Here is a 72,089-nt window from a genome sequence, read left to right as displayed (position 1 = left end):
CCTCACTGATTTTTTTTTTCTGGGAAGATTTTTAGTTTGACTTGTTGTATCCACTTATTTATAAAGCTTTAGTTTCCACTTATAATCCACGTACTATATCACACGGAAGGCCTCTCCTGTCACAGTATAGGTATGAGAAAGCCTTTAAGCAACTCAAAGTGGGCCAGGTGCAGTGGCACACACATAGCTCCGGAGGTTGAGACAGGAGGATCTAGAGTTCAAAGCTAGCCTCAGGAAGAATGAGGCACTAAGCAACTCAGTGAGACCCTGTCTCTAAATAAATAAAATACAAAATAGTGCTGGAATGTGGCTTAGTGGTCAAGTGCCCCTGAATTCAATCCCTGGTACTGAAAAAAAAGTGACAGTAGTAAAGTTAAATAAAATTCCTCAGTGACTCACACTATGCATATTAAGTAGAACATTTTCTTTTCTTCATTCAACCTTGTGAGAAGTGTTTCTATAGAAACATTTATATGTAAACAAAAGTTACATACCTCTTTGATAAAGTATAGTTTCTGCACACTTAACTGAAATGAAGCTCAGCCTATGTCTACAAATGAACTGAACTGATAACTTTCCTGGGAGCTTAAAAACATTTTAATATTCTGTGTAAAAAAGCAAGAGATTTAAAGGATCTGAAGGGAAGTTTCTAGATGAATTACATTTTGAAAGTATTTAAGTAGACATAAACTTTACACTATTTATAATATTGGGACATTTAAAAGATTAGATGCCTAAGAAATATTTTGATTAATAGATTTATTAATGTGTATTTGTCTCTCAGCTACCTCCAGAATTCAACCTCACAGATTATCATTACGTTTATAAAGCTTACAGTAAAAATTTATTTTTGCCAAAAATATTCTGCAAGATACTGAAAGAAGGGCACAGATTTCAGCTGTTCTCAGATACTTCAAACTGGTCTTTGTGGTGTATCAAGGATTCATTTTGGAAAGGACATCATAGGCTTCCAGGTCTGGAAGTGCCTGTAAGGGTTCATCTGGTTCATCATGCACCCTAAGGATTATTAAAATCGCCAGATGCAAAACCAGTTATAATGGCTGGCTTTCCAACCTGTGAACTCCGGAGAACTCTTCTAAAGGCAGAATCTCCTTTTCAAAGGTATTAAAAATAGGGTTCCTCCTCATTTCACTTTTGCTGAGTTCCCAACAGTGGTGGTGTGTTTTAAAGGGTCTCCTCATAATACTTTAAACCCTTAAAAGAGTTTAGAACTTAAACTTCAAATAATCTTCTCTTTGTCACAGTCTTTTGGTGTTCTTCAAATAATAGTCCTTTGTTTAAAGAAAATCAGACTTAAACTTGTGTATTAAGTGATTAAAGTAAAAGCTCATTATTATGTTTTCCCTGTTCCTTCACCTCTGATCTTTCAACTATGACCTCTGCTTTTGATCCATTTCCAAAGTATTAAAATATAACCTCTATAAAGAACTAGCCTTTATAATAGCACAATCACCAACATGGCCCTTGGTTATTTCCAATTATTCAGGCCTTGTTCTTCAGTTTTGATTCTACCCAGTGGTTTTTTTTTTTTTTTTTGGTTCACTTTATATTAGTGATTACCCACATGCTCTTTCAAAAGTCTCTATCAACATCTAATTACTTTGACTATTAAAAATCATTAAAATGTTAAAAACATTATTTGGAAAACTATTTTTGCAACTATAATTTTAGAAGGAAATAAGCCAAAAAATGAAAAACTGTGTTAGGGTAGAGCATGATAGGTGATTATTTCCAAAATATTCTTGAATACTGTTGCTATATTATTTATACAAATACATACATATATACTTACACATAAACATATAAGATGGGTTAAAATATCAAGTATGTTCAACTCTCTGTTAATAATAGTATTTTTAAAGCATAGCTCATTGGTCATTTTTGGGAACCAAGTCATTATTCTGAAAACTGATCAATAAAGTTAAAAATATTTTTGAGAACAATTTTAAAATCCCAGACATTTAAAAATATTTTTTGTTATTTGTCCAAACAGTGAAGATTTTTCTTTACCTTCATCCTTAATATTCCAGATGCATTTTATATTTGCCACTATTGTAATATACTGGGGTTCCAGGTTTTACAAAAGTCAATTTTGGAACATTTAAGAACTTAGTAAGTAATATTCTTTTCAGTGATAGGCTTCAATAAAAAATTAGTGGTGCTGTTTAAACAAAATTTAAAAAAGTTTGTTTGTTTGTTTTAATAACCATTAGTAGATAAAAAGTCAAGTCAAGATTTCACTGGTGTTTTTTACCAGAACTCATGAGACTCTCTTAAGGCTTTCTTCATCCCATGGAGCCTGGAGCTATCTCAAAATATCTCAAGAGCTCCTTAGCATCTTGTGGAGGAATATGGTTTTAAACTTCAGTTTCTACCAGAATGTGACACATTAATTAGTGGCTATAATATTTATACTAATACATACATATATACTTACACATAAACATAAAAGATGGGCTAAAATATCAAGTATGTTCAAATCTCTGTTAATAATAGTATTTTTAAAGCATAGCTCCTTGGTCACTTTTGGGAACCAAGTCATTATTCTGAAAACTGATCAATAAAGTTAAAAATATTTTTGAGAATAAGTTTTAAATCCCAGACATTTAAAAATATCTTGTTATTTGTCATTGCTTTGAATGCTTTGTACTTTTTCACTTTTGTACTTGGGTAATGAGTGAGGGTGACATCTCCTATCTCAAAGTCAAATTCTCCCTAGGATGAATTCTGACCCAGAACGTTTCTCTGCCCTGACCCACCTGCTACCAATACTTTCTCTATATTGTTCTCTTTGCTGGTTTTGGTTCTTATTTCAACAGGAATTCTCTGACAAACTTTTTCTGGGACACTTTTTTTTTTTCCTAGAAGGAAAAGACAAGTTCCTACCTTTCTCTTCTTGATGGTGAACACATTTACTTACATTCAGCAAGCATATTTGTTCAAAACATTTACTTCTGCAAACATGCAGATGAAGCTAAAATGTTCCTATCTTCAAGGAATCTTCCTCCAACCTCCCAGATGGAATTAACTGCTCCATTCTCTTGTATGTTCATGGAACTTGCTTTATAACTTTATTGTAGCACTGATTGTGTTTTATAGTCACTTACTCACTTAATGGTGTGGATCTCCCTGGATATGAGCATTACAGGAGAAGAGGCCATGTCTTATTTATCCTTCTCTCTAGCATAATTTCTGGTCCTTGGTAAATATTCAATAAACATTTGTTGAAAAGTAAAAAAAAAAAAAAAAAGAATAAACAAATATTCTTGTGTACTTTTTTGTCTCTCTACCAAACAATTTCTTGCTTGCGCTTATGGAATTTTTTGTTTATTTGTTTTCAAGGATACTGTGCTTTTACATATATTAAGTGGAAATTTGATTTTTAACTAAGTAACCTTAATTCTTAATTTTCCTTTAAATTCAACTTGAATAACCCATGCATTAGTGAAACACTGTGGGGGCTTCATTTTATATTTGAAGTGAAACACTGGAAAACCCTGACTGAATTATTTCAAAAAAGCAAAAATTTTGGTTAGTCCAATCATTTGAATTACCCTGTTAGGACCTGCCATCAACACACAACACTTGCCATCGATGATTTCTAATATTTTGGCAGCAGTTTTCTTTCCTTTGGCAACCTTCTCTTTACTCTGCTTCACCATCCTGCTGTCCTGGCTCTGCTTTATCTAGCCCTCCACTTCCCACCCTCTCACTTCAAAGGGCCTTGTTTTGGTTTAGGGATAGTGTGGGTTAAGAGGTTTCCTGGGTGAGTCACAGTTTCTTCATTTTTAGAGAGGGATAATAAGGTCTAGGTTCTTTGCAAAAATCAAATATATAATACAGGTGAAAATTGCCTGTGAACTCTAAGAAGCTACGTAAAAGATTGTCACTTTGAATTTATGAGCGGCGTTATGTGTAGTACCAGAATTCAGTACTTTTACTTATGTCTCTCTCTATGTCCTGTATGATAAAAAGTAAGTAAAACAATAATCCAGTCTTCTTGTAATTTGGATCTACTTAGGTCGTCCCCAGGGGCCATTTTAGTAATAGCCATTTGAAGAGAATGTCCCTTTTTCTGTTGACTAATCCTGCAAAGCTGGGCCCCAGGTAAAACCTGGAGGGCGGGTGGATGAGAAAGAGCATGGATCTGGGAAGACTGGAAGTGAGGGACAAGGACACCAAGTGGGAAACCATAGAATACATGGTTACATTATAGAGATGACCCTATAATCAGAGTACCAAAGTAGCAATTATAAATTATAAAATTTTCTTTTAAACAAAATTACATTTAAATATGGATTTAAAAGAAAATCTGTGATGTAAACAGAGTCATTTAAAAACCATTAGGTGGTGAAAATTTTCCAAATTAACAAAACAGAAGTTTTAATTCTCACTTTGTTAATAAGTCTGGCTGGGCATAGTGATACATGCCTGTAATCCCAGTGACTTGGGAAGTTGAGGCAGAAGGATAGCAAAGTCAAGGCCAGCCTCAGCAACATTAGTGATACACTGTCTTGAAATAAAAAATAAAAAAAGAATTGGGATGTAGTTCAGTGGAGCTTAGAGCACTCAGAGCACTCCTAGATTCAATCCTCAGTACCTTGCCCGCCCCCCCAAAAAGCATTCCAAACCAGTATATCTGAAGAAAAAGATGTTACTGTAGGTTACCAATCAAGACATAAGAAACCAAGGTCAACTTTGATATACCAAGTTGTTAGCCTACTTGTATTTATAGTGATGTTTTCACTCTTAGGGGAGAAACTGCATAAAGATAAATGCTGGGCTGGGGATGTGGCTCAAGCAGTAGCGCGCCCGCCTGGCATGCGTGCGGCCCGGGTTCGATCCTCAGCACCACATACAAACAAAGATGCTGTGTCCACCAAAAACTAAAAAATAAACACTAAAATTCTCTCTCTCTCTCTCTCTCTCTCTCTCTCTCTCCTCTAAAAAAAAAAAAAGATAAATGTTAAAGAAACCTATGGTGAACACCTGCACACATACTCACATATATAACATACTTGTTTAAGGATATGGAGTGACTGAAATTTCATGTTAATCAAACTTGTCTTTTATGGTCTTCCAGGTAACCTTAATTATTTATGTACTACAAAATTCATAATATTTCTAATGTTAATTTAAAAACAAGTATGTTGGAAAAAACTTAGGAAGATTACAGAATATCATGAAAAAGACATTAATTAAACCTCAGTATCACACAGTTCCAGAGAGGTGAAATAGCAAGATGATGTGGGTGATAAATACAAATATGGAATGGGGAAATTGGAGGAATCTTGTCTAAATTGTCAAGAAACAGTTTACCTGTAGATACTCCCCTGGGATGATTCATATGCTACCATTATGTTTTCTAGCACATTTACTTTAGCTTTACCATCTTCAAAAATAAGTGCTATATGTTTTGCCAAAATTAAAGGAAAGTGGAAAAGCAGGAAGAATAACTTAAACAAATTTCCTGGTTTCCAGGTAAGATCCAGGAGAAGTTGCTTACTCCAGTGTTGTCCTTCGTTCACTTTATTGCATTGCAGTTAGTTGTCTTGCTAAATAATTTTGTTTCTAGATTCTAGCCCTTGGATGATAAATGGTTAGACATTATTCAGTCATTATCTGAGATGAAAGTTCTGACTAAAATTAGTTCAAGTTAACCCCAGAGTAGGCTGTTGTTTGGTCTCAGAGGAGACAGACACATCTTCTGGTGGCCATCTCAGCCACCCTTCCTTTCTCTCTTCCTGTGGTCTGACCTCCCCTGCCCCCAATTCCTTTTTTTAAATATATGTTTTTAATATTTATTTTTTAGTTTTAGGTGGACACAGTATCTTTATATTTATGTGGTGCTCAGGATAGAATGCAGTGCCTCATGCATGCTAGGCGAGCAATCTACCACTGAGCCACAATTTCCCACCCCGCAATTCCTTTTTGAGCTCACCTTCTGCAACTATTCCTCTTTATCACACAGTTCCACCTACACTGGCCTCCTGGCTGTTCCTGAAACACTACACGTATGCTCTGCATTTTGACCTTTGCATTAGCTGCTTCTCCTGCCTGGAACATTCTTGTTATAGATATATACTTAATTAACTCTCTCAGTGATCATTTTCTCAACCTAACAGTCTAGTAGACATCATTATCAATCACCCAAAGCCAGCTCTCTACCACAGGACTGATCACATTTCTGTCCTCCCCTAAAGTTAGACATGGCCATATGACTTGTTCTAACCAAAGAAATATTAGCAGAAGTGACATGTTTTACTTCCAGGTAGCTAGGTTTATCTTAATTTATCAGAGAATAAATACTTCTTTCTTCTCTGATCTTCAGCTGTTTGGGGATAACAACATGAGCAATATTTATTATGGCCTGTTACATGGGAGGATTTAAAAAAATTTATTGGTACATTATAATTATACCTAATAGTAGGATTCACTGTTACATATAAAGTCCTGTGTGAAATTTTTCATGTTCCCTTCCCTATGTCACTGCAATGGGAACTTTTGTTATTCTCTGAGTGAGGACAGCATGGACAGAATGTCCAGCAACTATAATGGACATGTTGTATGAGCCAGAAGTAAGTCTTTGCTGTTTTAGAGCAACTGCTGAGATGTGGAAGTCATTTTTACTGCAAAATAACATACCCAATCCTGAACATTACACCTATTCCTATTCAGTACTGGAACCTATCCACCACCCCCACTCCTGAGCACTATGTTACCTTTCTTTGCTCTATGTTACCTTTCATAGCACTTATCATCTTCTAACCAGACACTACATAATTTGCTTACTATGTTTATTTTCTATTTTCTTTATCACCCTATTTGCTTCCCTCCACTAGAATGTAACTGCATGGTCAGGGTTTTTGTTTTGTTTAATTATGTGAGCATAAGAATGTTGATAAATATTTATTGAAATAATGAGTGAACAAATGAATACTAAGTACCACCATATACGTTCTGTGTGTTGGGGATGCAGAGATGAATAGACTATCCCTGCTCTGACCGATTTTCATGACTGACATATAGTTATTTGAGGAAGGTGTTGAAAGAGCAGAGGGACAGCCATAGCACTATAGGGAGATTCTGTATTCATAGTCCAGGATTAAAAAGGAGAACCACAGAGAATGAATCTGCAAAAGCCAACAGAGGAGGGTGTGGCAAGGGTTCAACATGTCAAATTCTGCATGGAAGTTAAGAACTTGAAACGAGCCCACTGGATTTGACTTGTGCGACATTGGGGACTTCAGGGAAAGTAGCTTGTAAACTTGGTTTTGCTTACCAATGTGCAAAGAAATCCTTAAATCCTGCTTCAATGAACTTGGGTTCTCTGAAGATGCTGATGAAACCAGAGTGACTTGCTCAGGATCACACAGATAATTTGTAGCAAAATGGAGTTCAAATGCTTTCTGCATTTCTTTTTCATTCTTTGCCTCAAGATTGTTTTTAGATATATGAAAGGTCCTAGTAAACCAGGCCTAACAGATCAGCAATAAGACACATCCTTGTTTCCCTTCTTTTTCTCCCCTGTCCTCAGCTAATTCATTACCCAGTCCTCCTAACTCTTTTTCCAAAATGTATCTCCCTTCTATTCTGTCACCCACTCCACGTCCACCACTGCAGCTCAATCCAGCCATCATCTTCTGCACATGCTACTGCAGGAGCCTTGTGCCCTGATGCTTCCACCAACTTCCCCACTACAGTCATTTTTAGCAGCACAATCTCAACTCTCTTTAAAAATCAGATCATGTTATTATCTTGCTTGGACATTCCAAAACAGTTTCCCATAACACTGATAATGTCACCCAGCACATTCCTACAAGGTCCATGTACTATAAATTTGCCACCATTTTGGATTGAGCCACCCTCTACCTTCTGCATCATTACTGGTTTGGGCACTGTCCTTTCTTTCCTTAGAGAAGGCAGCACATTCTTGCCCTGTGGTCTTTACACTTCTGTATCCTTTTCCTAGATGATTTCTCCCCTGATTTTCACTTGGCTAGCTCTTCCTTCTCACTCAGCTCTCAGCTCAAATGCCAGCTCCTTAGAGGTCTTCCTTCCCATTCTAACCAAAGGACCTTCCCTCATTCTGTCTTTATTACCACAAAACCTATAGTGTTGGGGGTGGGCACTGGGAATGGAACCTAGTGCTTCACATGTTAAGAAAGTTCTCTGGGGATGGGGCTAGGGCTCAGCTGTAGAGGGCTTGTCTTGTGTGTGTGAGGCCCTGGGTTTGATCCTTAGCACCACATAAAAATAAATAAAATAAAGGTATTGTGTCCATCTACAACAACAACAACAACAAAAAAGAAAGTCCTCTGCCACTGAACTACAATGCCAATGACATTAATTATCACTTTTTGAAATTGTATTGCTTATTTATGTGTCTGTCATGTCCTTGAGAATAAGGACATCTTGTTCTCCTTAGTATTTCCAGGGCCTAGAATAGTGTTTGGATCAAGAATAGTAGCTCTTATATGCAGCACTTGTGTGACACTGGTCTAAGCACTTTACAGTTATTAATTCATTTAATCTTCACATGTATTCTTTGAGGCAGGGACAGAGCAAACCTTCATTTACAGGTGAGGAAATCAAGGCCAAGACATAGATCATTAAAGTTCTTCTTAAGCCAGTAAACAGGCAATGTTTCAGAACAGAACTGCTCAAACTTAGACACCCATCAGAACCACATGCCCAAATTCAACATTTCTCTTTCAGTAGATCTGGGATGGGTCCTAAGAATTTTCATTTTCAAAGTTTCCAAAGGTGGCTGTTGCTGCTTTGAGAACTAATGCAGTAGAATTAACAAAGCATTTTCCTGTATTATGCATATTAATGCTCATATTCCCATGAAAAATTATTATACCCATTTTGTGGATGAGGAATCAGAAGCTCAGAGAAGCTCATTGGTTTTCTCACAACCACAGAGGCAGTGAGTGGAAAAGTTGCTTAGACCCAAGTCTTTTGGCTGTAAATCAAGAACTCTTGGCATTGCCCTAAGAGGCTTCTGCCTGGTATTGAATTTTTCATAGTGATGCTCCAGTAGGTAAATTGTAAAGACTTCATGGAGTTGGCAGATAAACAAAGGAAGCTCATGGGAACAGAGGGAATTTACATCTTCTGCTCTGTTTTGACTTAATTAATTTGAATGACCAAGATGGTTTCTAAACAAGCTGACTTGATTGTAATTTATTTTTTGTCTAATTTAGACATGCCATAAATATGATCCAACCATTTTTCCTTTGTGTTTGCTATAATACGAGGTGTATGATAACATTGCAAATGAGGCCTTCCTGGATTTTTTTTTTTTTTTTTTTTTTTGCTGTTAAAGAAACTTTGCTGCAGAAAGAAAGTAGAAATTCAAGAGTACTTATTGGAAAATTTACAATATTTTAACACTTACATTTAATCCTTTTTTATAAATAAAAATTGTTCTGAAAGGATTTTTAAAAAATTTTACAGAAGACAATTTTTGCTAAAATTTCCTAAAAAGTACTGAATTTTTTTTCTTGGATAGTGACTCAACTGCACAACAGAGATTTGAAGCTACAAAACTTGGTTTTCCTCAGGTTCTCTCTGGCATTAACATTCTGATGCCATATTCTTATGACAAAGACTAATAAGAAGAGAAAATGGCACACCCTGGAACTATTTTAGTGATAAAGATAGGAGTGGGAAATGGTAAAAACCTACCTTGTTCTCATTACCACCGTGCTAAAACTGTCATCAATTATAATCACTCACCACATCCCTTGCGGGAGACTTTGTTGCTAACTTCTCTTCAATACAAACTCAGTCTCCTTTAATCCAGTCTGGATGTGAAATATATATGGAAATATATTGATAGTGCTTACATCAATGGCATTTTCTTCACTTATAAAAGCATGTGTTGAGAAAGAAGTGATGTCAGCACATAATAGCTGGGTTTCTATAAGACAGTTATTTCTGTTTTATTGCCCATCATCTTATAGGCAAAACAGAAAACGTTTCAAGCATTTACCTTGACTTATATTTCATAGTCATAGTTATGCAGAACATTTCTTTTGTCTTTGCCCAGTGCACAAAAGTATCAGTTCACTTCCCCCACCTTTGTCCGTGGCCTTATGCCCCCCGCTTCCTTTTCTTTTATTCAACAAAGAATTATTGGGTCCATGATTCTCCATAGTTTGAATGGTAAGACATTGACAGTCATGCTGCAGATGAAACCATGAACATGTGAGAACACCTATGAGTCAAGATGATACATTATATGAAGAAGCAAGAAAATAGTACCCAGGAGGTGACACAAGCATGCAGTGGGGATAGAGATCTCTGTGGAACTGTTATTTTGAGGATGGCTTCATAAGAAAGTTTTGAGTATCTATGGCTGCATGATAACTGTCCCAAAATGTAGTAGCTTAAAACAATAGTAACCTATTATTTATCTTAATTATACCATCTGGGCCAGGCTCAGCTGTCTTCTGCTTCATCTGTTGTCTGCTAGTGTTGGATGTCCAGGATGGCTTCTTTATTCGAATGTCTGGCACCTCCTCTGCTGGAACAGGTGGCAGCTGGCTGAGCAACACCCCCACTCCTGCCCGCCTTCTGCAGTCTCCTGAATAGAGTTTTTTGCATGGTGGCTCAGGCTCCAAGACAGCACATCTCAAGAACACAAGTCTCAGTGTGCAAGCACTTACCAGGACTGCTTGTTACCCAAGCTCATATCCAGCTGGTCAAAGCGAGTCAGTGTGGGAACATGGTTCTTTGTGGCCACCAATCCGAATGGAGCATTTGGAGGACCTGATGATACATGGGCATGAAAAAATGTTCTCTCCTTTCAGATATGGAGAACTGGGGCTTGAGTGATTAGAAAACATGTGGTAACACTAGCCAGGAGAGAAGAGGTTACGTAGGAGGGTCAGTTTCTGATATGAGGAGTTTGAGATCATGAAAATGTTCACTGGGTAGGTAGAGAAAACTTACTCGAACAAGAATGTGAGCAGAAGACTGGAGTACTAAACTCTGGAGTCACGTATAAGTAAAGTTGTGTGAGTGGAAGGGTTCTGAGAGACAGAAGTTGCATAAATGAACTTTGAACTATATTCCAGTTAGAAGTTGGGAAGAGGAAGACAGCCAGATTAGGAGACAAAAATAGTGCATAATTTCTATATTTTGTGATACTGTTACAATTTCTTTATTTCTAGTTGAATTTGGCTCTCATTCATTCACATATGTGGCTTGAGTTAAAAAAATTCAGTTTTATTTTAGTACCTTTTACTGTGGAACATCTTTAGTGCTTAAGATTACTGATTTTCAAATATGTATTTACTAATAATAACATTTATTTTTTATATATCAAGCTTACATCCTTTTAAAAATACCTTTCTTTTATTTACTTTTATGTGGTGCTGAGGATCGAACCCAGGGCCTTGCACGTGCTAGGTGAGTGCACTACTGCTGAGCCACAGCCCCAACCCCTGATAATAACATTTCTTTGAGATTTCCTCATAGTTCTGAAGTAGGGTGGAATCATTATTTTTTTTTTTAAAAAAGGTAATTATACAGTTTGACAGAATTAAATTTTACTTTGTTTATCAGTCTACCTACATACTGTCCTGCCTTTTTTTTTTTTTTTTTTTTTTTTGGTGGTGCTGGGTATTGAACCCAGGGCCTTGTGCATGTGAGATAAGCACTCTACCAACTGAGCTATATATCCCCAACCCAACTGTCCTGCTTTTGGAAACATTAAAAAAAATGGTATAAAAGCTTGGTTTCAATGATTAGTCAATTTTATTCTTATGCAACGAACTTTATGTTAAGACTAGATCAACACAAGCCCAGGAGATTAAAAGTTTATTGCAGAGATATTTTCTTGGTATCCACCAAAAGAATAAAGTCAATTTCCAGAGGAAATTAATAGTTTTCTATGAATACATTGTACACTAAATGAGAACTGTTGATTGAGGAACTAAAATCAGAAATTCCCTGGAAAGTGGTCAGGAAGTTTTGAATTGTAAAATTTGTATAATCACTGTCTCATGTCACCAAGGTGCTCAGGGAGGCCTCAGGGAGCTCTTAAAGGTAGATTGCAGCCCAATTCAATGTGACACCAGCCCAAACCACTTTGGGCAGGCCCTAGAGACCTCCCCGACAGTGGCCAGAGGAAATAGACTAAACCACAGAAACCAAGTGGAATGCATTATCTTTACTCAGTCCTCTGCTTTTAAAGCAAAATGTGGAAGCTAAGAACTCAGTCCATTTCTATTTTCTTCTTCGCTTTTAAATCATTTTAGAACTATTATATGGAAAACACCTATACAAGCTTGCTTGTCTCCAAGAATACAATGAGAAAGATATAAAATGTGATTGTAATTTTATATGTGCTGTATAACGATTTTATTAAGTACGTTACTTGGCTGACTCCACTTTTTTTTTTTACTTTAATGGTAACATAGATATGTGTTATATAGGCCATATTTCCCCTGCATTGTGACCCAATAAAAATAGGTGACATTTATTGAGCTCCTACTATGTCTTAACTGCTTTATGTGTATTCTTTCATTTGATCCTTACCACAGTTCTATGAGTTAGGCACTATTATTATCCTTATTTTGTGGGTTAGGGAACTGAGACACAGAGAGGTTATACAAGCTGTCCAAAGTAACACAGCAGGATTTAAACATGAATTTCTGAATTTGCAGTCAGAACTTTCAACTACTATCCAGGCACCAGACATTTATGATCTTTCTCCTACTGTGTTGTAATTCCTTTATTTTCAACCTTTTAAAATCTTGAACTGTGAAACTGAGGACAAATTTGTCCAATAGAGAAAGGGAACTCATTATAATATTTTCTTGATGTTTTCTCATCATAACCTAAGTGGCTACATCTGAAATCAGGTAGTTATTAGTAATAATAAATACATGCCACTTTCTATATATCAGTACTGTTAACAACAGTGCATATTAGTTTTAGTTCATTTAATTCTCATGAGACCCCTATGAGATAAGCATTCTTACTAACTTCCTTTTGGAATTATTATATGGAAAACATCTATACAAGCTTGCTCGTCTCCAAGAATAAAAAAAAAAAAAACAGAGAGAGGTTAAGTTATATGTCTGGGATCACCCAGCTATTAATTGGCACAGTCAAGGTTCAGATCTGGCAGTCTAACCCCAGAATTCATGTGTTTAACCACTACATATATTGCCTCTTTATTTTTATTTTTTTTAAACAACATCTTCATTACATAATGATTTTGATAACTAACTTAACCTACAAAAAGGCTAAGATGTATTTCATCCCTCTCCCCTAATTTCTGTTAAAAACTGATTGGTTTAGACTAGGATAATGAAGTTATTCTTTGTATTTAACAATCTTTGCAGTTTATCTTACCCTTCTAAAGTAATTTTGTTTATTAGAGGTCTACTTATTCAATCAACTGTATACTCAGGGCCAGGAAACGTGAATCTTCACCCATCATTGGCACAGAAGAATATTGAACTTAGATTAAATATTGTTTAAATAAAATAAACTCCTGATCCCGTTTGAAAACAAAACTAACATTAGAATATTCCATCATCATCTCATTCACAAGTATAGAAATAGATGCATCCCTTGATATTTGCAAGTTCTTCTGCACTAGAGGGCTTCTGTAAGGACCCACAGTAGCTATTTCATGCTCACAAGTGAGCCTATTGACGCAATACTGACAAGTCTTTTATGGTATACCATCTAACACTATGCATTCTTGGAGAAAAGATAGCTTACTGACTTTGTTATTCCAGAAAAGCAATTATCAAAATGATTGTTGGGAATAATTCTCAAAATTACACCAAGGTCCCTTCTGTAAAGCTATAGTGATGCTGTTGAGAGAGAAAATGACAACAGAAGAGGTCCAGGTAACTCTGTGTTGCTAGTGTTTATCAAGCAAACATTCTGATGCCTGAAACCCAGAGTCAGAGAATGGGTGAGTCTGGGGACGTCACCTTTCTATGGAACATGTTCAACACCAATCTGTTGAAAGGAACCTTACTTGATGGAGCCAGAAATTCTTAACTTCTCTCATGGCGTCCCCGACAAGCAGAATGACTAAATATTATGGCTAAAACACTGAGCATTCTTCTTAATGTTGCAATGCAAAAGAAAATAGTTTTTGAGCAAATTACTTAACAAATACAAGAACAATGTACTTACTATGCCATACTATGAGATCATCTTCTTTCTATTTATTATGTTATGAGATTTGAAATTTTTCAGTTTTCAAAATTGATTCTTACAACACTTTGCTGATCATAAAATGAAGACACTTGTTAAAATTTATCTTAAAGCCACTGGAATACTTTTTAAATCCATGGGATCTAAAAAATAGTGGAATACAATAGTGTCACTTATAGAATTTATGCTTATAAAGTTTTCTCTAGTCCAACTAAATTAGAGCTTCCAGTGAATTTTTTAATGTGAAAATAATTTTTACTCTTTGTTTCTTTAATTTTAGTCTTTTAAGTGATTTTTTATTTTAAAAGCATTCACAAAATTGTGAAATACAGAATCACTGAGAGTATATACATAGTGACTACATATCATTCTAATACTTTTCAGGATGTGAGTATAATTATATATATTATACTGGTAGATTTGTTGTCTCATTGTAAGAGTTATAATATAGCTTTAACATCATAACTGAGAATTCTTTGGGATTTTTGTTATACATGAACAACTGAATTAATATCCTTTAGTTATAGTCATTCATTCAGTGAACACAAAGTTTAGGAAATATTCTATATAGGAATGTGAATCATAAAGCAGAAAGATTTTTATGTAGCTACTTGTATCCCCACAATGATAGTAAGTATTAAACCAAAGCTAGAAGGAGATTCCTTACTTTCATATGGCCTTCAAATAAACCAACTAAATTCTTTTTGAGTTTGAATTTCATGTATTTCAATAACCATAGGCTCTTTTTTGGAATCTTGTTATCACAGGATGGGTGATTTTAGAAATGTTTTTATTTAAGCCATAAAATAAAATGTACCCCTGCTATTGCATGGATATTTCATGACTTTGGATTTAACACGAGTCAGTCTTTTCTTTGCTAACACGAAAGTCAAAATAAAAAAGGCAATACTTCTATTTTATATGAAACATTACTAACTATTCTTGCACTGGAGAAAAAGTTTTGCTGTTTCACAGTGAATTCCAAGAGAGCAGGACCCAGTAGATACCATCAACTCAAGTTCAGTAGCTGGCTATGGACTGGAAGATTAATGACAGACTTGAACTGTGGGCTGTGCCTACATTATAAAAAACAAAGCCAGCAAGGTTATTTGAAGATTTGATCAATATAAGCGCAGTTTTATTCTGAGTTAATGACTCAGTTCTTCACTGAAGTTAATGTATTAGTTCAGTGTACATATAATCTTGTTTTTTTTATTAGCTTTAAAGCAATAGTCCATCAATAGTAATTATTTAGCTTTACTAGAATGACAGAAAGGGTTGTAAGAGAATTGTATGTAAATATATTCATTCATCCATTCATTTATTCTCTCTCATTCATTCATCCAACAAACATTTGTTACCTTCTTGGTATGTGTTAGGCCCATTCTGGCCTTCAACATACCTCAGTGTGCCCTAAATCCAATGACATGTCCCTCATATAGATAAAAAAAGAGAAGAACTACCACAGGGAGGCCATGTGAATATGGATGCAGGGACTGGGGGAGAAGCCATAGCCAGGGAATGCAGAGGGCCATTAGAAGCTTCAAGTGCAATCAACAGTTCCTCCCTAGAGCCTCTGGAAGAAGCCCAGACCTGGGGTACCTTGATTTTAGACTTTGACCTCCAGAACCATGAGAAAATAAACTTCTGTTGTTTTAAACCATCACATTTGTAGCAACTAATTCTGGGATAACAGTTAGACTCTGATTCCTACTGTCTTATTTTGTCATGGACATTCATTCAGCAGCTGCATGTGGATATCTGACCCAAGTCAGGACAGAGAGGACTGGAAGAAAGGACCAGGGGAATAAGTTTTCACTTTCTTTGAAGTTAAGAATTTAGTGAGTTTCTTGAACCAGAGGATGGTGGTGGAAACAGGTTGAAGAACTAGTTAGGAGGAAAAGGTGAGAGGACTTGGTGATGGACTATATACCTGAGTGAAGAAGAGAAGCAGGTATCACTTTTAAGATTCACGTTTCCTTGTGTTTGGCAGAAATGTTATGTTTTATTCCTCAAGGATTATTTACTGACCAGTGCCGCAGTCTGGCTGGGCACAAATGCCGCAGTCTGGCTGGGCACACAATCACGAGCCACCACACAGCTTGTAGATTCAAACAGCAACTCTTTATTCCCGAACTCACACCAGCTGTCTACAATCACGTTCTGGGGAAATCCACGTTCTCTGCCCAAATCCACATCCACTGGGCTTCTGTCTCCCAAAAAATACTGTCTGAATCCCGTGAGAACTCAAGGGGAACTCAGGCAGCAGGATACGCCCTATTCCCAGCAGGAATAATCTTAAACCTTAAACCTAGAACCTAAACCAGGAACGCCCTAAACCCGATTATCTTAAACCGGGAACACCCTAATCCGCCTTGGTCCTTGAGCAAGGTCACCTACATTCAATGTCACTGCAACATGGGGTACGCTGGCAAGGAAATTGTCATACCTACTTGGCTAATGGCTCCCAGCAGACCAGTATGGTCTAGCACTGTCCTAACTCTTGGAATGCTGGTCAATAACAGAATCGTGCCCCGTCAGAGATTACAGGTAAAAGAAGATGAGGACAAATTATAATTCATGAATGTGTTCATAAAGCCAAATAGAAATCTCAGTAATTTATTAAGAACATTGACATAGTTTATGTTGGACCTCGAGTGGTCATTATATCACAATTATGTCAGACAGAGCTGAACCAGCAGACCTCATGGGACAAGCAGACACCCTTTTAATGTAATAGAATTTTGATAAAAGAATTCCCAACACAGTGTCCTTCTGCTGGGTTGAGATGAGAACACTGATAGTTAGATGTCATGGTAATATTCTTATATCTAAACAAAAGAATAATTATTTTCTTCTCTGAGGGGATTAGACAAATTCCCTAAGGTCCTTTTTAGCTCAAAACTTTTTTGACTACACATTATGAAATTCATTGTCAAGAAATCATCTTTAGAAAGAACTAATTAAATACGACTTAAGGACAGGCAATCATTTGTAAATATATCTTAATTGGAAGAAAGTGTGAATTTTCATAGATGAGTCCTAGATCATAATTTTTCCCCCTGCAATGTTGTCAGGCCAGGAATTGGGGATTCCAGTATTATCTCTGGTCTTCTCTATAGATTTTATGTATTCATAAGCAAATGTCTATCTTAGCATTTTGAAGAAAAGTTCTGAGCATTAACTTTTTTTTTTTTTTTAAATTTTAATATTTATTTATTTTTTTTTAGTTTTCGGCAGACACAACATCTTTGTTTGTATGTGGTGCTGAGGATTGAACCCGGGCCGCACGCATGCCAGGCAAGCGCACTACCTCTTGAGCCACATCCCCAGCCCATGAGCATTAACTTTTAACTTATGAGAACCTGAGTCTAATTTTAGGAATCATTTCTTAAAACTTCATTTCTAAAATCTTACTTCATCAGCCCCTGGTCTGATAATTTTTAATTGGCTTTCTAGCTTCAGCTAAATTTAAAACTTATGCTGACATGGCCCCATTCTGTGGTATTTTTCTAAACAGGGGCTGGATATCTACTTTGTGACATTTAGAGGGTTCGGACCTTAAGAGAATAGATAGAACAGAGCCCACAGCTAGAAGAGGCTGATGGTGCCTGTGTGGGAATTCTGATTTACCACTCATGCACGATAATCTGACTTCTGCATTTTTTTCTGTTTTACAACCTATAAAATACCCACAAAATTAATTTGAGGATTAGCAAATCTGCTTGGGAATTATGTAGCACAGCTCTTAGATTGGAGTAAGGGCTGAATAAAGGGTATCAATTATCATGATTATTGCAAGCGTGTTGGGAAAAATCACCTTACATCTCTGCAAAACAGTTGCCATTGTGTAGCCATCTTAATGCTCTAGATTGAAGTTTTGGTGGCTCCCCTCATCTGAGGACATGAGCTGTAGATTCTCTGAAGGAGAATGTGAGGCTCACATCCAAGAGAATGCAGAAAGGTGAAGATCTTCAGAAATTTCAAAAAGCTCTATTCAAATATGCTTAGGGAAGGAAAAATCAACAATGTGCTTAAAATAGCATATTACTAAAGCTTCAGTATGTCATTATACATATCTATTTATTTTATCATTCTTATTTTAAGCACTAGTTTCATTATAATTTTATATGTAAAAGACAAAAATATTCCTCCAGGTTATCAACTTCCTAGATGTTCCTTGGGCGCTTCTTAAAGTTGCATTTTTATTCTTTGCCTTCCTAAAAGTATTAGTTAGCAAAGCATTATTTCCTCAGCTATAACTAAATATTACCTGAGTGAAATTGAAGAGATGCCTTATCAGATTTCCTCTGAATGGCCATGTACAGTTGGCTCTCTGAATCCTTGGATTCCACATCTGCAGATTCAACAATTCTGAATTGAAATATTTGGAAAGAAGAAGAAGAAATTCCAGAAAGTTCTAAAAAGCAAAACTCAAATTTGGTTAAGATGAGCACTATGTTGAATGCTCTTGAATGAAGTGATGAGCAGACACATCCTGCCCTAGCTTCTGCTGTTCCACAGACCCTGGGTTTCATCGTCTATCTCACAACTCATGTTCTATGCTCGGTTAAGGCTCTGATGTTTGCATCTGTGCTGAACATGCACAAACTTTTTCCCCCTTGTTATTTTTTTCTAAACAATAAAAAATGACAACTATTTGCTTGGACTTTACATTGTATTAGGTAATCTAGAGATGATTTAGAGTATACAGGAAGATGTATTTGGATCATTTGCAAACACCATGACCCAGAGAAGGGACTGGAGCATCTGTGGATTTTAGTGTTGGTGGAGGTCCTGAAAACAATCTGCTGTGGACGTAGATGGACAACTGTATTTCAGTACAGATCCATTTATTTTAAAATCACCTCGATTCATATTTTCTCCCATTTTATCTGGGAAGTGCACAATGTTTATTTGTAAAATGGAAATGAATTTCAATATTGCACTTCTTATTGCTGTGGGGTGTAGAGTTGACTTCCTATCATTAAATGCATGGGTGAATTAGTGTATTTATTTGCATGTATGATATATCTGTATTTCAAAGCAAACATTTCAAAGGATCACCAAAATATGTATGTAAAGTTTGTATTTGCCTCCTAGTAATATTAATAGAGAGGGTATGCACTACACATATCGGGTTTTGTAAGAAAAAATTGGACTGTTTGGAACTCTATTAACCAATTTTCATGGGCATAGATGTAGGCAGACTTATATATGCAAATTTTGTAAGTGTTTATGACATAATTTTGAAATCTAACCATAAATTGGTAAGATCAAATTCTACCCACAGGTGACTTAATACTGGTCAAAACAGTGCCTTTGCTTTTTCGTATTTATAACACAGAACCAAGACACACAGGGCCAAGCGAGTTTGTGAGACAGTTAACTCATACACATTTCATTTTATAACGTGGGTGCTTTACAGTAAATAATCTGAGACTGAGCACATATTGGAAATAGTGCCAGGGGGTAGTAAGCCAGTTTCGTTATCCATGGATGTAAACTCCTTTAATTAAACACAACATGGTCTCATTTTTCTCTTACACTTTCTTCTGGATTTTAGTTCTTGCTTTTTATTTTATCATGAATAGATTTTAATCATGATTTGAACATATGAGAGCCTGGTTTCACTTTGATATATGTGTATCTGATTCCCATGGAAGTTAATGGAGGTTATGAATACATACAGAGGGGAGATTGCACCCACAGCTTCCAAAACAAATTTAGAACAATTTAAAATGCCCTGGAGTAATAAAGAGCTAGTTTAAGGGGTCAATAAGAGGGTAAATATATGTTTTAAAGATTATTTTTGTGAAAACTCTCATGGCTTTGAGGCCCAAGGGAGGAATAGATGGGTGTGAACAGAAAAAAAGGGTAAACTAACAATTATGCCTAGGGTAAGAGTGTAAATTATAGTTTACCTTGGCACAAAGCACATGCATGGTAATGTTTTTTTTTTTTTTTTTTTTATGAGTGCTATTTATATTTCCAAGAGCCATGTAACTGTTGTTTATCCCTCAGAATGTCCTTGCGAGGTGTGCATTTTCTACCAATCAGCCTTATGTGACAGTGACACAGACAGACATTTATCATTCAGTTTCCAGGACCTAATATTTTAAGTGATGGACTAAACTACCATCACTATGCCCTTGTGCAAACAAGGAAATGGAGTTAATGGGGGTTAAGAACTTTCCTCAAATATTCCAGTGGCAGCATATGAATTGAATTTTATAAAGAGTTCCTTTGTTGTGTTATTTAGGAGGCATGGAACATATTTGTTGCCATGTTAGTTAGCTTTTTCTCACTGTGACCAAAATACTTGACAAGAACAAGACAGAAGAGGAAAAGTTTATTTTGTGATCATAATTTCAAAGGTCTTAATCTATGGGTGGCCGACTCCATTGCTCTGGGCCTGAAGTGAGGAAGTACATCACGGCAGAAGGGCATGGCAGAGGAAAGCTACTTAGCTCATGGCTCTTGGGAAGCAGAACGAGAAAAAGCAAGACAAGAGCCAGGGACAAGACACAGTTCAAGGGCACACCCTCAGTGACAAACCTCCTCCAGCCATGCCCCACCTGCCTAAGTTGCCACCCAGTATACCACTCCAATGACTAATTCATCAACAGATTAATGGGGTTCCAGCTCTCATAATCCAATCCATCTCTGAGCATTGCCACTTTGCCTAATTCACAAGCTCTTTGGGGAACATTTTTAGATAATACTGCCTCCCCATTCTTTCTCTTCATTCCCTTCTTTTCTTCAGGGCTGTGGGCATTGTTATTAGTTATCATGTGCCAGGAAAATACCTGCTTAGAAGCTCAGTCTTGAATACTACAGAAATATTGGAAATCCTACCCTCTCTTTAAAAACCATCAGCAAATATTAATTAGCTCAGTAAAACCAAATAACAAACTTCCACCTTTACTCTCTTGAAGAAAATGTAACAAAAATAATTTATGCTAATACCACTGGTATCATATACTTTATGTCACCCACGTGATTTGAGATTGCATGGTATAAAAACCATTGAACCTGAAGTCAGAAACCTGGCTTCTGATCCATTACTTTCAATACTGGTTGCTTATTGGAAAAATGTGATGAAGTTTGGAAAACTACAGGTGATAGAGACATTCCTTATTCTAGAAGAGTCTAATTTAGGTGTTTTTAGGGTGAGGATCAGTTATCAGTATCAACAGTTATCAGATGAATCCGCTATAATGCTTTCCATTTTACAATATTTAAATTTTGTGAATTTCTCAAGAAAACATGCCCCCCTTAATTAAGCTTTCATTTTTGCATCTCTAAAACTGAAGCAACATATACTAACTAGCCTATTTTTCTTAAACAGTCATGAAGATAAAATGGAGAAATGATTTTAGAACTTGTGAAAATTATGACATGTTGTACAAATGTGAGACATGATAAGATAGACAAGTTTAGCTTTCATATAATTGAAAGGAGTAAAGTTAGAAGAAAACTTCTTGAGAAAACATTTTCCCCCATTTCCAGTTTCCTTGATTTTCCATATTGGTAACTTGATAGAATTTCAGTCTATTTCTACTTGAGTATATTTGGAGTATTTGTTTGTACTTAATGTTTGCTTATTATATTTGTCAAGTCACTGGTGAAGTATAGATAGTGGGGAGTGGTGATCTGTGTGAGTATATGTGAGTGTATACAAATTTATCCACATAGATACCTGAGAAAACTCTCTTGATAGATTTGAAGAACAGATAGAAAAAACTGTAAAACTGCAATCAGCCAAAGTAAGTCATAGTTTATTCATTCTTCAAAAAAAAAAAAGCTATTTTGAGGGATAAATACTTGCTAGGCCCTATACCAAGACATAGAAATAGATGACATTGTCAATGCCCTCAAAGAATTTGTAAGCAACTGAGAATAACAAATAAACCAACACTTATAATACAGTCATGAATGCTGCAGTTGAAGATTTTTCAGCATTCTTAGGAAGACTGTAGGTCAGAAGAGAAGGGCATGGGAATGTGGTCAGGTTAGAAGATATAAAGTATGAATGAACTGAGTCTTCAGAGACACATAGAAGTAGGTCAGGTGGAGGAAGGGAATGGGTCTTCCAGGCAGAGATAGATATGCAGGAAAAAAAGTGAGAGAACATCATTCATTCAAGAAAGTATGTGAAGTTCATATAACTGCATGTGTGAGTACATTTTGGGAATTAGTAGTGAATGAGGGAGGAGAGGGGTAGCCATGGGCCAAAAGCAAGTGGTTTTATAATTTATTCTGAGAGTCATGGGGATACATTTTCTTTTATATAGGGCAACAACAGATTGGATTGCTTTTTGGAAAATTCACTTCAGTGACCATAAGGCCGGGGGAGGGGGGAGAAAAAGAGAGAGAGAGAGAGAGAGAGAGAGAGAGAGAGAGAGAGAGACTAGAAGGTGGGTGATCAGAACAGTATATCAGTGATGTCTTTGAGGCAAAAAACATTGAAAGACTGAACTAAGAGCTGTGGCAGTGTGAAGAAGGAGTAATTTAGTAGACTGAGCCATTTAGGAGGGTAGAAGCAATAAAATTTAGTAACATTAATAATGGCTTTAATTTCTAAAATAAAATCAACACCCGAAAAACAGGATGTTAAAATGGGACTATGATGGGTTGATTAGTGGCTCCCAAAGATGTCCATGTCCCAGTTCCTGGAACCTGTGAATATGTTACTTTATACAGTAAAAGGGGCTTTGCAAATGTCATACATTAATGATTTTGAGACAGAGAGATTTTCCTGGCTTCTCAAGGTAAGTCCAATATAACCACAAAGGCCTTTTAAGACAGCAGAAGGGTCAGAGTCAGTAATAGGGGATGTGACAATGGAAATGACAGGTTGCAGTGATGTGAGGAGCAGGTCATGAGCTACAGTATGAGGGTGACCTCTAGAAGCTAAGAAGGTAAAAGGTAAGACAGATCCCCCCTCAAGCCTCCAGAAGGAAATCAGCCCCACTGATACTGTGTCATATTCTTCTATCATCAGTAGTGAGATGCCATTCTTATCCCCTTCATACTCTTGTTCTTCCTACTAGAAGTTTTTAAGAAATTATCTTGAAACCTTGGTGTTCAGAAAGTTTACAAGGTATGTCAAGTTGTAGGGCTTTCAAAAATTAATTCTTCTTATCTTCTTGTGATTCTTTTGATGTAACAACTACCTTTCTCTAGCTCTGGAGACACACACACACACACACACACACACTCCCCTCCTCCCGCCGGACTGAGGATTGAATACAGGAGCAATTCAACACTGAGCCACACCCAGAGTCTTATTTATTTATTTATTTATTTAATTTTGGGACAGGGTCCCACTAATTTGCTGAGATTGGCCTCAAACTTGTGGTCCCCTACCTCAGCCTCCCAAGTAGCTGGGATTATAGGTGGGCACCATCATTATGGACAAGCTATTGGTATTTTGTTTTACTTGCTCCTTGTTTCTCTTCCCCCTTTTTTGAAAAAATAATTGTCAGATTTAGTTGTATTAATATTAGACCTCCAAGAGTAATTCTTTTTGACCTGAAAGTTTTTCCTATATTTTTATCTATTTTTTCATTCTATTTTTTTGTGATATAGTCTCAACTTTCTTTTATTTCAAATTTTTTATTTTAATTTTTAAATGATTATTTATTTTGCTTCTCTTTTTTTGCAAAGCTTCATGTTTTGTTTTATATGTGTTTTATGTCTTGTCTCCAATCTCTCTGAGTACAAGAATCAATACTTTTAAAATTTTTTAAATAGTTGCAGATGAACACAAGATTTTATTTATTTTTATGTGGTGCTGACTATCAAACCCAGTGCCTTACACATAGAGCTAGGCGAGTGCTCTACTACTAAGCCACACCCCAGCACCAATTACTATCAAAAACAAAACAAAACAACTTTTCTTCTATTTACCAAATAATCTCTTGTTGCATTGAAGTGTGTGGGGGTGTCCTTAGCGTCAACATCTGGGGAAGTGGAGGGGAGGAGAAGACACAAAACTGAGCAGAGGGAGAAGGTACACTGAAGTGCCGTCTCAGTGGAGCCTTCAGCCAAGCTTTGGAGACTTTGGAAGCTGGGATGTGAAGCAGTTCATTTTGTACTGGTCACAATTTATCTGAGTCCCCTGAGACTGAATGTACTCATATGCAAAAAGTTACATGAAGTGAATTATTACTATATCAATAAGAGCCAGTACCCCAGGGCTCAGAATGCTACATGGGGTGAATGGAGTCTTGATTGCATGTGTCCCTCCTGCACTGCAGATGAGAGACCCCGGAAAGCAACCCACCTTGGATTTTATATCTCATGGTCACATGACTCACTGGGCTAAAGCATTTGAGGACATCCTGGCCTGGTTGGGGGTGGGGAGAACTGATACAGATCCTGAATTGCCTTAGCCAGCCTGCCTCAGAATGCTGCATTCCCAGTACATTCTTCACTTATTCTTGAGAACTACAAGTAAAAAGGAGAGGAGAACTGGGTCAGTTCTCTTGGAGAACTCCTGCTGACTCCTTCAGTTTCTTTAAAGGGGAGGGAAAGGACTGGAAATTTTTATCTCCATGCTAATAATGTGTTAGATGGGGACCACACTAGGAAGGGGCATGGTCATGGGTGAGGTGCATTTCTTTGGCCAGGGCAATTTCCCTGGGACTTCCTGTTGGCAGCTTTCCCAGCATCTGGGGAATGAATCATTCATTTCTAAAGGGGAAGTCTATGTGGTTCATCTCAGCATCTACCATATTTCTATTTTTTCTCCCAAGGTTTGATTTAAGTTCTACTTGTTCATTTTTTTTCTTTTTATTTGATGCTGTTGTTTTTCTCTCAAAATATTCACTGAGTTTATGTTCTCATTTATATGTAGGCATGAAAGTCTAGTGAGTTAATGCAGCCAACTCTGTATCTGTTTCTCCAAATAAGGACCTTCCCTGAATGGAAGGGGGCAGCTCACAGAGAGCTGAATGTACATCGGATATGTTGGATCATACATGTTGGACTTGTATCCAGACAGGACTCACTTTCAGATGCCCAGGCAGAGAACTTTCTGGCACTTCTAAATGCCAAAATGAGGACAGACTTATTCCGGGGAGCAACTTATCTCTGCTAGTTAACCTAGACGATTTTAGAATTTCTTTACAAATTAAATATCTGATTTTTAACTGGGGGAGGGTACATGTCAATCCTGTGTGCTGCACAGATCTGTGTGGGGTGGTGGGAGTGAGTTTCTGTACAGGGAGCTCTCCATATTCCTATGTTGTCCAAACTGTTTTACCATAAAGACCACATGAAACCCTACTGCTGGACTCTCAAGGAGTGGAGTTCTCAAGGAAGGGTCCTGAGGTTCTTTGTGTTTAACAAGAAATCCAGGTGAATCTTCAGTAAGCCAGGGTTGGCAATACTGCCTATGCACCCTTCAGTCTGTACTTCCTAGTCCGCTCTTACTCTCTGAGTGCCTTCTCCCTCAATCTCTTTGTGTCCACATCCAGGAAGAGTGCTTCTGTCTGTTGGTGTTATCTCCTGAGTTTGTTTGTGATGGAGGCTCCCACTTTTACTTGCCTATTAATATGGGTTCAGTTGCTTCTCAGGTTAGAGAAAGTCATCAAAATCTCTGGTCTTCCTGTTCTCAGGACTGTTTTGAATTTATTCCCCCTTATACTTCTGTAACTATTTTTTTCAATGGGATTTTAGTAAAGAGGGAAGGTAAACATGTGTACTCAAAATATCATCTTGAATCAAACCTCAATAATTACACTTTGGAAAAATCTCCTGAGCTAGACTATTGTTGATGTGCAAGGTAGACAGATTGGATAAGGGGATAAGGGAGATAGGGCAGTCTTGGATAATCCTCAACTATATGGCCTTACAAATTGGGAACATTTTTATGTGAAAAGAAGAACAGAAGGAGAAGAAACCATTTTGTTGGGGAAAAATATTGAATTTAGTTTTTCACATGTCTAGTTTCATTTGAAGGCCTGTGGAGGACAGCTGACCTGGAAGCATCCCTTTGTGAGTCATTCATTCATTCATTCATCAGTTTATTTATAAGAGCCACCTTTTAAATATGTGCCAGGAAATGAAAATAAATATATTTTATAGGGTGTAGAAACAAATAAACAAGTGCAATGGTGGAGCATATAATAGTGTTACAGGAACTCCTTCAACAGGCAGAAAACCCAGACTTGGGTGATCAAAGAAGGGGCTTATTCTATTTTTTTTAAAAGTAGAATTCACTGATGCCCTTACACAAACTTTTTAAAAAATATTTATTTCTTTCAGTTTTCGGCAGACATAACATCTTTATTTTATTTTTATGTGGTGCTGAGGATCGAACCCAGCGCCCGGCGCATGCCTGGCGAGCAAGTTACCGCTTGAGCCACATCCCCAGCCCCATACACAAACTTTTTAAAAAACTTTTTAGTTGTAGATGGACACAACACCTTTATTTTATTTATTTATTTTTATGTGGTACTGGTGATTATACTAATGCCTCACACGTGCTACGTAAGCACTCTACCACTGAGCTACAGTCCAGACCTAGGTTTACTCTTATAGGATGGATTGGGTGATCTTGGACAAGGAAGTTTGCTCTTTGGAGAGCAAAATTATTTTAGGAAGAATGGAAAGTTAGTAGGAGGGCTGGGGATGTGGCTCAAGCAGTAGCACGCTCGCCTGGCATACGAGCGGCTCAGGTTCGATCCTCAGCACCACATACAAACAAAGATGTTGTGTCCGCCGAAAACTGAAAAATAAATATTAAAAATTAAAAAAAAAGAAAGTTAGTAGGAAAGCTGAGAGTCAAATTAGACTACTGCTAGGAATTTCTGAATGACAGGTTTCTGGTAAGAAGTAAAGCAAGAGAGGAGACTGGAAAGGCAAACAAGTGTGAAGTGATGTAGGGTCTTATAAACGGGAAGCCACTGGAGAGTTTCACATACTCATCCTAAAAGTGGATTTGAAACTTTGGGAGTGGATATTGGCAGTGATTCTCTAGCCTTGGTCTACATCAGAATCACTCAAGAAACTTGTTATGTGTGTGTATATATATATCTACTATGTGTAGCATTATGTTAAATCCTTTACATGTAACATCTCTTATATGTAAATTATCTCTTAACTGTCACAACCTCAGAAAATGGGTAATATTTATATTACCAAAGTCATAGAGCTATTAAATGCCCAAGCAATCTGGCTGTAAAGTCTCTGCCTTTTCTTTTGCTCTGTGTTGCCTTAGATACATGCAGTTTGTAAAATACACCTAGAATTTCATGGAGACATATAATGAGGCCTTGGAGATTCTTAGATTCATAATACCACCACAAGAAACAATTTAATAAAATTAACTCAGGAATACAGAAATAGGTCCAGGAATCTGAATTTTAACAAGTATTAAAGATGTTGCAGATCACCCCCTGGTCCTGCTAGGAATAACTTCAGAGAAGAGAAGTTGAGGATAGAGCCTTAGGGCAGGAAAATGAGCAAAAATGAGTAGAGAAATAGGAGGTAAACTTTAGAAAAGTGTCATCAGTTCACTGATAAAACTGAGACCTTTCCCTCCAAAGCCATGATTCCTACTTGGGAAGACCTCCTACTTCTGCTCGTCTGGTTCTCTGTGTTTCAGGGAACTTAGCTTAGAGATACTGCCATATTCCTTACCATTCTCCCTTTCTTACAGGAACAGTTAACAAGGTAGATATTGGGAAAGTCATTTCTCTATTACACGTCTTTGTAGACATTGAATTTAAATCACGGGTAGCTATGAATGACAGATCTGCTTAAATTTCTTACAAATTCTCAGACATACTCTTGGATTTGACCATTGGTAAAATGATTATTTAATTTGTTCTACAGAAGGCTGCTCAAGCAGCAGTTGCCTTTACATTGAGGAGCCCACCAACCATGATAACTGAAAGATAGACAAACGATTTAAGAAAAACTTTGTGCCCAGTTTCAAAGGTAGGCAAACAAAATTCTAGCAATTCCAGTTTAAGCTGGAGGTATATAAGTCATTGTTCTGGAGAATTAATGCTTTCAAAATCAAAATAAACAGACTCTGCTCTAAAGCTATGTTGATTATTCAGGAACCTGATTTCTCTTCAACCTGCTGTCATGTATGTGCCTGATTCCTGCTGGCTTTTACTGGGATTCAATCTCTGTGCACAGAATTAATTAATTTAAAAAAGTGTTAGCCATACTGGGAATGTAGCTCAGCAACAGAATATTTGCACCCTTGTCTTGCACCTTTGAGGCCCTAGGTTTCACACCAAGTACTACCAAAAATCAATCAATCAATCAATCAATCAATCGATAGATAGATCAGAAAATAGGGGATGGGTTAAAATCTCCACATAGGGCTGGGGTTTGATCCTCAGCATCACATAAAAACAAATAAATAAAATAAAAGTATTATGCCCACCTACAACTAAAAATATTTTTCTCTTTTTAAAAAATTATTTATTTATTTTAATTAAATATATATGACAGCAGTAAAAATATTTTTAAAAAACTCCACATAACTTATTCTCAATATCTAGATGTCTATATTCTAACCTTCAACAGCTCTTATTTCTTCCTGTACCAAAAACATTTCTTCCAAACTGACTTCTAAACCTAATTTTCTTCAGCCATTCCCTTATTTTTACATTAACCAATGTGTTCTTTTAAATCAGGGTCCCAAATTCACAGCCCTAGATATTACTTAGAAATGTTATGATGAGAAAGATAAATAACAATTATCAAGTACCTGCTCTGTGTGGCATTGTGTTAAGTTCTTTATATATGTTATCTCCTTTAAGCCTCACAGTTTTGGAAAGTGAGTGATATTTATATTCCCTAGGTCATATAGCTAGTGATATTTATATCCCCCAGGTCATATAGGCGAAGACTTAAACAATCTGGCTGTAAAGTCTCTGCTCTGATTCCTGCACTGCATTATCTACTTGCATTATCTCCAGGTATAGACATTGTGTGTAAATTTCACCAAAGAAGTAGAAGAGGCCTTTGAGAATTCTAAGACTCAATGCCACCACAGGAAGCCATTGCCCTCTGAACAGCAAGTGGTTTCCTGAGAGCTTGCTGACTTTTGCAGACTAGCCTCAACACACACTAAATTCAAATCTATGTCTAACAACATGGTAGGTTACACACTGTAGACCACTGAGTTCATTAGCTGTCATGTTTAATTTACTCAACAAATGTTGAACATCTGATGATTAAAACAAGATTCTTGTCTTTGTGGAGTCTATAACACAGGGAAGGGAAACCAAGAAGGGTAAATCTATAAACATCAAGTCTAGTAGGTATTGTGGTTTTTATATACATGTAAATGTGGTTGAGGTTGTAGAAGCCACTCAAATAAGATATATCTGTTTTGCTTGTTTTTCCTTCCCTTTTTCCACATTTTTATTGATGTATTTAATTGTACATGATAGTGAGATTTGTCATTATGTATTTGTACATGCACATAATATAACAATGTAATTTAGGCAATATCACTCCCCAGTATCCCCCCCCCACACACACACACACCAGTCTCTTTCCTCTACTCTTTTGGTCTCCCTTCCATTTTCATGAGACCTCTCCTCTCTACCTTTCTTTCCTTTTTTCCTCTAGCTTCCACATATGATAAGACATCTTTTGGGATGTGAAAAGAGGTTAATGAAATAGGTTGCTAATGATTATGGGATGTCTGTTTGGAAATGTCTGAGAGCAACCATTCTAATCAGGTAAAAGTACCAGGAGAAAATGTTCATTGGAAGGAAAGAAAGAAGTCTTGTCAAGGAAATGTTCTGCTATGAGTTTTGAGATACAGACATTCAGAGAGTACCATCTGGACCACCACCTTTCTTTGGCTTGCATATCCTTGTCAGATCAGACTTAGAGCTCCCTGACAATCATTGAGCATTTCCACAGTATCTGAAGATGCTATTTCAAACTTCCAGTTCTTTCTGGAACATTGCTTCTGTCTACCCTTCCTACCCTTGTCTTCCATTTCTATTCAAGTCTTCCTGTAAAGGCCTATCACTACTCCAAAAAGTTTGAGTGTTCACAGTTTTTAAATATTGAGCTCTTCAGATAAAGGACAGAAACTTATGCTTTTATGATTACTATTAGAAACCAGGCAAAAATAATTTTCTGTTCTGTTGCTTTTAATCATGGTATTGAACTTCTAACATTAAATTACTCTGTATTCTAGATTTAGTGTAGGGATTTTGAACTTATTTCTTGCAAAATTTTCATGAGACACAAGCTGTTTTTAATAATTCACCAGAGGACCTGAATTAAAGGCCCAATAGTTATTTTGATTGTTTTATTTCCATATGTGGTATTTTGTTGAGTTCTTTACATATATTATCTCTTTTAAACCTGAAAATGCAAATAGATCAACTATTATATTAACAATCACTGTTAGCCAACCTACTAGAAGTCTTAAGATAAGTATTACCATAATATTCCTTTTCTTCTTGAAATTTGAAGAAGTATAAGTATCTCTAGGTTATTTCCAAGGCAATCTATTTAGCACTATACTTTGTTAAAATGTATAAATGGAATTATTTTTAAAAGAGAAAAATTCAATTAAGGGACAGAAAAAATAATACAATGGAAAAAAAATTTCTCAGGAACATATGCAAAAATCTCAATCACCTATATTTATGGTAGAAATATTCACCTATGTCTTCATTCACTCAAGCTATGGAAAACAATTTTTTGGGGGGCTACCAGGGATTGAATTCAGGGGCATTTGACCACTGAGCCACATCCCCAGCCTTATTTTGTATTTTATTTAGAGACAGGTTCTCACTGAGTTGCTTAATGCCTTGTTGTTGCTAAGGCTGGCTTCCAAATAGCAATCCTCAAATTCTGGGATTACAGGCATGCTGGAAAAACAATTTGTCTGTACAATGCAACTTAGAAATAATTTGAAGGAAATACTTTTCTAATTCTTATTAGAAGAATAGAAATGAGCTCTTCTATTAGGTTCATGTCTTATCAGTTTAAAAAGCAATGTGACTCTTGAATTTTATTCTAAATTTAAATTCTGTCTTTATTACTTACTAGACATGTGTACTGGGGAAAATCCTTAACCTAGCAGAACTTCTGATTTCTTATTTACAAAATAAGGGCAAATATAACAATTATCCAATTACCTAACAAATTTATCAAGAAGATCAGATGACATAATGCGTGTACTGTGGACAAGGAGTATAAACTAGGAAATCGTACACAAAACATATACGCAAACAAATACTCATAAAACTTTTAAATTTAGATTGTTTGACTGGATTTTAAGGGGAAAACCTAATCAGTTGATAATTATAGAAAAAATATTTTATTTCCAGAAGATTACATAAGAAAGGGGAATATATTAAAATGAAAATGCCCCTAGACTGAAGTTGGAATAGAGGAAAGACCTTCCAGGAGTTATCCTGGATGGCAGGAATATTTCTTCTGTGTTGGCCAGATCCACAGGTGATATCATCTTTACTTTTAAGGCCTTATAATCCAATTCAAAGAATGCACAGCAATACCTGAAACAATGGAAAACCCATTGATGGACCAACATTCCAGAAGAAGCAAATTGATAAAGAAACTGCTGACCTAACAGAGATGACAGACCCAAACATTTTAAATTCAGATTGTTTCCTGCTTGGGGATAGTCTGTTGTGGCCACATATGATGTGTCTGAATGGTTGTCAAAAGTGTGATCTGAAACTTTCATTTTACAACTCATCTCTCTTCTATCCCCTCTCCTGCTATCCTTGCCCTATAAATTGGACAAACTATAGTTTTGTAGAGTGATTTGTATGTTAGTGTGTGCATTTTCAGACTTACTTCAAGAAATTACATTTGTTCTCTTTAACAAAATAAAGAAAATCCACTGTCAAATCCTATCATAAAGACAATTTATGTCTAGACTAATTACTAATAGTAGTTGCATTAGGCAGCAACTGTTCTTTTGTTATGCAACATGAAAAGTTCCATTAAATAAGTGAGTTAAGTGATCAACTGTAACCAGACTTTTAAAGTTGTAGTTTCTATCCAGAGCTCCACAAATGACAGGGCTTAGTTAGTTCTAATAAGCTATTTTCAGAGGAAACTACTATATCAGTCAGGGTAGGATAGGACAACAATTCCCAAATTTTTGGTCTTTTGTTTCTTTACTTTAAACATTATTGAGGACTTCTAAAGAGCATTTGTTGATGTGAGTTACATTAAATTTTTATTTCAGAAACTAAAGTTAAGAATATCTAAAATTTTGTTATGCAGCATGAAAAGTTCCATTAGATTTTATTAATTTAAAGCTAATAACAACAAACCCATTATGTGTTAACATAATAACACATTTTGATGTCTAAATTTTCTAAAACTAATGAACAAAAATTTAGTGAAGAAAGTGGCTTCTTTATTCATTTTTGCAAATTATTAAATTTGGCTTAAAGAACAACCATTTATCACAGTTCTGGAGGCTGGAAGTTTTGTTTAACATGGTTGGGTTCTTGGTGAAGACCCTCTTTCTGGTTTACAGATGGCTTCCTTTTTGCTGAATCCTCAGATGGAGGAGGCAGGGGATTCTTATTTCTCTCTCTTATAAGGGCAGTAATCCCATCATGGGCCTCCATCATCATGGCCTCATCTAAACTTAATTACCTCCTCAAAAGTTAGTGTATCCAATTTATATTTTGGAAATGCCATTTAGTTTGAAATATATTGATAAATCTAGACAAATACTCAAATTATGTCATTTTATAGATTTCTATATTAGAGATGCAAATTGTCCAATACCTAAAACTTCCAAGACTCAAAAGAAAAAATAAGACAGTTTCAAAGTAATTATAAATGCAGAACTTGAAATACCCAAGCCTTGGGTATTAGGGCTTCAACATGTGGATCTGGGTACACAAATTTTCTGTCCATATGACCGCTGGATTCTTATATTAGCAACAATGGTCTGTTGCAATATTACACACCATGGAGCCTTTGAAAAACTCCAGTTAACATTTGTGAGAGAATGGAATAAAAAGAGGAAATAACATTTTCATATTGTTCTGAAAATAATTTTGAACACATGGATCCATTGAAAGTGCTTTAGGGACCATGAAGTGTCCTCAAAACGCACTGTGAGAACCAGTGGGCTAAGTATACCATGATAACACAAAATTCTCAAATCCTACTGACCTTAGCAGTGAAGTAGGGTTTTGTTTGTTTCGTTTTGTTTTTGCTTCTCTCTCATTCCATATCCACTGTAGATCAGTTAGATATTTTACTTCATGTCATTCCAGTCCTCACTCTGGGACCCAGTTTCTGAGATCAGAAACTATAGAGAACTTTGCTGGTAACTGTAAGCACAAAAAAGGAAGAAAACATGACAAAGTATGGACGAATTCTTAAAAGTTTCTTCCCACCCCTCCTACAAGATACCTATTGCCACTGCTTAAATCTCATTAGACAAAGCAATCCACATATCCTAGCCTGACTTCACTAAGGCAGAAGATCTACCCCTCTTATAGAAGAGGCACAGAATGTTAGTTAACAACATTACTGTCTGTTATCCCCACTGATATTTTTTTCCAGTGTTGGGGATTGGGTCCAGGGGCACTCAGCCACTGAGCTGCATCCCTAGTTCTTTTTATTTCCTCCTCAGTAGCTGGAGTTAAAGGCATGGGCCAATATGTCCCACACCACTGATATTTTTAAGCACATTGAACTGTGTTGTGTCAAGTCATTAGATGCCTTGTAGACTTCCATCCTGGTCAGAATTTGTAAGGTTATCTTTATCTTTGCCTCTAAATCTGATGCTTTTACAGGTTTTGAGAATTTAACAAGTGGCTGGCATATATTCAGTATTTAATAAATACCATTTTTGAAAAAGGAAAAAGATGGAATATTTGATAAAATACCATTTAGAATTGGGTGCTATACTTAGGTGTCTCAAATTCCAAAAATGTTCTGTCCAAATATTAGCTAGGCTAAATTTGGCTCTGGAAAGAGGCTTCTTAATAATCTAGCTCAACATCATCATTTAACAGATGACTTCATTGTAGTATCAAGAAATTAAATTACACTCTTCTAATATGAAATGGAAATAGTTGTGTCCAGCTTATATTTTAAAAATGATACTGAGTTTGGGACATTTTCTAAATTAGTCTAGATAACTATTCAAATGACATAATTTTGTAGGTTTCTATATCAGAGAAGCATATTATCCAATATCTAAAATTTGTGTTACTCAAATGAAAAATTAAGATGGTTTCAGAGTAACTATAGGTACAAAACTTTTATTTATTGCTTCCCTTGAGGTTCCACTGGGAGAAGTAGTCTTTCCTGATTTCTAGTTCTGCAACAAGCTTGCAACACATTCTGAATGCCACTGTGTAGACTACTTCTATTGCAGAAGCCATTTTATAAAACCAATTATGCTCATGGAAATATCTTGCAGGTGATAACAAGGTTATATAAAATAAATCGTCAAGATGTGGTGATTGCTTCCACTTCCAAGAAATCTAATGAAACATTTGTGGTTTATTTTCATTAATTCTAGGATCAAAAGTCCCAAACTTAGGAAAAAGAGATTGGCTGGATATAGAAAAATATACAACACTGCATTTTCTCACAATATAGTAAAAATTAATCAGTGAAAAAAATGAAAGCTTGCATTTAAGATACCTTTTTCTTAGGAGTGATATTTTATACTAATTAAACTTCACAATAACTCAGTAGGGGTAAGTAATGGACAAATATTTCCTTTCAGAGATGAAAAAAAAAAAAAAATCAAGGCACAAACAGGTTCAGGAAGACTCCAGAGGTCACACAATGAGTCATTAAAAGAGGCTAGAAGACATAATGATTTTTTTTTTCTTTCAAGATGTTACCCTAAACATGTAGCCACTGTCACCATGATTATACATCTTTATAAATTACAAAAAATAAGGAAAATACCTTGGTCAAAATATATGAGATGAAACCTAAATTTTATGTATAACAATTACCTTGGGAGGAAACAAGAAATTACTCCATTTTCAAAAGCATACTTCCTAGTATTTTATTTTTTCCCTTTTTTATATTCAAAAATTTCTATTGTCCAACTTCAAATAAATGCAAATATAACTGTAATACAAAGTACCATTTGTGCCACTAGAACCATTAAAAACCCTCATGTGTGAATGGGTGTTTAATTAGGCTGTATTAGATTAATCCCATGTCTCCATTGGTTGTAACAAATGAAAAGATAGTGTGCACTGTCATGGGGATAGACATTTAAAGCTCAATGTAACTTTCATATTTTCTGTGTGATCGGTCAGCTAGGCCTTCCCTTTAATTTAATGAAAATTTGGTTTATACATCAGAAAACCTTTTTAATTGCAAGAAATGCAAAGCAGGAATTTTTTTCAAGGATTGACATTACCTTTGTTGTTTGATACATTAAAATAAGGCCCATAAGGGACAGCTATAAACAATGAACTTCATATAAAATAGATAAAAGCTTGCTCCTTGGGCCTACATAGTAATCCAGACAGAGGCTTGGAAGGAACAACCTAATACTTCTAATAAGATAATATTGTCTAGGTAGCAGAAGAATATTTGTTATAAAAGATCTTAGATGTCATTTCTTAAGACATTTTGAGGTAATTTTTACCACTTTTGAAATAATTGCTTATAGATTATAGTTATTGTATAAGAAAAGACTTGCTTCCAATTTAAACAATGTTGGGAAGTTAAATAGAAATTTAAGTAGTGAAACCTAATTTTTGAATCAGAAAAATATTCCAGCCGACATCTAAGTTTTGCTTTGTCACTGTACTGTATTCTGTTCAGTAGAACAAAGACGGGATGCATAATGAGCCAATGTAAATGAAGTCAAATCAGAAAAAGCATAGTGGGGGAGGGGAAGGTATAAAATATGACAGTCAGTATAATGACCAGGGAGTAGAGAATTTAAATGTTTAATGCCTACACACTCAGATTCATTTTTCTATCATTGCTTTGAATGGTAGACTGAGGTGTTTGAAAGTCTAGAATGAAAGCATCATCCTTTGGACAAAAAGAATTATTAATACTATTTAATCGCACAGATATGATCTGCAATCCTAATTTTCTTTTTCCTACAAATTCCCACTCACCTGTCCCCACTGGGGTAAGAGGGGGTTAAGAAAGGTGGTCATAATTACAGGTAATTAGAAAATGCCATCAGTATTTATTTGGGGTTTTTCTGTTTTACCCTCTCTGACTGCATGCCAGCTTCTCATCTCCCAGCCATGATGGAAGCTCAGAACACAATAGAAACACAGCAACAATATGAATTGCAAATGCATGTATATCTTTCCACACAACCTATCTTATTGACTCTTAATAAAATAAGTATCTTCCAAAAAATATCTTGAGCTGTAAATTGCTTTACTATTGATGACGGGCTTTGGAAAAATACTACACATGCCTTGAAATCAACTAGACAGAGTTGTGTTAAACAGAATTGCTTAGCTCTTGTCTGTAAATTACTCCCCTCCCTCTCCAATAAGGGAATGAATCTTGCTTAATAATCTATGCTGCTTAACATGTTTTATAACTTCACATGGGAAAATCTGAGTATTTTATATACCCCACACTTTAGGACTACAGCAAGCCTTTATTATAATGTTCTCATATTTAACATTCTTCTACATAGAGTGAAATTTCAAGAATACTGGCATAAAGACCACTTAATGCAGTGCCCCCCATCATTCCATTTTCTCTCATATGCCATTCCAGAATATTGCTGTCTTGAAAGATATTCATAAATTCATTTCACTGTCTAGGCAGTTTAACACACAGTAATTAAACTGGAGCTATAAACAGAAAAACATACACATGGACTTCTTTGATTTCGATGTTATGTTAAACTAGTGAATATTAATCCCTAAAAATAAGTATACTGATAATCTGAATGTGAATTCTTTGGGGGAAGGGGAGTGGATAGGTGGGAAATTAATTGAAAATTATTGTAAAGTTAAATTCTAGTTTGGATGCAAATTAAATTATTTAAAAAATTGTCTTTACATATTGAAAAAAGAAAAATAAATTTCCTTGACACTGTTAACGTGTGCTAAAGGTCTTATGTTAAATTTGCTTCATATATAGGACAAGTGTGTATATTAAAGGCTAAAGGAACTTAGGAGCTTGAGTACTTTGTAAATATTTAAGCTTTTAGCAGACTAGTGTCTAAAGAAGGAATAACATTCTAGCCTTTTACCTTTGAACCCTTTTGTGAAATATCTTAATGTTGCCAAATGTGAATATAGTGAACTTAATCAGCAAATTTGACCGAGATTTATGAACTTTTTCATTCTAAATGCATTTACATATACACAAGCACATATATGTACATAAATTTATTTTATTACATCCATTTTACACAAACTGAACCTTATGCAGTTGAAGTACTAAAAAAGCCAATCAAAATACTCTTCATATATCCTTAAGTCCATAAACCTCTTTAAATTGTCTCTTTTAAAAAAACAGCTAAATTATGGAAATGCAGACTGCATTACAGAATATTTGCCAGTTATATCTTGATTCTTATTTGAAATTCCCACAAGAATATAGGCATGACAGTAATATAAACCATAGAAACAGGCAAAAAAAAAAAAAAGTAGAACACAGGGACTTGTAAATAAATCCATGAATATCAAGAAGCACAGATGCTAAGATTATGCATTTTTACCAGTACAGTTCTGTGCTTGTAAACTATAAGGCCAGACATTTGTAAGATGCAGTGTAGCAGGCCCTGCTGAGGGAGGGAGAGGAAGGAGAAACTCTGAGAAATCTGGGGAGGAGGGAAGAAGGGAGGGAAGAGGAGTGAGAGGGAGAGAGATTCAGGGGAGGGGGACACATAGCCAGACACAATACCGCATAATAATGTTAACATTCCTGCATGTCTAATGGCTTAAATATGCTGTGCGCCTCACTCTAGCCCCACACTACAGCTGATGTCAAAGAACCATTTAATATTTTATCAACAGTCCTTCTTTGAACGAAAAAAAAATTTTTTTTTCTTCATGAAAAGGATTCAGGGGTTTCCAAGCTTAGGAAAAATGAAGTCCCTTGAATGGCAAAATTTTAAGACACAACACTTGTGAATACCTCATGTTCAGCAAGATTCACATCATTCTCCAATGCATCTTACATTATTTACATCTTAGCAATGTCAACATGTCTTATTTACTAAGGAAACATAAAGTTATATTTTAGCTTCTTTTTTTAAACAATAGGAATGTATAGCTTGATTTTTTAATGTAAAAGAAACTCATTGAATAATATCACTTGGACTTTTAGTATTTTGTTTTTTGGTCTTTTTTTTTTGGTGGAAAATATTATTTTCTTGTTTAGTGGATACTATGCCTGTAACAAAGAATGACTGAATTGTCTTAACAAAGAAGATGAAGGCTGTATGTGTTGGTTACAATAGAATAACCACCTTCCAGATCTCTTAAATCCACAATATATGTAGTGTGGGTCCTGAGTGGCTTTTGTTTTCAATGTCTTTTGTAAGCTTTTAGGGTTTTTTCTGCATCAAATGTCAAGTTAATTTACAGGGCGCTATTACTGATATGTTTCCTTGGTTTGTGGTTTTCTGTGAAAGGCAGGCAGCTGAGACCAAGTCTTAGGCTGGGGGGGGAGGGGCAGCCAGAGCCCATAACACATACACTGTGCCAGGGTCTGTAAATTGGCTGCCTGTATGACAGCGGGCCCAGGGAAACCTCTAGTCTTCATTTGCATGCTGAAGAATATCCAGGATTAAACCGGACTGATTTTCATACAGGATTTAGACCTGACATTTATTATTCGGTTCACAGACCTCTTGAAGGAAAGTTTGTTTTCCACTCATAGATGAAAAATCTTCTAAGATAAATAAGGACTGGCTTAGCAGTAACTGTAAATAAGTATCTTTCCTGTATTTCTTATGAATTGATCATATATGATTAACAGACAGATGTTTGCCACCAAATGATTATATTTTGCTCCTTAGCAATTCTAAAGGAAAATATCTATCAAGGCCCCACTCAGTATTTATAAAATGCATTCATTTTAATTCTGGAAGCTAATTTTTCACAAATAAAATTTAGAGACAGACATTTGATTTTTTAGGAAAAATTAAAACAATATTGGAACAGTAAATTATTCTGAAATGCTTAATTTTGCATCTGCTCCATGTGTTTTTATGAGGACAGAGAAGATTTTGGTTATACTGTAAGCATCAATTACATACTTTTATATAAAACATGAAAATCATAAGTGAATGCTACACGAGTCCTATCTGCCAAATTTATAATGTGGCTAGTTCATTTTCATTGCCAAATAGGTCCATAAAATATACTAGTGTCTTTTAATATTTTAGGTATTAATTGTTTGTCCAGACAAACACTTATAATCTGATACTTCAGCAATATTTCAGTAAACAAAGATTTAATTTCTAATATTTGAACAAAACATATTTTGACACAGTGCCAGTATGAAGAAACATGATAGAGCTGCTTTACATTTTCTGGAATGCATTTTCTATGTGAGGCATAAAAAAGACTGCAAATAGTGATTAAGCAGGCCCAGAAGAAATTTAGGTTTCCTCATGTATTAATAAATAGAACAGATTTTCAAATGCATTTAAAATATACTTTATACATTTAATAAACATAAGGTAAAATAATACAAATGTCAGCAATTAAATATATGATTGTGTCTGTCAGTGCATATGGAGAAAACACTGTAAAATCTGCTACATATTTGAATTTTTAATGTGCCAATGAAACTTTTGAAAATGTGCTCTCATATTTGATTTCTTTATGAATATTAACTTATTTATGACAAATCTTAAACATGTACAGTATAGGACATATTCCTTGGAAATTTTTCCTTGTTTATTTTAATGTTGCATTTTATTATAAATGTACACATGAATCATATTTACTCCTTCAAATCAATTTATGATTATACTCAGAAATATATGCTACTAAAGTTTTAGACTATACCAATGGACTTTTTATAGTGAGCTATCAGTACCATATATACAAATCTATTTATTAACCAAGTGTTTAATAAATGATCATGAGTCTGTCTAGTTTTCTTTTGATTAAATCACCATATATAACATGAACACAATTATCTGACTCCACCAAAAAGTAGGTAAAACCAAAGAGTAGAAGTTACTGCTGTGAGAAGATTTTGGTCACCTTGTGTGTAGAAATAATTCTATTTTATATGTGTGTAAATTGCAAATGTTAACATAAATATTATTGTAAAATGCATCTACACATGCAAAATGAAGAGAATCAAGGTAATTATTTGAACAATTCAGACTAAACCCTTCACTTTTGCTTGCAATAGATAATTGAGGCAAAAGTGTTTTCCCCTTGAATTATCTGGATGATTGCATCAATTCTTCACTTCGCTTTATATGTGTATACAGACGTAGCAATTGTGTGTCTTCAGAAAGTGCCATATTAAAAATATGCAAATATAGAGTACATTCATTTACGACACTACTACCTTTATGGGTTTAACATACTACCAAACTTGTTTGTTAATCAGATTGGGACCTTAAAAAAGGTTAAATATATTTTCCCAAGTAATTATTTCTAAAGCAACATACAGTGATATTTAGATGTAACATACAATTATATATGCATCATACAAACTAGGTTTCTCCAACCCACTCTGGCATACTAATGCCCCCATCCCTCATTATTATTTCTATTAACAGTGTACTTCCACAGTAGGCCCTGATAATTGTATGAAGAGTATTCACGACGGTGTGTTAGCAATACAGTACTGAGCAATATTTAATTGTGAAGGTTTGACCCTCAACCTGAAATTCTGAAATTATTGTGAAAAAGAAATTCTGTATCTAGTTGGTTGAAATAGGGAGGGTCACTTTCAATCAAGCCAATTTTTGGTGACTTTACAGTTAATACACTTAAAAAAATAAGGCTGGTATAAAGACGTGAGTGAACATGGTTATTTCATCTTTTTTAGTGATTGCATGAGAAATAGGTATTAATTGCCCCACCGTTTAAAATTCTTGATACAATTCACATTTACTCACTTTAAACTCAAGATGTCTCTCAATCAAATTGTGGTACTCTTTATATCTTCAAGGTAATTAGTATTGTACAGAATTCATGACAAACATAAAGAAGAAGGAAAAGAATTCCTACTTGATAATCATTGTAAATATGAAATTGTCAAGCTAGTCCTAATTAGTCACTGAGATAAAGATACTATGCAAGTCTCTAAGAGGTGCAATAGACTTAGAACAATATTCAAATATGCCACAATTAGATTATTGTTTCAAATGCCTATGCTTAATAAAGTTGGTGGACCATGTTTGCCAAATAATTCTGTCAGGCAAGCAGTCATAGTTTAAAAGTAATTAAGCAATTTATCCTCATCTTAAAATGGCACAGGCAAATGTCCATGCTTTTGTTGCCTTAGAAATGTGTAAGATGCTTGATAAAAAGTATTGCCTTAAAAGAAAATTCAGTATATTCTACTTTTTAAACTTCAACAGGTAAAGACTCATTTTAAAACTTGCCTTTAAAAGACATTCTAGTAAAGCATTTGATTGTTTAACATTTTTATTATTCAAGTTCTTACCATTTCATACTACTCCCTGGAGAGAGGCCAAGGAAATATTAAAAATACTATAGAAATATAAAGGATAAGATATTTGTCACTCTCGTTTAAATTGATGTATGCTGCTGTCCTATAAACGTCACATCGGATAACCCTGAAAAATTACCATGAATCTCCATAATTACGCATATTCATGATGGTGTTTTGCATACTGCTAACAGCAGACTGCATGTGGGGTGGGACATGAAGGGGGGTAGGAGTGATGTGACAGATTAAAATTATTACCAGTATCATGGAAATAGACATAGCAACAGATCCATTTTGTTAGGGCTTAGAAAACAAAAGCATATCATGAAATCGCACAGTAATTAAATAACTAGAAATTTTTCTCCTACATATTTCATCATAAAAAGTTAGCAGCGATGAACTGACTAGGAAGATCATTGTTACTTGAAATGTGCTCGTATTTATCATAGATCCCTAAGTATAGGACTCCATTAAGTGAAAGGAGAGGGTGCTTTTTAACTTTTCTGAGGGGGGAGGGGAGAAGGTGGGGTGATAGTGAATTTTCAAGCTTGCCCGGAATCCATGGTTTGCTTATATGGTTGGGAAGCTCTGGGTGATCTGAGTGCAAATCATGTAGGTGCATTTCTTTTCTTCTGATAAATATGAGGGCTGAGTCATATTTGGTAAACTGTAAAAAGGCTCTAAGAGAGAGAAAAGTTGTCTGGTGTCTATCTCAATAGCTTTTTTGTGCTGAGGCAGAGAGCAGAGTTAATCAGGGACTCTAGAAGTAATTATCGACAGAGTTTGGGTAATACAAATGCTTGGGTAAACAGCGATTGTTCTTTCCACAAGATTGCGAGTGGAAACAACAATACTGGTATTGTCCTCCACTTCTCATTAGGGGGACTTGGGAGGGAGTGCTGCACTGCCAGGCGGATGGGAAACTGACAGGCGAACAGTGCTGGGAACGACTCTCTCCTGATCCCACTACCACAAGCTCTGGCTTTTGGCATCAGGAGTGCCAGCTGCATCGGGAGAAGCCAAGCCTGTCATACCATCTTCACATCAAATCTTCAGGGTACAAGAGCTAGAGCATAGTTAGAGCTTAATGAAGAAACAAATACAAAAGGGAAGATTAAGCCTTGTTAACACTTGCATTCATTTGTTCTTATGGAAACTGCACTGGAAGGGTTGCTTTATAGGATCCATTCTTTTTTCTCTTAAGTAGAAAAGTTACATTGAGGGTGCATTTTTAAAATATATTTTAAATATGCAGGGGAAAAAAAATCTTTCAGTTCCCCTGTAACTATCAGCCAGCAAATTGTTTTGTCAAAAATGCCACTTGAAATAGTGATGCCCATGACAACTGTCAAAATTGGTAAATAAATACTTTTCATTTTTTGTATTAATAATATTGTACTTGTTTCCAATTCTTTGCATACTTAAGTGGAACCATATCATTCTTTTGAAAAATCAGGATGTGAAACTTTATCTATTGTTATGGGATAACAAACAATCTCCTCTTTGGGTGAAACATTTATGTTTCATGGCACCACTTACTTTCATCTTCAAATTAATTGTATTTGATAAAAAGGAACCATATTTTTGAAGTTCACTATAAACTATCCAGAAAGTTTGACAGCAGAATGCTACAATTATTTTTTATTGTTGTAAGCAATCAGTCAACTGTACAAAGGTGTATTGTGTACAGCTGCAATGTAAAACCTATTTTTGTTTATGCTATCTGTCAACCACTTAATATGCTAAGGTGCATTTTAAATTCCAAAGGAAAAAGGGACACGTCAATGGAATAATGTACCTTCTATTCCACACTTTGTATTTAGAGTCTACTCAAGAAGGGTTTAAACATATCTGTGGCTCAAACTTTAGACCTATGTTAAAACAAGACATTTACTTCTTAAAGATTGAAATAGAAGCATGCAATACTTATATTAGGACTGAAATATTTGACTTTTAAATATTTCACACATTTTAGACTCAAGCTTGTTGAAGAGACCCTTCAGTACTTTGCTTTGCCTATGATAAACAGAAATATGGATATCTTGATATTATTTTCTGTTGAAAGGTATTACTTTCTGGAAGTTACCTTCAGTAGAAGTAGGAAAAGATACATACCCAGACACAATGCAGTCTAATTAAATGAATTATATTATGAAAAAGGCACTAAACTAAAGTATACTATAGAAAAAGCCAAGTCACTTTTATACAAATTGAGTCCACTCAAGGCAAATTTACATCTGTACTCAATTAATGATGACAATGAAAAACATAAGAAGTTAAGTTTTATGCTGTATAAATCAAACTGACAGTTTCACATAAAGCATCTCAGATATTACTGCCCAATTATCCCTTACATTTTGAAGGTATTACTTGAGTTTACATTGGCCTAGTATGAATGAGTCCTTCTGTTTTATATGGCCTAAAGACAACCAGCAATTTCAGTAGGCTACAAGTGAATACTCTTTATTCTGCTGGTGTCTCAAGGTACCACCAAATCAATGTCAGGTGCTGTGTTCCACTGAACTTTCACTGGTTGTAATTATTATTTTTGCGAGATACGGTGTAGTCCATGGTGTATGCATACCTGAATAACAGTGGGCCTTGAAATACTAAAAGTAGCTCATATTTTCTAGTCTACATAGTTCTTGGTGCTCTGCCATTGTGGATGTCACGCTTGAAGATGACTATATCCTAAAATGCTGGGTCATGCTATAGGGAGCTGACCTCATCGCAGACTCTTCTCAGAGACTTTATTACAATGAATTCATCGATTATTTAAATAGTAGTTGGTATTTATAAGTGGTGATCCGCCTATGCTTTCAGGCCAAGAGCAGTTAAATAAAGAATATTGATATTTTTATTTTCTAATTTTTTAAGCAATCTCCTCAATCACTTGTAATTAAACATGACAGGTAGATCTGCATGGTGTCTTCAAACACAAATACTATATGGTAACTGCTATATGATAGTGTTAATATAACTCTGTAATAACAAGTAAAAATTAGACTACATTTTTCTTTCTGATCAATACAACTCCTTTGTAAGATTTTATGAATAATTTCTTTAGTCATTAATTCAGCAACAATATAATATTTATTTCTAAAACTGACCAACTATGTTTAGCCCATGCTAAATTATGTAGCATATTTGTTATGCATAATTATGTAGCAGCAGGACAAAACTTTGTGTAACTAGAATATTTACAAGAGAATCTTCACCTCTGCAATTCATTGTATCTTCAGTAGAACAATGTAAAATTTATGTTTGTTTGGATTGTTTTAAAACAACAGAATGATGGAATATAGTAAAATAAGTTCACATTGCAAAGAAAAAATCCCAGAAGCAAAATTTATAAAAGTATTTGTTTATCCTTCTATATATGTCATGTATAAATATCATATACATTTAAATATTTTTCTGATGAAAACAAATACAAGACAATGTTCTGTTTGAAAATGTATTGCTGGATTAAAACTTTAGAGATTAGATGAGAGTGGATAGTACTACGACTATTAGTACATGCATTTAATTGACAGTGATCTGGTCCTATTTTGGATTACAAAACATTATTCAAAGAAGAATACATTTTTATAAAGTTTAATGTTAATTTGCATAATTCATAATTTAATTGATCAGAAATCAAAGGATAAAATGTTCTGTCATTTATATCAAGAAGAATTCACCATGAATTTAATTAAAATTTTCTTTAATATGGGCTGATCTTTGGGTGAAACCTTAGCTACCATGTGAAGAATCAACTTTTCTTTTTAAAGTATTGAAAATTTTGTTTAGTAATAAGAGAAAACATAAGAAGTTTTAAGTTATTCAACTTATTCTTATTTTGTAAGTTTCTTTTTTTTTTTTTTTTTTAACTTTTTGGTGATTGAACCAGGATCTGGTGATTGAACCAGACCCTATTCATGTTAGGCAAGTGTAGCATCACTGAGCTATATCCTCTCCCAACTTCTTTTTTTGAGAGACCACATCCTTGTTCAGAACTTTAAGGAGAATGAAACTGTAGCATTGCTCTGGCCTTCCGGCTGGCCTCCAGTAATGTGGGACCAGTATTTAGAGGGGAAAGGAACCTGTAAGAGAAATTTCCAGAATCATGGCTCGGCCTCATAGCAACTCAGTTTCTACTACAGCATCCTAACTGCAAGTTTTACTAAAAGGAGACCTGCAATCTCATTAAGAATATCTTCTGGTCTCTAGTTCCAGCCCAGCAATGAAAAGCATAGTTTTCTTTGAGAGAAAATTGACTGAAGGTGGGGGTGGGTTGGTGTCAGAGTTCTTTCAATCTGAGCCCATGCTTGTTTGTACTGATACGTTTATCTTTGTTTATTATCTTTTCCACAGCTTTCTCTACCTAGGGATTTTAAAAAATATTCAGCCAAATTTTAGTCTAATATTTTAGTCTAACTAATATTTAGTCTAAGTAATATTTTTACTCAATATGCAAGTTGCTTGCCTCTTGTGGGTCAGGTGGTTATTTTGGCCTATTGAATCCCTAAGAAGGCTGATTTAGGAATGAGAAAGTATGCATCAGAATTGTAGCTCCTTTTCACATGGAGCTAGTTGCATCATGAATTTCTTCTTTATACCTCGACCCTAAAAATTACATAAAATATTATATAACAAAATAACTAGTGCTGGGTCTATAATGCAAGAGATGCCCCAACTTAGTGACTGAATTTATATGTGAATGTGCAGAGTTCAGGACAAATTCAGAGCTGAGTGTGTTCTTAAAAATGGTTATTTTATCCTGAGAGGTACATGAGGGTTGGGGGACTAGGGACCACAGAGCCCTTCATCAACTGTAAAAAGTGACAGGGTGCTATGTGGTGCTGCTACTTGATTCTCAGATCAGGCTTTCATATTTTTTTAGAAAATTTTATTAGTTATTGATGGACTTTTATTCATTTATTTGTTTATATGTGGTGCTGAGGATTGAACCCATGTCTCAAACATGCTAGGCAAGTACTCTACCACTGAGCCACAACCTCAGCCCCCAGGCTTTAATATTTTATCAAGCCACATGAAACTTTGCTACAATGCAGGCAAGACCTGAGACACTGGACACTTAAAAAAGAAGAAGAATGAAAGTTGACACAAAAATCCGGTGCTATTTTTTCTCTTCTTTTTAACATGAAAACTTGCACATAATAAATGAAAACCATTTGCTGAATAATTACAGGTGAATTTTAAAGCCACTGAAATTTGAAAGTAATTTATTATTATTATTATTATTATTATTATTATTATTATTTTGGAAAATAAAAAGTTCAGGAGACTTTAAGAGAGTGAAAGGTACTTCTTATATTGATGTATCTTGAAGAATTATTTGGCACACATATTTATTTATTGGAATTTACCTTGAAGTACAAGCATCAGACTCATATCAATAGATGCTTCTATACAACTTAGTTTACCACAAATTCTATCATAGTCACATGCTTATTCACAGAATGGTCTATCATTTCTTCAGAGTATAAGCATTTATTCAAAATGTTTACTTAAATAGCAGGGCCAATATTTACTGGATATACCTTTTAACTATTTCATGAAGAACAATATATTTTCAGACATTACATTTAGGTCTCATCAAGATTGCTGACGTATGTAGGCCAACAAAAATGAGAGTGGCTCAGCTGTAGGCACTGTGTTGACCTGTTAACCTGAATTTCATTCTAACTGCTATTGTATTTAAACTTAAATTCCATAACCTACATATGCATGGGGAATTAATTCTCATCTGAGAATCACCATTCTACTTTAAAATAACTATAACAGCAAAAATAGGTGTTCATGCCAACCATCAACTTTTTTAAAGATTTGGAGCTTGTCTCCTTGAAAGTGAGTGCTTCCAAACCACAGAGTGAAGAGGTGGCTTAAGAGTGATGTCAGTAGGAAGGGTGTACGGAGATCCTGCTCCATGATGAGTGGAGGCCCTTCATTCTACGTTGTTAGTAGACATTATACCACACCTCTACCCATTTTAAGTTTCAATGTAAATATACAAAACTTTCTACTGAATATAATTCAAGTAAATATCATTGATTTGAAATAAAATTGGTGATGCTAATATTTTCTATCTGGTATAAAATTTGTTTGTAAAAACATAGGGTCATTGTAAACTAAAAATAAACAGATGAGAGGTTTTATTATAGTTGCCATATATGCCCACTTCTAAATGGTAGTAATATTGTAAAAAAAAAAATACATGGATGTTTAACTCAGCAGATGCATCCATATAAATTAGGAAGAATATTATCTTTGAATCTATTAATCAAAGGACACTCTTTACATAAAAGTTAATATAAGAAAATATTTCCATTTCACTCTCTATTCTCTCATTGTATATTGATTTTAAGTCCCCAAGAAACCTCTTTATCAAGTATCATAAATTTAATTTTGTCCATTTTTATCCCAAGAAAGCTGATCATGATTTTATGTTATTACTTGAATATCTGATTGGGTGTCAAGTTGGTTATTTTTTGTTCACTTTAAAATGATTTTCACATGATGAATATTTTAACTGAAATATAAAATCAAAATGATGCATTTACCTATGCTCCTGGAGTACTATATGATCTGATAAAGCATACTTAATATAATCACTATTATAATAAAAAAATGAGCAGTAAGTTTTATGTCCAGCATTTTGGGATAATAAACACTTCTCACAGTAGCTTATTTTAAGAAATCTTCTTATTGTGTAAATAAATGAACTTATCTTTTTAGAAAAATTTTTAGATATTTTTGGAAAAATCTTTGCCAACATTAAGCTTTTTCAAGTAAAAAGCACAAATATCTCTTTCAAGCATTATTTCTCCTCAGTGTGTTTTAAAGAGCTTAGGAGGACAAATCTGATGAGGTAGTTCACTATTGCATAAGAACTTGAGATAACCATATATAAACCAGAAGGCAGTTGTGTCCAATTTTTATTTTGAGAACTAATAGATAATACCACAGTTTTTACTGGTGATTAGGACTCAGAGATGTACTCATTAAGTGCTGTGTCTGTGTCACACTTCACATCCGTCTGCAATGACTTTCTAATAATAAATTTGCATTTATAAATCTTGTTAATTATAAGGTTTATTTTTCCTTTATGTTGTTCAGTTTTAGCAAATATTACATTTTCCTTAAGATGAACTGTAGTGAGTTTATAGTAATACCACACTCATAATACATTCTAACACCAAAAAATATATTTACCATCCTTCCTACAAAACACACATGCCAATTTTTAGTATTTTTGCTCTTTGCAGTGTACTCATGGTTATGTATTTCTCACCGATTGAATTCCTTTCTCTTCCTCCCTCTCTTTCTCTCTGACTCTCTCTGTCTTTCTTCACTTCCTCTGTTCTTCCCTCCCTCCACAGTTCCCTTCCTCCCTGCCCTCAGTTCTTCACTGCAGAGTACAGTGAACATATTAAGAGCGTTCAGTTGTAGTTGGGCTTCTAACCTTGCTCAACTCCAGCATTAGCAAAGGGATTCAGTTTCTTGAATTCATTAATAGTGTTTTGCCACAAAAGGCTTTGTAGTTCTCTCCTGAATATTGAGCCTAGCTTAATAACATTCCATTTATGTTAAAGACACATTTAATCTGTAAATGTGACCTTTAGAAGAATTCTCTTGTTTTTCATTAAAGAAACACTGCATTACAAATATTAATTATTCCTTGATGCCGTATTTTAATTAACTAATCATGTGCTATTTGCAGCAATAAAGAGTGTAGTAATGTATGTGCAGTAATGCTATGTAATGCAAGATCAATATCAAAGAATCCACTGCTGCAGAAAAGACAAGTTTTGGGCATCTCCTCTGGTTGAATTTGCTTATATGAAACACTTAGTCTAGAATGATGCTTTGTTTTGCTTTGTGTTTTGTATTTTTAAATGCCAACGCAAGTTTGATTAAAATGCTGAACATATCGTTAGCCCCATCACTAATAAGTGAACGTTCACTGATGCATATTAGCAGGGTCTAGCAATGTGGTGAAATTGTCACTTAAGTGTTTGGAATCTGAACACAGAAAATGACAGGCAATGCCGAAGGTCCGGCTCCAGTGCATGTCTTCACTGTAGCTGGAGTCACTGGAATGGTGAAACCAGTTTAGGTTCAAGGTCGCTGCTGACATTCAGCTGTCATGGCTTCATTGTCTGCAGGCCTTCTCTCCATTGACACATTCAAGAGTACTTTATAGCAACCACAAAGAGCCAGTCAATTGATACCATTACACTTCATGCACACACAAACCACAAGCCTGTTCAAGACTGTTGATACAGTCTAACATTTATTCATTAAGGGATCTATTGAAAATGCAACTTGCCCAGCCCCACTCTTAACAACATAGACTTACTTGTTTAGTCCAAACATTTAGCTACGTCTTTTTCAAGTTTTGCACAGCATTCTCTAATTGAGGTAACATTATCTGCATTTTAATGCTACACCATTTATGTCCAATGAAAGATTACCTGAAGAACCCTGCCATTACCACACTAGTTCAAATACGGGCAGTTGTATAGAAAAAATATACACAAAAGATGTAAGCAGGGGGAAAAGGGAGATATTTATTTGTTCTGGGAGTGCCACGGAAATCCAATTGCTCAGAAATGAAATAAGAGTCTGGAGTGAAAGGAGGGAAAACCTAAGCTTGGGTCAGGGAAGAGGCAGTGATTAGCTCCATTGTTAGGAGCTCTTTGAGCTTCGTTGCTTATAAAGAAAAACTCACTAATGAATCTATTGAAGCTTGCCAGAACTTTGTGTGGAAGACAACTTAAGTTATGGTGCTTATCTAAAAAATGGTGGTAAAGCATGTGGATAAATAAAATAGCACATATGTCTCTTTATTAACAGCTTGCTCATAAAACAAAAAAAAATTGTTTAAAGATTGTATGTTGTACAAATGACCTATTTAACATACATATGTTTGATTCAATATTCATAGGTCTTGAAAAAATCACCTATATGATGATGAGATGTAAGAAAATATGTCCTGTTTAATAGTAAAAGGGCAGGAAGTAGGCAGAAATAAAATGTAGCTAAGGTTTTCTTGGTTTTCCACCAGTATTTGTAAAGAAAGATGGATTTTAAAGTCAACTTTGAGGGCTTTTTCATGGTTAGCATATCTTAAATATGCAAAAACATTTCATTAAGGAATGTAATCAACTGACATTAAAAATAATAGACTTTTGGAAAAAAGACCATGTACTGTGCATAGGAAAAATGTTTGCCATTCTTCCATCATATATGGCATTTCTAACATAGAATTGAATCAATTTCTTTTGCAGTTTGATAAAATATTTAATTATATACACCTATTTAACTCTACAAAAAACATTACACTGTCTAAAATAAGGCTAATATTAATGTAAGAAGAATTTAGTTGGGCAGCAGTATATTAGAAAAAAAAACAATTTGAGCCAATCACTTGGTCAAGATCATTGCTACTAGCTAGAAATGCATCCTGTGTAGTAAGTAGTGGTAGAACATATTCTTCAGAATATGTCATCATATGTTAAGTTTTGCCAAATACATTTAAATGTTATATTGATGAAGCAAAGTTCAAACACTAAATGAGAAGAGATCCTCATACCCACCAAAACTTAACCATTAAACATATGTATAGTTCTATGATTTTTTTTTCTCCTAAGAATGAACTTTGTTACTTGGGAAGCATAATTCTCTATCTCTGAGAACTTGTTTTTATAAATAAATGAGCGTTATGTCAATTAATTTGCTGTCAATTAATTTCCATGAGCATACATACATTATTCCTTTAAAACATACAATTTTGGGGCAACAGGACCAACTGCTAAGCAGAATTCTTTCTGACAATGTCAGGGTTCTCTACTTTGACATCTCAGATTCCTAACTAAGGCCATAGGAGAATTTGGGGGGAGATTATCTTGTAGTTATCATGGTATTGTCTCTTAAAAACAGTGTCCACATAAGGGAAGATAACATTGCCACAAAAGATAGGAGCCACTTTTCTTCAGTGATGGCTGTTAATGTGCTTCAGTGATTAAACTAGCCAAAGTGAAAGCTAAATATGACCAAATAAAATTTTGTTTCATGGTTCAAATTTTCCTTAGGTTCAAACCATCAAGAATCCAGTATGTCAATATTTGTTACCAACAATCTCTTTTTCTATATTATTTTAGGTCAGGCAGTTTGACTTATTTTCTATATTATTTTAGGTCACGCAATTCGACTTACAGACTAACAGAGAAATTTTGGATAAGAATTGCAAGATCTATATCAAAAGATTGAGGGAGTAAAAGGAATTAATATTTATAGAATAGGTACATATTTTAGATGCTCTATTGGACAATTTACCATTTTAAAGTTTCCACAACACTGCTATATACCCTGGGATTGTTATTATTATTTGTTTTCATGGATGAGGAGACAGAAGATGTAGGATCTTTAAGAACTTACCTGAAGCTCTTAAGCAAGACAGTGGAAAAGCTGCTACTTAAATCAAAGCTCATATTCTCTTAAAGTTTATGCTTTCTTGGAAACTTGTTTCACTCAAGGAATTTTAAAGACCTTGGTCAAGTTTGCCTGATACTGCTGATGCCATCTACGGTGAATACTACTTCTTCTCTTTATTTATATTACCTTGCTTCTTTTCTAATTAACTCCCTATAATGAGCTTTTTACTTTGCCTTTCTTTCTGTTCCCTCTTTCCTTCACTAGTAGAGAACACTAAAGACCAATCATCTTCTATTTGGGACTTCTTTCATCTCAGACATATTCCATATCAGCTTAATAGGAGCAGCTTCACTAATAACTGAAGATGATCTAGCCGCTCATAATTGTTTCCCCTGAAGTTTTTTTCTCCCCTCAAGAATACAAACAATACTGTCAGCCCCAAAATTGGGTCTCTGTGAAGCATTGTTATAATCCTTAAAGCTTCCTTTCAAAATTTGTTTTTATTTCCTTTTATTAATTTAACATTTGTTTCTAAGAAATTTCTTTGAGTTAAGGAAGCATATTTTCATGGTAAGTTACCCTGTATTTCCAGTGAGAAGTGTGATAGCCCGTCCCACAGTGGCCTTCTGCACATGCGTGGTGCACGCGTGTGTGCATGGACTCCCAGGTGGATTCATTCTCTCTAACATCTAATCATTCTCTGTTCACACTACTGTTGTATGGAGGAATTTTTTTTATTATATGCTTCTGACATATTTCTTCAAGACAAATAAAAGACTGTTGAAGTGCACATTATCAGTTAAATAGCTTGGTCAATTTTTGGAGTATTCACTCATTTGAATGGCAAAGAAATTATCCCATTTGAAAATTAGAAAGGGTACAGTGCTTTTATCACAGATACATTTACTGTCTCTCATAATGCAATTTTTCTTTGTCTGTTCAGCTGTATTTCCAAAAACTCTTCAAAACAGGGACTTGAAAAAAATGCCTTTCTAAAAATAACACCAAATAATATTCAAATAATAGCAGATGGAGAGAGATGACCGGAGCAAACCATTGACTTTCTTTCTCTAAAACTTTGCTGAAATTAGATATCAATTTCTATTTTCCATGATGTAACCTGATCAAAAAGATTTTGAAATTCTATTTACATTAGGGAAAAAACCCTATTTTTCACAAATTTTCTCCATGGTATAATTTTTATTTTGTATAATTCTTTACTAATGTATAGTTAAAGCAAATCTTTTATGGCACGATTACTGTTACTATTTCACCTTTTTTGGTCAAAAATTTTTACGTTTTAACTTAAAAATGAACTCAGGAAAGTGAAATGTGCTTTTAAGAACTGCTTTCAGTTAATTTCTAATCTAGAAGGAGGCTTATTTGATGGTTGTATCCTATAATTAGCAAGATTAGTAATCAAGACAAGTGTGATTTATTTTCCTGGAAGAGCTTAGAGAGTGAAGACATCTGGCCTAGACAACCGTAATGGTAAAAATTCACAGTACACCAAATTTGCTTTGTTACATGATACTCTTCAGAGAGACAAGAGATGTTAGATTCTCTGCAAGAGGACAATTCTGCAGTGTCAAAGTTGAATATTTGTTTTATGGCAGCAGAATTTTATATCATATTTCTAAAGACAGTAAGCACTTGGGTGGACATCAATGAATACCAAACACTAATTGATGTGATATATCCATATGCACACATGCAAGTACTCGTGGTGGCATGTAATGGTTGAAAAATTACGTTTTGGTTCTATTAAAAGATCTGTCACTTTTAGGCTAGAGCGGGATTTTGGAGGGGTAGTCCCTCACAATAGAGAACGAGCTTGACAATGGTGGTGTTTTAGAGTTGTTTGTTGTTTGGCTTGTTGATGATGCTTAGCCAAGGAGACACTTCCTTTCAGATTCTGTCTTCCAAACCCCAGGGCTCTGTTCTGGGCAGTTCAGCCTAATGGAATTAAGCCTGACATGTTTCAACTCTATTTCTTTATAAAATAAACATAAAACAATGGTTTAGATTTCCAATAAAACTCTTGAAGCATGGGGGACTCCAACTTACCCTGTTCTTTACACATCTGTAAATAAAGCACATAAAAGAGGAACACAACAGGATAAATCAACATAAATTTGAAATCCACTGCAGCATATTAAATGGCGAAGTCTCAGTCAAAGAGAGGCTGACCCCGAGGCTTCGTGCAGTTTGAAGCTAATTGTTTTCGTCAGGATGGGAACGTCTGGAAGTCCATGGCTGTGTCCCACCAGTAAGGCTCCAGTAACTGAGCTGGCCCACAGAGAATGGACCCACTTTGTAGCGACACAGCGGGCTCAGACACCACCTATTCTGCTCTCCAAACTGTCATGCATAACAACTTTATTGTGCTAAATTGAACTTGAAAGCAACCAAAGGCTATGAGAAGGAGAGGCTATGAGAAAAGCGTGCTGTCAGCGCTGGCAAAGGCTGACCTGGAAAGTAGGCTCAGAGACAGGGGAATAAAAGACCAGGCCCCATGAACACAGCATATTGTTTCATTTTAAAGTATGATTCCCATACCAGAGAAAGTAGCAAATGTGATGTAAATTTATTTAAATAGATTCCACCGCTTAAAAGTTTGCCAGCCGCTCTTATCCAACTTTCCCAGCTCTCTGATTCGTTACTTACAGTGGGAATATAATGACATATAGTCATCATTGTAACAGCTTCTTTGCAGGGGCACAATGATGATTAATAGCCAGCAGCAAATTTTCACATGGGCTCTGAAGCACTATGGCATTAAGCAGCCAAACAGTCCCAAATCCCCCTTTTCTGTTCCGCTGAAAAGTCCCCTCCTTGTACCTTGCAGATAGGAACAAAGCCTATCTTAATTCCAATCAGCTTTTCCTCATTCAAAGGGACCTTCTCTTTTTCATAATTGATTCATGTGCATTTTTTAGTGTTCCACTGAGCTGAAGCCACTTTTCTCCTATTTTCTGTTCCGTCTCCACACCCGCACCCCTCTTTTTTTGAAGGGGTGAGGAGTGGGAAACATTTCAACAACAACAACAACAATAAAAATCAGTGTTTTTTTTCCCTTATCCAAATATTTGCTAAATTGATTTGTCAATTAGTATATTACATTTCAAGAGTTTAAAACAAAAATCTACTCTTGCATTTCTGCATCACTGGAAATGGTTTTAGTTATAAAAAGTCTGGACTTAACTGCAGTGACTCCAGTGGGAGCCCCGCATTGATACCCTGTTCCACTGGGGGAGTCTGTGTAGCATGCATTCCCACGAGAGACTCACAGCTGGAGCAAGGACAGAGTCTCTGGCTCCAGACAGATTCTTTTTTTCTCCTCTGTGCTGGTAGCCATCAAAAAAAAAAAAAAAAAAAAAAAAAAAAAAAAGGCACAAGCGCCCAAAACGGAAGGCAGCAAATTGAAACCTCCTCACCCATTCTGTCCTTCTTAAGTATCATTTCACCCCATAGTAATCTTACATCATAATTATTAGCAGAAGCTCCTATGCTATTTGTAGAAGTGCTCTCTCATCTACAGTTTCCACCTCCTGTGTTAACGACACAAATGACACCAACCAGTTCTGTCTTGGAGGGGGTTTTCCACAGGCAAACTCATTTGTGTTTCTATGACAATATAATAGCCATAAAGTGCAGAGTTTTAGAGATATACTTTGCATATTTGTTTACATTTCACAAAACCCTGCTGTCATTTTTCTATATGAGTAGGGTGACCATATGCCCCTATTTACTCAGGACAAATCTCATTTATGTCTATTGTCCTTACATAATTATTGACAGTGAGCTCTTTCACTCTCAGAAGTGTCCTGATTTGAACAATTTGAAAAACTGATGACTTTTTGCTAATAAAATGGTCCCAAATGGCTTAAACAAACAAAAACTATGGCCTGTCTCTTACCTGATTGGCCACAGATTGCTTTATATTACCCCAGTTTAGAGGAAGGACTCAAACTTGGGAACCCTGTCACTAGTGTAGCAGCACTGAGTTCTATCTTATCCACTTCTGAAAGGTCCCTTGACCCTATATAACTTCTTTGATATGTGGCAAAAAGGAGGTCATTTGCTGAAATGAAAGACACATTATAAACCAGATTTTAAGTGTGATACCCTCCCTCCTTCATTTGGATCACAGTTCTCACCGGGAACCACAGCAATATACTTTGCTAACCAAACAAAAATACTCTGCCATATTTTAGAATAGTAATATGCCTTATGTTATGGTGTCTTTAGGTGGTTAAGATTATATCCAATTGATAGGAGTAATTCTGATCATCATTTTCATATTAGTGCTTAAATCTTTTCATAAAAAATTAACATATGAAAATAGCAATAACATCATATATTGTATAAATGCTGTATTTTTCATTCAAAAATCTCATACACGTGAGTGTAATCCAGCCTTTGGGTTAAAAGAAGTGAAATCTCTCAAAGAGTGTTACAAATCCACACAGCAATGTCCCTGAGGGCTGGATTTGGATGTGGATTATGTAATTAGCTGAGAGATACAAAATATTATCTGTAGTCAGAGAATTTGCTATGGATGGGTCACTGAGGAGGTTCATACCTGTTGTTTACTCCTGAAAGTATATGGAATAAATGGACTTTTGATACAGTAGCTTCAGAATTGCTATAGCAAAACCCTATAATCTCCCGCTTACCATCAAACTATAGCCACATTCAGGACAGACATAAGAATTATAACTCTGCCCAAATCGCTGCTTTAGAGGATCACAGTCCGCTGGGTGAAACCAACATCCTAAACCAAATCTGTGCCTATGCAATATTTATGCATACTTTTTACCTTCTTTTTAAGACAATTCTTTCAGAAATAAAATGAGTAGAGGGGGCTGGGATTGTGGTTCAGGGGTAGAGTGCTCGCCTAGCACGCACGAGGCCCTGGGTTCGATCCTCAGCACCACATAAAAAAAACAAAATAAAAATATGTGTCCACCTATAAGTAAAAAATAAATATTAATAAAATAAAATAAAATAAAATGAGTAGAGAATATAAAAGAGCTTTTTGGATAAAGCCTTTTAATTTTTTTATTGTGAGTTTCTTTATGAAGTGAATAATTGGATAACTTTAAAACCAATTCTACTGTTCTTCTTTGACGGTGATGGCAATCTGTTCTCTTCAATAACAATGGAATGAGCCGCCACTAAAATTCCAACTCTTGGAAATCACTGTGTGTGTAATTCTAGTCTCTGTGAATCTAACAAGGAGAGCTCCTTCTCCTAACAGTTCTATCATCTTGCATGTAGCTGCATCTGTTCCCAAAACTTTGACTCCTCTTGCTGGGTCTTTTACAAAGGTGCAGGTGTTTCTTGAAAGGAGATCAAAGAGAATTTTTGTGCCTAATGTGCTAGAATAAGTCTGAGTTCTGCTAAATCTGATTTGAACATACTAAATAAAAACTTTCTAATGTATTCATATGCCCACATTTTCACATAATGTTACTCCTATTAGAAGTATGAATAAGATTTGATATGAGGTATCACACTCCAAGGAGTGCTTTCGTGTCAACAATTTTGTCAGATTATTGTGATGGGTACAACTGTGAAAATCCTACATTCATGAAAGGCTCTACATTTTTTGTGGCCAAGAACAATATTTTTAAATAAAGTGACTCTTAGGACTCTCAGATAAGTTGTCTCTTCAAGCTGAGGTTCTTTGATAAATTGTTGGGGACACACAGAAAGAAGGATTCATGAATACTATGCTCATCTTGTCTGGTGGCACCATTTAAGGAACTGAAGGAGGACATGGTGACTCTTTAGATTTTGGATGGAGATTACATGTTGCCTCTTACTTTACTATATTCACTATCACCCAATCCATCACTCTCTAAAATCTTTCAATGCCAAAAAATACTTAAAGTACTTTAGAAAAAAACAATTTTTTTGGTTGTAGTTGAACACAATACCTTTATTTTACTTATTTATTTATTTATTTTTTTGTACATAGTATCTTTATTTTATTTTTATGTGGTGCTGAGGATCGAACCCAGCACCTTGCACCCACTAAACGAGTGTTCTACTGCTGAACCATACCTCAGTCCTTAAAGCATTTTTTCTTAAGTAGAAAATCTCTTTATACAAACTATATAAACTGGGATCTACTGTCCTTACAGAGGCAGGTTCAATCCCTTTTCCCTCGTCAAATCGAATTCTTCCTGGATGCCCAAGATATTCTCTCTCTCTGTATATTATCTTTATTCTAATCCCAGATTGCCTAAATAAACATGCCTTACCCAAGGTGCTATATCCCATGGTGTCTACATTCAGAAGTATAAGGTCTCTTAATGATAGGGATGCCACTAGACTGGAGGAATGACTTCTAATATTCTGAAGTACAGTAGTATTTCTATAGTTGACAACAATTAGTTGGATATTACAGAATAGCTAGTAGAGAGGATTTTTGAATGCTCCTACCATTCAAGAATTGGTGTTCATGAGATGATAGATCTACCCTCGTCTACTTATTATACATTGTGCATGTGTACCAAAATGTCATGCTGTACCCCCTAAATACTTGTTACTATGAGTCAATTAAAAATGTAGAAAAAAATAAATTTTAAAAAGAATCTCTTAATCACTTCCTGTTCTGTTCCTTCATATGCTTTTTAGGTTTTTACTCTGCTTTTTCATTTTTTTCCCCTCTTTTTAGTTACTAATAAAACTCTGTTTTCTTTTCCAGTTATCATGTAAAAATAGGCTCAGAGAAGGCATGCATATTAGCCCCATGAGATGAATCATAATGGGTCCAAATCTTCCATAATAATTACACTCTCCTGTGCCAGAGATTGCTTTAGGGAGGGGCACGTGATTCCTTTGCCAATTGATCTAAGGGGAAATCTGTTGAGAAAGATTTACTCCTTTAAGAAATGAGACAGACTCTTGAGCAGAATGCCATGCTCCTCCCTAATTTTAGGTGTTGTTTATTAGAACAGGGGTTGGACTTGTAACAACAATGACAGAACAGCCAAGAGAATCCTAACAAAGGTGTCAGAGAGCCAAAATATTGGTGAGATGTTATTTAATCCATTTGGAAATGGCTGTGTCTAAACTTTTCTAAATTTATTTTATGAAAAACAACACCTAAAATTTATTTTTATGAAAAAATAAACCCTTGATATTCAAGCCTGTCACTTGCAGCCCAAAGTACATTAACCAAATTCCTCACCTTTTCTTTCCCCAATTACTCCTTTCTTTGTACACAGATTTTTCTAGTTTCCATTAGTCAACTTAATGATGGTAGAAAGACTGTCTTCACTGGAAGCACAATTGAGATTACTTCAGTTAATCTCCTAAGTTTATGCAGGTATCTCTGAGTATGCTAACTTTATCCCCATAAGTATGCGTGTATCGCTTTTGTATGGTAATTTCATTTTCTTTGGGTATACACTCAGGAGTGGTATAGTTGGATTGTATTATCCTATTTATTTTATGGTTTGGTTCTGGAAGAACCTCCATACTGTTTTTCACAGTGACTGTACTAATTTGTATTTCCACCAACAGTGTATAAGTTTCCTTTTTCTTGCCAGCATTTATTGTTGTTGTTGTTATTATTATTATAGTCATTCTGACTGGGACGAGATGAAATCTCAGTAAAGTTTTGATTTGTGTTTCCTTGTTGGCTAAAGAAGTTGAGCATTTTTTCATATTGCCTGTTAGTACTTCTTTTGAGAAGTGTCTATTCAGATTATTTGTTCATTTATTGATTGTATTACTTATTTCTTTGTTATTATTTTTTGAGTTCTTTTTGTATTCTGAATATGGGGTATATCCACAGGACACTAATTAAAAAAAAAGGTAAACTGTAAATAGATTGAAGAGGGATGTGTGAAGTGCGGGGTGTGGGGGATGTGCTGGGGACTGAATTGGAGTGGGTTGTCTTCTATGCTTTTATGATTATGTCAGGATATATCCTGGTATTGTATATAACTAACGAGAATAAATAAAAAATATATAGAATTTTTAAAAGCTGTGAGCTAAGTAAACTTCTTTTCTTTGTAAAAAAAAGTTTCAGGTCTTATATTAAGGTCTGTGATCTATTTCGAATTGATTTTTATATATAGTGAGAAATAGCAATCTAGTTTCAATCTTCTACATGTTTTCCCAGCACCCACCATCTGTTGAAGAGACCTTCTTGTCTTTAACATGTTTTTGTACTTTTGTGAATGACTGTAGATCACTGTGGATTTATGGGTTTAATTTTGGATCCTCAATTCTGTTCTTCTGGTCCATGTGTCTGTTTTTATGCCAGTACCTTGCTGTTTCTGTAACTATGGCTCTATAGTATATTTTTAAAATCAGGTATTATGATATAACCAGCATTGCTGTATTTACTCAGGCTTGCTTTGGCTATTCTGGGTCTTTTGTGATTCCATATGAATTTTAGGATTGTTTTTTCTAGTTCTGTGAAGAAAGTCATTTGTATATTTATTTATTTATTTTTTAGATATCTATGATGGTAGAGTGTATTTTGACATATTATACATACAGAGTATAACTTATTCTAATTAGGATTCCATTCTTGTGTTTGCATATGATGTGGAGTTTCATTGGTGGTATAGTCATATATGAACATAGGAAAGTTATGTCTGATTCATTCTACTGTCCTTCCTATTCCCATCCCACCTTCCTTCCATTCATTTGCCTTTGTCTAATCTACTGAGCTTCTATTCTTTCCCCACTCTACTTGCTGTGTGTTAGCATTCACATATCAGAGAGCACATCTGACCTTTAGTTTTTGGGGATTGGCTTATTTCACTTAACATGATAATCTCCATTTCCTGGAGCCATTATTATTTTGGTGGGTATGCATTGCATCTGTAGATTTCTTTTGGTAGTATGGCAATTTTAACAATATTAATTATCCCAATCCATGAACCTGGGAGGTCTCTTCTCCATCTTCTTTTCATCTTCAATTTCCTCAGTGTTTTATAATTTCTTACATAGATCTTTTACCTCCTTGGCTAGGTTTATTCTTATCTATTTTATTAAATTTTTGAGGCTATCTAGGAAGGGATTGTTTTCCTTATTTCATTCTTGTTGAGTTCATTACTGGAGTACAGAAAAGATGCACAATTTTATGTTGATTTTGTATTCTGCTATTTTACTGAATTTATTTATCAATCTAAGAGTTCTTTGGTGGAGTATTTAGGGACTTCTAAGTATAAAGCCATATCTTCTGCAAATAGAGATAATTTTAAAAAATATTTGTTTAGTTGTAGATGAACACACAGCATCTTTATTTATTTTTATGGGATGCTGAGGATCGAACCCAGTGCTTCACACATGTGAAGCAAGTGCTTTACCACTGAGCTACAGCCCCAAATAGAGATAATTTGATGTCCTAATTTCTATTTGTATCCTTTTGATTTCTTTCTCTTGCCTGATTACTCAGGCAAGCGCTATGCTAATTGAGAGTGATGAGAATGGACACCCTTTTCTCATTCATGTTTTACAGAAAATGCCCTCAGTTTTTCCCCATTCAGTATGATGTTGGCAATGGTTTTGTCATATACAGCCTTTATATGTTGAGGTATGATCTTTCTATCCCTAGTTTCTTCAAGGATTTTATCATGAAGGAATGTTAAACTTTGTCAAAGTTTTTGTTTGTTTGTTTTTTGCATTCATTGAGGTGCTCATGTGATTTTTACCCTTGATTCCATTATAATCTGTAATATGCTTATTGATTTGCATATGTTCAAACATCCTTACATCTCTAGAATAAAACCAACTTGATGTTTAAATATGTTATTAAATTAAATTTGTAGGTATTTTTGCATCTATGTTCATCAAGGATATTGGCAGATAGTTTTTGTTGTTGTTGTTGTTGTGCCCTTATCTGGTTTTAGTAGTAAGCTAACACTGGTTATGTACAATGAATGTGGAAGGATTTGTCCCCTTCCTGTTTTATGGGACAGTTTGAGGAGCATTGGTTTTAGTTCTTCTTTAAAAGTTTGTTAAAATTCAGCAGTGAATCTGTTCCTAGGCTTTTCTGTGTTGGAAGATATCTATTACTGCTTCAATCTCATTGCTTGTTATATCTGTTTAGTTTTAAAATATCCATTTGTTTCAATTTCTGATTATCATTTGTTTCTAGAAATTTGTCCATTTCATCCAAATTTTCTATTTTTTGGAATATAGTTTTTCAAAATAGTTTCCAATGTTCATCTGGATTTTAGGGTATATGTCATAATATTCCCCTCCCCTTTTTAAAAATCTTTCTTTTTTTTTAAATTGGGTCTTCTTTCTTTTAGTTAATTTAATTAATGATTTGTCAATCTTGTTTATCTTTTTGAAGAAACATTTTTTTGTTTGTTTCTTTGTGTTGTAGTCTGTATTTCATTTAGTTCAGCTCTGATCCTTTTTATTTCTTTTCTCCTACTCACTTTAGGTTTCCTTTGTTCTTGTTTCTCTAAGACCTTGAGATGTGCCACTACTTTATTAATTCAATGAACTATTTTCATCTTTCAAAACTGAAACTCAGTATCCATTAAACAATAATTATCCATCAACACCTATCCCAGGCCCTGGCAACCAACATTTTACTTTCTCTCTCTATAAATTTGATTATTCTATGTTCATAATGTAAGTGGAATAATCCAGTGTTCATCCTTTTGTGAGTGGCATAATTCACTTTGAGCATGTGTGAGAATTTTCTTCATCTTTAAGGATGAATAACATTCCATTATATTTGTATATGCCATGTTTTGTTTATCCATTTATCCATTAATGGACACTTGGGTCACTTCCCCAGCTATTGTCAATAATGCTGTTATAAACAAGGACCTACAAAAATCTTTTTGAGTTCCTTATTTTAATTATTTTGAATACATACTCAGAAATCTAATTGCTGTGCAATATGCTAATCTTATTATTAATTTTCTGGAGGCCCACCCTACTGTATTATGTAGCAGATGCAATATTTTACATTCCTCCCAGCAGTACACAAGAGTCCCATTTTCTCCTCATCCTTGTCAACATTTGTTATTGCATGTTTTTATTTATTTATTTAACAATAGGTATCTTCATGGATATAAAATAATGTTTTATTGTAGTTTTGATTTACAATTCTAATAATTATTGAGATTGAATTTTTTGTGTGTGTTTTCTTTTTTTGGTGCTGGTGATCTAACTTAGGACCTTGTGCATGTTAACCAAGTGCTCTACTACTGAGCTATATGCCCAGCGCCTGGCAATAGTTTCATATACTTATTGGTCTTGTATTCTCTTATTTGGTGAAATATATATTCAAGTGTTATGCACATTTTAAAATTGGTTTTTGATGTTTTTATTGATTACGAGTCTTAGAAATTCTCTATATACTCTAGATACTAATCCCTTATCAGATATGTGATTTATGAATATTTTTCCCATTCTGTAGGTTACCTTTTTCCCCTATTGAGAGCTTTCTTTGATACATAATTTTTTTCATTTTGATGAAGTACAATTTGTATTCTTTTTATTATGTATGACTTTGATGTTCAAGAACAACAAGAAATCATTGTGAAATCCATTTCAAGCTTTTCTTCTGTCCCCCCCCCCCCCCGTTTTGTAGTTTTTTATATATGGCATTAGAATACAATATTTTTGTAGAAGTGCTGTATACAGCATTCTTTTGCATGTGGACATTCAGTTTCACTAGCAATATCTGTTGAAAAGACAGCTAATTTTTGTTTTCATGCTTTCAGAGCATATTCCTGAGAACAGAGCAAACTAGTGACAGTGGAGCAGGCATTGCAGTTAGCTACCTGTATTTGAATTCTACTTGTTGACATTGGCACTGAGTAATTCAGTTAGCTGCCTGAATCTTGGTTTGCTCATATTTATCATGTATTCATTCATATGAACCATACACTATGCTGATCACAGGGATCCAACAGTTCAAAAGATAGACTCCCAGGCTCACAAGGCTTATGTTATTGTGATATATCAAACGAGAGTGGAGGGTATTACAATGCCCACTTCTTAGATTTGCTAAGAGGATGAAATGAGTGTGTGGGGGGAAGCACATGACAAATAATTGTAAATTGTATCCTAAAAATATTAATTCTCTTCACTTTGTCTCAAGAACTTATACTTATGATGTTGAGGGTATATAGTTGAGAGTCTGGATAGACCAAAGCAACATATACAAAAGAGAAGAGTGGGGAAAAGGGTGAAATACACATAGAAAGAAATTCAGATGTCTGCACAGGATGCTCCTAAGTATTTAGTACTTAGCAGAGAATTGATCAGTAAGTCCATGTGAGGAAACCCCAGAAGCCAGAGATAAAACACCCCAAAAGGTTAGAAGATGTAATGCCTGGAACTCTCACAGGGCAGGGAACAGTCCCTATTTCTACCAACCAGACTAGAAAATCTCATAATTCAAAAATCATGGGAAGACTATTCAGAGGATCTTGCATTAGAGATGGGGAAGAGTTGCCCCTAGACTACTTGTTGCTCTGGTTCCATGTAACAAACATTAAAAATTAGATCCAAAAGAATCAAACTGCTTTAAGGAATTTAACATCACCCCAGAATAAAGTTCAAGAATATTGTTATTGACAAAATTATATCCAGCACCCAATAGGGGGAAATTTATAATGTCTAGTATTCAATCCAAAATTACCAGGTTAACAATAAATAAAGCCCATGACAAAAGGGAAAAAGAGTCAATTGAAACTGACTTGGAATTGACAAAGCTATTAGAAATAACAGACAAAGACATGAAAATAGATATTAAATTGTATTTCAGGTGTTCAAAAATTGGGTAGAGAAAGGGAATATTAAAAACAAACAACAAATAAACACAACAATAATGATAAGAAAAAAAACCAAACTTTCAGATAAAAAATATACCATATCTGGGATAGAAATTCTCCTGATGAGAGTGAGGATAGATTAGACATTGCAGAAGAGAATATTGATTAAAATCGAAGACACGTAGTAGAAACTATTGAAAATAAAACACTTAAAAAAGAGTTATTTTTGAAAATGAAAAGAGTATGTGATCTGTGTGATACCTTCAGGAGACTTAATATCTGTGTAACTTAAAGTACCTCAAGAAGGGGAAGAATCAAAGAAATATTGAAAAGATAATGGTGAGGTATTTTTCCAAATTTGATTAAAACTATTCAAGAATTTCAATGCAATTCAAGCAAGAAACATGAAGAAATGCACATTAATACATATCATAATCAAATTATTCAAAACCAGCAATAAAGGAAAATTATATTAAACACAGCAATAGCAAAAGGGGGGATAATATTTTTTAGAGGAAAAAAGGTTAAGGATGATAGTAGATTCCTTTTTGGAAACAATGCACATGAGAAGACAATGGAGCTGTCTTTACAGTATTGAAAAACAACAACAACAAAAAAATCAACCTTGAATTCTATATCCAGCAAAAATAACCTTTAAAGATAAAAATATTTTAGACATATGAAATTGAAGAGTTTATCACCTACAGAACTGTGCATTAAGAAATTTAAAGAAATTCCTTAAGAAAGAAAGTGAGACCACATAGAAATAAAAATTATTAGAAGTGGCTATTTTATGAATAATCTTTTGTATTATTTAAATCTCTTTTAAAGATAACTGATCTGACAATTGACTTATATACACTATAATAAAGAGCTCTAAAAACTCAACAATGTGACTATAAAAAGGAGTACACAATTTCCAACACACAAAAATGATTGTTAAGAAATACAAATGCTTATTATCCTGATTTGATTATTATACACTGTATACATTACCATAATGTACCCCATAAAGATGCACAAATATTGCTCAACAAAAAATTATTTTAAAAACCTCAACAACAAAAAAATAATTCAATAAAAATGTGCACGAGTCATGTAAAAACCTCACTGAAGAGGATATAGGCAAATAGGCACACAAAAAAAGTTTAACATCGTTAATCATTACGTTAAAACCACAATGAACATGTTTGAATGGCTAAAGAGAAAAAAGAAAAAAAAATCAAAGTTCCAAATTCTGGCAAGAATACAAAGAAATGAGATCGCTCATACAGTGGTCCTCTGGAAAACAGTGTAGCAGTTTCTTAAACACTACACAGTCACCTACAATACAATGCATCAATCTTACTCCTGGGTTCTCCAGACAAGTGACAATGTACTTCACTACCAAAACAGTTTTGTTTATAACAGCTCCAGACTGGAAAAAAACAAATAAACCTCTCAATAAATTATTATTTAAACAAAGTTGGTGCATCTATACCATGGAATACTAACCAGCAATTAAAGGAAAGTACTAGTGATAACAATTTAGATGGCTCAACAGAACTTTGCTGAATGAAAAAAGTGTCTCAAAATGTCATATTTTATGTTTCTGTTTAGGTAAAATTCCCAAAATGACAAAATCATGAAATGGAGAATAGATTAATTGTCTTTAGAGATTAGGAATGGAAAAGAAAAAGGGATATGGTGGCATATATGACTAAAAAAGATAGGCACACATAAAAAACATATTTGCAATGGTGAGGTAGTTCTGTATGTTGACTGTGGCTATATTAATATTCATTTTTGATAATGGGGCAGACAACTATGTACTGATGTCAAGTGACAGGGCTTGATATTTTGTTATCTTTCATAAGATATAACCCCTGGGGTCTGTTTGGGGGAAATGTATACGAGTACTATCTGTACTATTTTTGCAACTTACAACAAATCTAAAATGATTTCAAAATTTAAAGTTCAAAGCATTATTAAAAGAATGAGAATACAAGCCACAGACTGAAAGAAAATCTTTACAAAGTATATCTTTGAGAAGGGACTCACATACAGAACATATAAAGAGTTCTCAAAGTTCAAAAAATATAAAAAAGGACCTAGTTTAAAAATAGTCAAGATTCAAATATTTCACTAATGAAGATGTATTGATAGCACTAAAGCATACACCAAAAAGAGGCCCAACCTTATTGGTCAGGGGAAAAGGCAAATTAGAATTACAATGAAATACCACTACTCACCTTTTATTAAAATCTGGATGTAGCATAAATGGTATTGGTGGTAACATAAAATGGTGTGGCCACTTTGGAGAACTGTTTGGCATTTTCTTAACAGTTACACACATACTTACCACATGATCCAATCAATTCGTTCATAGGTAAAATGAAACCCAAGAGAAATGAAAGCCATTCAAAAGTTTGTGCATGGGTGTTTGTAGCAGTTTTGTGTTAGTCACAAACTGAATACCACCCAAGTGTCCACAAGACTTTAATGGATAAACAAATGTTGTAATATCCATTCAAAGGAAATCTACTCTACAATAACACAGAATGTATGAAAGAACTGTGGATATACACAATATGGATGAATCTCAAAATAATTTTATTGCAAGAAAGAAACCAGACAAAGAAAACATTTGTAGTATTCAACTATATAAAAAATCTAAAAAAAAAAATGCAAACCAATCAATAGTGACAGAAAGTAGATCAGTAATTGTCTAGAATTGGAAAGGAAAGCAAAGAGGGAAGAAACAAAGGAACATGAGAAAAATTTTGGAACTTTTAATTATTTGGGTTATTATGATGGTTTCACAGATTTATAGATGTATCAAAACAAATCATGTAGTTCATTTGTTTCTTATTTCAATTATTCTTAAATTTTTTTTTAAAAAGGTTAAAATCAAGGTGGTGTCTATTTTCCTTTCTGTTGGAACTGCTTCTACTAAGAGAATATGGCAGATGTGGATTTACATGAGCTGTGAGCTTACGCACGGAAATTGCAGACAACTTTTCCAGGTTCATTTTTCTTTGAGTCCACCTTGTGGAGAGTCCCAGGGGACCCCATGTCTACTGTGCTGTTAAGACCACATAAAAAGGCCCTGAAACCATGTGCAGTTAAAGAGATGCCCAGATAGCTGCCATTGGCAGTCTGAGCTCTGGCCATCATCTGACTGCAGCTTCATGAGAGATCCCACACCAGCACCATACAGTTGAATCCTGGGAGATAATATGAGTATTGCTGTTTTACACCATTAAGTTTTGATTTGATTTGCTATATAGCAACAGATGACTAGTGTATCAAAGTATTTTCCATGTTAGTAGTATAACTTTTGGTCATTTCAGAAAAGACAATATGTTAATTAATGACTAAATGTGATTGTTCTTTATATATTGCTACAGATTTCCATGTAAACAAATCTGCAAGTCAGAAAAAAGTTGTTTTCTATTATTTATGTTCTAGTTTTAAGTTTAGAAAAAAATATAGCAACTCTATCTGTGGATTAATAGAATTTCTGGATCCAACCCAAACCCTTCAAATTTAGCTAGTCAGGACTGAGATTGTGGCTCACTGGTAGAGAACTTGCCTAGCATGTGTGAGACACTCGGTTCGATTCTCAGCACTGCATATAAATAAATAAAATAAAGTCCATTGACAACTAAGAAAATATTTTTAAAAATTTAGTTAGTCAATTAATTAACCAATCAATCAACAAACTATCAAATGTTGGACTTTGGGGAAGATAGATACAAAGGACATCTGGCCTCATGTATCCTCCAATGGTTTTCACTGGATTGGTGAAACAAGGCATTTTTTGCAACAGGATGCTGTGGAATGTCTTCATGGAAAAGGAAAAATTTGGGCTATAAATGATAAATTATGCACATCAGTTATTTAAATGATTTTGAATTACTTCATTGTGTATCAAAAGAAAAAAATTTGTGCATGATTATTCTATTAACATTGAACCTCAGAAAATACAACCTAAAAACTCTTACTTGCTAATCAAGCAATTTCCCTCCCATAGTTTATCCACTTCTTTCAATTTAGGATTATTCTTGAGTGTATATTTTTCAAACACTTTGTCAGCTTTAATTTGAAATAATCTTAGCAATGGGACCATTGTAATCCAGCTAATGTGAGGATGAGCAGGGGTGCTGCTTAATGTAATCATGTTGTGAGGTGATGGATTTGATATAAACAGTGACTAAAAGCATTAACCTGTATTGGGTCTTCAACATGATTTACAATGTTTCCTATTCAAAATGTATAGAGGAGGAATGTGTCTGATTTGTACTCAGTTCATCCATTGCCATTGCAGGAAGCAAAGGCCTGAAGTGGGTCTCAAAACTTATGGGTGGCTCCATAAAGAAATTTGTGTCTTCTGATACCTCTAAAACCTGTTATCTGCACTTAAATGATTTTTTCTTTTTTCTTTTTCTTTGCATCCAGTGTTAAACCCAGAGGCACTCAATCACTGAGCCACACCCCCAGCCCTTTATTTTTTATTTTGAGATAGGGCCTAACGAGGTTGCTTAGGGCTTAGGGCTTGGTTAAGTTGCTGAGGTTGGCTTTGAACTTGTGATCCTCTTCAGCATCCCCAGCTGCTGGGATTACAAGTGTATGTCATGGTGCCTGGACAGTTAAATGCATTTTTAATGTCTGTGTCTAGTAACTGGGTGCAGTGGAAGTAGAAGTTTATAAACTAAGATTTCATGTTGTAAGATACACACTTGTTAAGCTTATGGGACAGAAGAGTTAAAATAATGAATTAATTTAAAAGAAGATAAAAATGAACACAGGACACCTGTAATCCCAGCTCAGGAGGCAGAGACAGTAAGATCCAAGTTCAAAGCCAGTCTCAGCAATGGCGAGTTGCTTAGCAACTCAATGAGACCCTGTCTCTAAGTAAAATACAAAATAGGGCTGGAGATTGGGCTCCGCGGTTGAGTGCTCCCAAGTTTAATTCCTGGCAACCCCCCCCCAAAAAAAAAGTTTGTGTCTAGTAAACTGAGTATTCTAGAGAAGTCTTCTTGGAGTGGCCTGCAGGGAGCAATTGTTATCACCTCTCTCCAGTATTACAATCAGTGACATCACATTGGAAGCTTCAAACCTGCCATAATGGTAGTATTGCACTATGGAAAGACGAATGCTACAAGGCAAGCCTCTCTACTATCCTTGCTCCTCCCATCTCAGAACAGATTGTTAAACATTTACCAGCAGAACACATGATATACCTCCAACTCATGTGATATAAATCAATTTCAGTAGCTACTTGAATCAAATGTATGAAATATGATATGTCAAGAGCTATGTAATGTTTTGAACAACTAATAATAAAAAGAAAAAAGAAAAAAAATGGGCCTGGTTTGAAAGGTGATGAACTGTGTTTGTAGATGAGGCTAGGGCCAAATAGGTTGGGATGAGAGTACATAGCTGGGTGCAAGTAGTCAGTTTTCAAGATGGTATTTATCACACAGATTTTTTTTTTCCTTTTCTTTTCCAGCCACTATCAATCCTCATGGGACAAAATTGTGGCTTCCTGACTGCTTCAACATAGCAAAGGAAATAATGTTCAGTTAGGTAGTGAGAGTTCTCAGCACAACAGTGGCAAACTGGAGTGTTTTACACCAAAGTGTCGCACAGAAGACAGGTTTGGCCCCCCAAATACCAAAGTGAGGACAATGCTTGTCCTGGAGATTCTAACACCAGGAAAAGTTTCACGTAGTTTGGTGAGAAGATAGAATCAGTCAATGTTGACAATAGCTAAACTGTAGAACCGACCTAGATGTCCTTCAGTAGATGAATGGATAAAAAAATGTGGCATATATACACAATGGAAAATTGAAAGCTTTGGGAGAACTGCAGCTATGTGAAGCTTTCTATAGACGGGTGATGGGGATCTTGGATTTTAGAACAGAGAGATCCACTTCTCATAATCACCATGTTTGAATTTTTAAAATGTAAAACCTAGTGATACTCACTGTATTGCCATCCAACTCCCTTGTATTTGATTCCCCATTAACTATTTTATCAACTCCCAGGTCCTTCTTGAATAAATATATCTGTTGCACTATTGATATTTATTCATCTCTAGGTGTATCAGAAGATTAAAAATTTTGAGCATGAAAGTATATACTGTATGTTTCAATGAGTGGACAAAAGTAAGTGTGCAGTTTGCAATCCTTTAGATACAGTTTGATGGACCCAGTAGACAACATTAGTCCTTTTTATCTGTGGCATGTTTCCCAAGCGGAGCTTCTCTGGCCGATTACCTCCTGATGTATGCTACTTCCTTATACCTCTGCACTATTTCCTCTTCTCATTGGCATTTACAGCTCCCAGGTTTGTATCACTTATGGATTTTATTCATGTGTCATTTACCATTTTTTTCCAAATAATTAAGCCCAAAATTACATTAGAGTTTGCTCAAGCTGCTTGCCACTTGGATAAATTACACATCATGGCTTCTCCAGTCAATCACTATCTAGCACTTTCGACATTCTACAAGTCCCTTAACTTTAGTCATTGTCTTCTCTGGCAGCCCTCAGAGGGACCAGTCTTACTAGAGAATTGCAATGAGAAAAACAAAAGTAGATCTTTTCTGTTTTTTTTTTTTTTAACATTTTAATTTGAATGTTCTTCTACTATCTTTTTTTGGGGGAAAAACAATGTTATTAACCTCTTATTATATAATGATTGGTCAGCTCTACCATTTTGAAACCAGTAGATGGAAAATATTTTCTCTAATTTGAGTTTTAAGATACAAATCATGCATCACTTAACAACATAGTATGAGAAATGTGTTGTTAGATGATTTCATCACTGTGTAAACACCATAGCATGAAAACACAAGCCTAGATGGTATAGGTGAATTACTTGAGTAGAACCATTGTAGTTACTGGCCTTGGAAATGATCAAACTTCAGGGACGCAGGCTGTCTTCTGCCTGCAGCATCCCGGGCAGCCCCAGATGGCCCTGGGGAGAGTCCGGGGAGTGTTCCAGACTCAAACTGCCACTGGGCACAGGGAGCAAGAG

Source organism: Marmota monax, unplaced genomic scaffold, assembly GCF_021218885.2.
Source record: "Marmota monax isolate L192 unplaced genomic scaffold, Marmota_monax_Labrador192_F-V1.1 WCK01_AAM20220418_F8-fsc00018, whole genome shotgun sequence".
Classification (NCBI taxonomy): domain Eukaryota; kingdom Metazoa; phylum Chordata; class Mammalia; order Rodentia; family Sciuridae; genus Marmota; species Marmota monax.
The sequence above is the reverse complement of the archived record's forward strand: the minus strand, read 5'-3'. Positions refer to the sequence as shown.